The sequence below is a fragment of the Amblyraja radiata genome, chromosome 14 (assembly GCF_010909765.2).
Source record: "Amblyraja radiata isolate CabotCenter1 chromosome 14, sAmbRad1.1.pri, whole genome shotgun sequence".
Lineage (NCBI taxonomy): Eukaryota > Metazoa > Chordata > Chondrichthyes > Rajiformes > Rajidae > Amblyraja > Amblyraja radiata.
In genome coordinates this window covers 49,449,604-49,521,692 of record NC_045969.1, presented here as the reverse complement: position 1 = coordinate 49,521,692, position 72,089 = coordinate 49,449,604, and positions in this window count along the sequence as shown.

Here is a 72,089-nt window from a genome sequence, read left to right as displayed (position 1 = left end):
CGAAATGATTCAAAGCCTATTACCATGGTTACAGATGGGAAAAAATAACCTTGTTTGGCTCAGTTCTAATTAGCACCTTTCAAAGATTGCAGAAAGCAATTGTTGAGTTACCCTTTGGTTCGTTCCATTTTGTCTCTAAAGTTCAATAGCACAATGCAAGCCTGTCCGACAGAATGAAAGGTCACCGTTGAGTCAGATTAGTGCTCAATGCATTTGTATCCAATTGAATAACCATTTCAAACTGGAAATGATGCACTAAAAAAATGCATGCTAATAAAAGGCTCTGTCACTTCTCCAAACGATGTAAAATAATTTATGGAACCAATTATGATGAGGAGTAAAATTTCCATTTCGGCACCATTGATGCTGGTTGGGGCATGTACTCTGCTCTGCTTCCTGAAGTCGATTACTAGCTCCTTCATATTGCTGGTATTGAGGGAGAGGTTCTTGTCCTGACACCATATTACTCAATTCTCCAAATCCTCCCTGTACTCCGTCTTGTCATTGTTCGTGATCTGGCCCACCACCGTGTCATCTGCAAACTTATAGATGGAGTTAAAGCCAATTTAGCTGTACATTCATGAGTATATAGGGAGAAAAGGAGGCACTGAGAAAGCATCCTATGGGTCAGAAAGTTGGATCCAGTGACAGCAGAGGGTGCTGATTCATTAGCCCAGGGGTTTGGAGATGAGTTTGGATGGGATTATGGTGTTGGAGGTGGAGTTATATTTGATAAATAGGAATCTTATGTCAGAGTCTATGTGTTCTAGAGATGACCTTGGGGTCACCTCTGTCAGCTGGTCCATGCAGGTCCTGAGGACATGGCCGGAAGTCCATGAGGACTAGTTGCTTCCTGCAGTGCACTTCCAGGAAGGCCGAACTGATGTTTGTTATAGTAACTGTTGGTACAGGCGTACCGAAGACTGGAGGGATGAGTGACGTTCCTCCACCGAACTGTTCAAAGCGGGCGTAGATTGCATTGAGTTTATCAGGGAGGGACCCATTGTTACCACCGATACTGCCTGCCTTCACCTTGTAGCCCATTATCGCGTGCAAGCTTTGCCACAATCTGTGGCTATCTGTGTCAATGACACTGTACTCCTGCTTGGTCCGGAATTCTCCCTTGACACCCTTAATGGCTCTGCGAAGGTTGTGGATAGATTTCTTATACAGCTCGGGATAATTGGACTTGCATGCTGCAGATTTGGACTTCACCCGAGGGAGACCTCGTGGTTCATCCATGGTTTCCGTTTGGAGAAGGCACATATCGTCTTATTTCGTTCATAATCCTCTGCACATTTGCTGATGACGTCTGTGACAGCATCTAACTTAGCTGCAGGGTCCTTGAATATGGACCAGACCACCGACTCAAAGCAATCATATCGATCTCATCTATTTTCTCAGATAGCACCGCACGCCTTTCTGCTCCGGAACCTCTCGCTTCAGTTTCTGCTTGTAAGTGGGGAGTAGAAGCACAGCCAAGTGATCAGATTTATCAAAGTGCGGTCTGAGAAGGGAACGGTATTTGCACTGCCTCTGATGTTGATATGTCTTTTTTTGGAAAGGGAATGAAAACTCTGCATGTTATTCCAGGAGTGGCCTCCAACACCAATTTTAACAAGACTAATCTTAAACTCCAACCCTTTCGCAACAAAGCACAAAATGCCATTTGCCTTCTTAATCACTTGTTGGATCTGCCTGTTGAATTATTGTCATTCATGCACGAAATCACCTCGATGCCCCTGAATTTCATTCTCCCTATTTAGATAATCCGTCTTTTAATTCCTCTATCAATGTGCATGATCTCACATGGCCCCTCATAAATTCCATCAGCCAGTGTGTGCAGCTCTACCAGAACAACCCTTCTGTATTATATTCCTCAGTTAATAAAGGAAATCATCCCATATGCCTTTTTATGTACATTGTTGACCAGTCCTGTCACCTTGAGGGTATCCAAGGTCCATCTGTTTTCTGTATATATTTTCTAGTACCCTGTATCCTTTCATTTATTGTGTATTTCCTTATTTTACAGCACTTGGGAGATTGCAACCTTCACGTGGTCCACCCTGTTTGAACGATTGCAATCAACCTGGCGTGCAGTCAAATACGATCAAATAGAACAAGTTGTCCTACAACTTTAGGCTGTGCACGCCATACGCACGAAGAGGAAGCCAGCACTTCCCAGGGTACCTCCTTGACACTCTTTTTGCGGTGAATTCAACACAGCCGACATGTCCAAGACTAGATTTCAATTGCCACTGTTTATAGTCATTCAACAGATACAGCAAAGGAGTTTTGTAACATCAAAATAGATTTTCTGCACCCAGCCGGCTTCTTCTTCTTCGTGCTTATGGCATGCACAGCCTAAAGTTGCAGGACATCTTGTTCTATTTGATCTTATTTGATTGTGCCCGCCGGGTTGATTGCATTCGTCGAAACAGGGCGGACCACGTGACGGTTGCAATCTTGAACCCCACCCAGCCGGCAATTCCAGGTTAGGAGACAAGGCCAAAAATATCTGCCTAATATCTTCAGGCCCCTGATTTGATTTAGAATACAGAGTTTTATACTGCATTTAACAAAGTGTTGGTTCTGCAACAGAGCTGTGTTTCTAGCAAGGATGTGTGGCATTTCTGTGATATTTGCATGACATGCATTGTCTTATTTTATTGTAAATAAGTTGGGGCTCATTCGAGCAACACTGATTATGTTTACAAGCTACTTTTAATAACTTCAGCAATAAAAATATTTGAATAATTCTGTTAATTTAAATTTATGGTTTCAAAATTGAACAACTAGATCATTTTAATTACCGTATTTCCCGGCAATGAAGATGCACCTGCGTTGAAGATGCACCCCCATTTTGAGCGTGGGACGGAGCAGCCAGCCTTCGGCCCAGTAACTACCCGCCAACCACCACCTCCACCGGTTGAGCCTGTGCTGAAGAATACCATGGCTGGCTGGCCTGTGGGCCAGCAGAAAGCGCTGAGGTGGCGGCCGGTTCCGCTGTCCGGTCCCAGCAGCCGCTCGCAGCCACCCAAGCTAGTTCCCTTCCCGGCCACAATGCGGTGGCTCTGCACCCAGAGTGCCGCAGCAGCGGTGAGTGACTGAGTTGCTGCCAGGATCTCCGACCCCCTCCTTCTCAACGCTCCTGCCCTGCCCGCAACTTTACCCCTGGCGTCCCAGCCAAGTTTACTACTTTGTGCAGCCCAGGACGTGCTGACCCGGGCCAGACTCCCCACATGCTGTGGAAAGGAACTCTTCCCCCCCCACCAACGGCGCTGTTCTTTTACAGCCGCTTCTCACTTCATACAGTTCCAAGGTTGAAGGCGTGGCAGGTTCCACAGAGCAGTCGCTGCAAGAGTGGCATTGCTCGGCCTAACCTTCGGCCTCCAAAATGCAGGTAAATTTTTGGTCCTTATTTTAGAGTTAAAAAAATAGCGTCTTGTATGCTGGGAAATACGGTACGTAATTTAGAGTTGAGGATGGAATATTTTTTGAAATAAAGTTTGTCTATAGCTGCCATGTGGTTATATGACTTGTTATATATGTGGTTATATAACCGTCTGAAGAAGGGTTTCGGCTCGAAACGTTGCCTATTTCCATCGCTCCATAGATACTGCTGCACCCGCTGAGTTTCTCCAGCTTTTTTGTGTACCATGTGGTTATATGATTTTGATGTTAATTTATGTAAACATTTTGGAACATGCTACATCAAAATTAGTGAAGCAAAAGGGAAACATGCCCTTTGAACTTTGGAAGAAACGGTTGTTGCACCAAATCACAGAATGGTTGCAGCATAGTAAGAAGCCATTCACCCATCAAGTCCTTACAGCAAAGATAGGCACACAATGCTGGAGTAACTCAGCGGGACAAACAGCATCTCTGGAGAGAAAGAATGGGTGACATTTCGGGTCGAGATCCTATTCAGACTTGACTCGAAATGTCACCCATTCCTTCTCTCCAGAGATGTTGCCTGTCCCACTGAGTTACTCCAGCATTGTGTCTACGGTGTAAACCAGCATCCGCAGTTCCTTCCTACACGTACTTACCAGCTTTGTGGAAGAGCAATCCACCTGGTTTTACTCCATTACCTTTAGCCCTTAGAGTTCCTTCCTTTCTGTTGTTTTCCTGGCTCTTTTGTGAACACAAGTGAATCTGCATCTCCTGTTAGCCCAGTGATCCTGGCCTCTCACTAGGTAAAAAATAAATATCCTCATGTCACTTTGATTATTTTGTTAATCACTTTCATTCTATTCATAGAGGACATTCCATCCATCAAGTCCATGCTGGCTTTCAGAGCATTCCGATCAATCCTATTCCACCACATACCCTTGTAACTTATTCTCTTTCATGTGCTAACCCCCCCCCCCCCCCACACACACACACACACACACACACACACAACCTATTTCCCTGTGATCAATTCCCTTTTTCTCAACACACCTGATTTTCCTATCATCTACCTGCATTAAGACCTCATGTTCTTCTCCTCTTCATCATTGTGAGCACACTCTTCATGTTTTTAAATCCATCTACCAAATTGGATCACAACCTCCTTTGATTCAAAGAAAATAACCACACAGATTTTCCTGACAACCAACTTAACTAAGGTAAATCTCTTGTGCAAATTCTCTAAAACGTTCACATTTTTCCAGAAGTGTGGCTGTCCTGACTGGGCATAATATTCCAGACACAGCTGATTCAGTGTTATTTTTAAAGGTTAAATATGACTTCTCCTGCATGCTGCCTGCAAAGCTACACACTGTGCTGCCAGTTTTGGATCTGCGTCATGCCCTCTACCTGCTGCTATTGTCGGGCAGGAGGTACAGAAGCCTGAAGTTCAACGCCAGATTTAAGAACAGCTATTTTCCTACAAGCATGAACTGTCTGCACAAGCCTAATTCCACCTTTGCAAAGGAACACTATGGCCCACCTCTTGCATCACAATAAAATTGTTTACTAATTGCTTTTTTTGTGCACAAATGTCTTGTTTTTGTTTTGCACACTGTTTTTGGAGAATTTATTTACCATTTATGTACAATTTATGATTTTTGTCTGTTGCCTAAGTGCCCGTGATGCTGCCTAGACAAACAAGCAAGTTTTTCATTATATCTGTATCTCACCGTACTTGTGTATATAACAATAAATTCAACTTGACTTTACTCGACTTTCTTGTTCTTGTACTCTGCCTCTATTTGTAATCACTTTCTCAACATGCCGTTAGGTTCAATAAACCATGCACACATCCCTCCAGACCGCTCTATTTTCATACGCGTTATGATATTGCTATGTTTTTATAGCTTTTTTGTATATCTCCTACCAAAATATGTATTTATTATCATAACAATATTATTTAAAAACCTTACTTAAAAATAAGTATGCCCTACATATGCCCATTCCTCTAGCCCAAGGGTTCCAAATCTGGGGTATATTTACCCCCAGGGAGTAAATTTCACCTACCCAGGGGGTAAATTTGTTGATTCTTTGATTTTTTTTCTCATTAACTGACTCTGTTTGATTCTGGTATACCGGTATCTGTTCATCATTAGTTGTTCATAAATAAGAGAAATAACATTGTTACGTGCTATTAAAGTTGCCAAGGATAAACGGAACGAAAAAGGTTGGGAACCCCGCTCTAGCCTAAATATATATCTTTGAAATCTCTGGGAGATTCATGATGCTGACAGGATATGTGTAATCTGCAAATTTGGAAATCAATCCCCTTCCTTCTTGCTCAAATCATTAATATACATTAAGAAAGGTAATGCTTCTAGTAACCCATAGGAAACTCCACGGCTCACTTCACTCCATTCCAAAATGAGATATGTCAATGCTACTATTGGTTCCCATTACTTTGTCAATTCTGTATCCATGCTGTTACACACCATTTTATTCCAGGGGCTTATGGTTTGAAGATTAGCTTATTATGTACCACTGAAAATCCACCTCAACCACATTTCCTTCATCAACACACTCTATGGCTTGATTAAAAACCTTGATCAAGTTGGTCAGGCACAATTTGCCATTAATAATCCTTATTGGCTTTCTCTAATCTATCTATTTCTTTCTAAATTCATTGTCCCTCATTGTTTCTAGAACTTCTCCCACCAATCTGATCGATGTCATTGGCCTGCAGTTACTGAGTTTATATACAAATCCTTTTTTTTTTTTGAACAATGGTGTATGAATTGCAATTTCCAAACCATGCCTGGACCTATAAGTATTTGGAAATTTATGACCAGGGCTCTGCAATTTAAACCTTTATTTTCAAGAACAACTGAGCATGCATTCCATCTGAATCAGATGATTTATCCACCTCTGTACATTATTGTCTCTTATCGGCACTATCTTGCAGTTCTTTCCCTGTTCACAACCACTTTAGAATAGTTTTGAATTTCCTTTTATATTTGCTGCCAGTTTTGCTCCTTGCCTTTTATTTCATTTTTTTGCTTCCCCTTAAACATTCTGTAATCAGCCTGGGTCTCATTTGTGTTAACCTGGAGCATGTCATTAAATTCCACCCTTGAACCATGGACCATTTAAGAGGGAGTTAGATGTGGCCCTTGTGGCTAAAGGGATCAGGGGGTATGGAGAGAAGGCAGGTACGGGATACTGAGTTGGATGATCAGCAATGATCATATTGAATGGCGGTGCAGGTTCGAAGGGCCGAATGGCCTACTCCTGCACCTATTTTCTATGTTTCTATGTCAAATACTCTTATTTCCTGCTCAGTTTCATTCTCTTCCACTTTAATTTCACCACCCTTTTTCCTCACGGCATCACAATAGTTTAAAACGCACGTAAAGTTTAAATCATTAGTATGTGGCAATATCATCCAGTATTTGTAGGTTCCAGTTCCTAGTGATTAATTGTAGGTAACAAACTAACAACCATGCCCATGGATTGACACAAAATGCTGGAGTAACTCAGCGGGACAGGCAGCATTTCCAGAGAGATGTAATGGATGATGTTTTGGGTCCAGTCGGGGTCTTCTCTCCAGAGATGCTGCCTGTCCCCCCGAGTTACTCCAGTATTTTGTGTCTATCTTTGGTTTAAACCAGCATCTGCAATTCCTTCCCACCATGGCCATGGAGTGACATTGTTGTCTACATCATCCATCTTTGCCTTTGATTCAATTGCTGAAACTCTCATCCATGTCTTTGCCTTTGTTACTTACACACATTACTACTCCTAAGTTCTCATGGTGGCCTCCCACCTTCTGTCATCCATGTTTAAATTCATCCAAGGCCTGCTGCCTTATTTCGCACACCTAGTCTGGTTCACCAATCCTCCATGCCCTCAATCATCCTCTCCGGCCATGATCCAAATCCAGCCTTGAGACTTTGTTCTCCGATTGCTCTCAAATCCTTCTTGAAATCCATGCAATATACTGTATGTCTTGCATGGATTTTAAACCGAAACTAAACTTGCAGATTATTTTCTACATGGGTTGATTTATAAAATTTTAGGTGAATTTACCAGAGGGCCCAGATAATTAATATATTTGGTTGAATTCCAAAGTTTGATTTAACTACAAATGCTTCTATATTAAAATCAAATTTAAATTATCATCCTTATTTTATAATTCCTTCATGGCTTTACTATTCTCTTATTTCATGAACTTTAGTTCAGCAACCTTTTCCGCATTCTCCGCTCCTCAAATTCTGGCCTGTCATAATTTTAAGCACTCTACTATTTTAGTGCCTTCAACTGATCTCTGGAAATTCCACCCCTGAGCTCTCCTCCCCGATAATTCAATCACCTTGTGCTTCTTATTTCCTTGCAGCATAATTGAAAAACAGATTTAGGTTGGAATGATGTGATAATAGACCCTTCCATGCAGTTTAGCATCTGCACAGATATATGATTGATAATTTAAAGTAAGATAATGTAAAGCATATTTTTTTGTTCAATCATAAACACCAGGATAAACACTCAACCATGAAAACCAAGCCTAATCCCAAAGTAGAATCTAAACTGGTTATACACACATGCTAAAAGACAATTAACTTACATATTCAGTAATAAACTATCTACATATTAACAAGTACACAAGCTAAATGTTTAACCAAGAAATCCAATCCCAATGCCGCATGAGAATCTTAGATGCCTTTACACAGTTAAACTATGGGACAACACAAACTAGGCGTGTAGATGCCAGTATACCATTGGGATTATCAAGCGGGCACTTGCCTTCACTGGTGTTTCATTGAGCTAGTCCCACAACACCTTAGGAAAGCTCAACATTTAGCTCTGGCATCCCAGAACCACCCACCTCAATACCTGCTCTCACCACCTATGCTCCCACTATGAAGCAATGTAAATATCAACTGTAAAAGAAACTACAGGCAATTAATTCAGCACTCGAACAATCACATCCTGTCTTACACTTATCCTAACGCTCCATCAAACAATCGGAGCACCACTAAAATCACATAAAACCGGAAATACTTTTCCTTTCTACCGCCAACTGACAATGTTCCTTATCCACAAAATCCAACTGCTGCCTTTCTCTGCTGCCTCTGACATCTCCTTTACAGACTGACACAAACTATGTCTGCAAATTCCTCACTCTCCACTTTGAAACCTCTACAATCCACATCTACCGTATGTACACTTGCTTTCCAACTTCCCAACTCAACTTCTGCTGCCAAATCTATGTATCTAAACATTTTCCTTTCATAAGCCTAATCTACCAAGTTCTCCCATCTGCTGACTAACTGACCAGAATACTATATCTGGCCTCAACCAAATTATTTTCTGCGGAATGACAAGCTTTCCTCCCAAATCTACCTGCATTTCCCAATCATTTGCTCCCCTTTAGCTGACCTAACTCATGCGTATCTGAAAACTTTCCTCCTCTACCTTTCTCTCCCTCACAGACAAAATTAATAGCTGCACTCCCAGTCCTGATGCATTCTGAATCCGCCTGCGCTCTCCTCTCAATTGCTGCAGCTGTACCCTTCAAGACTTATATCCTTAACACCCTGCACCGCCAGCACCACAGTGCTGTTTGGCCAGTCACCATAATCACAGGCCATCCAGACACACTCCTTCTCCCAGATGTCAGATGACCTGACCCCTCGATTATGAAAAGATGAGAAAATAAACCTTGGCAACGGCCTGCTTTGCTGTAGCAAAACCTCAATCATTAATCTTCTCCAGAGCCTGGAGACTGTGCATATAACTGGTTAGTTAGCTCAGTTCTGCAAATGTTTGAAAGCAGTTGGTTTGTTATTCCATCTCTGCTATTTATAGGTGGGAAAGAGAAAATTGGTCAGGCCAGCAATCTAAATTATGCTAATTCTATATTGAACTCAACTTGTTCTAATTTATGTATATTATGGAGGGTGTTCCTTATTTAGTTACTGCACGTGGACATATGGCTTTTAATGTTATTTGAAGAAGTATTACTTTAAGCATGTAATTAATTCTGGAAGAAACAAGTAATATTTCTGTTGAATATTCTGAGCCAAACATATAGAAACATAGAAACATAGAAATTAGGTGCAGGAGTAGGCCATTCGGCCCTTCGAGCCTGCACCGCCATTCAATATGATCATGGCTGATCATCCAACCCAGTATCCCGTACCTGCCTTCTCGCCATACCCTCTGATCCCCTTAGCCACAAGGGCCACATCTAACTCCCTCTTAAATATAGCCAATGAACTGGCCTCGACTACCCTCTGTGGCAGAGAGTTCCAGAGATTCACCACTCTCTGTGTGAAAAAAGTTCTTCTCATCTCGGTTTTAAAGGATTTCCCCCTTATCCTTAAGCTGTGACCCCTTGTCCTGGACTTCCCCAACATCGCAAGTGGCATAAAAGCTTGAAAAAATTACATCAGAAAATATAATCTCTTCTGAATGATGCTCAACAGAGGTTGTGAGCAAAATGATTAATCATTTCATGAAACCTTTTGTTAATGCATTTTGTCATCTACATGTGTTCATCTACATTTTGTCATCTACATAAATTATGCTTAATTTATCCACCATTAATATCTTCAATTAAATAGTTTTAACAATCCTTTTGGTTATCGGTTTCGAAATTAATTCAAACATCATAGTAGAGGTATGAATCAGAAATACTCCATAAGGTATCTCAAATTCACACTTCTAGTAAGGGTAAAAAGTTTGGTATCTTATCTCGAATGTTTTCCTTGCATTCAATTATGATGTATAATTTCAGGTTATAAAATCAGATACAAATATTTAAGTTGAAAGTCCCTCTAAGCCTTCGAAGAAAAATGCTGAATGATCTAACAGTAGGTCTTGTCATTACTGATTTCATTCCCCACATTTATCAAACACCTGTGTGATACAGGAAAACTCCTAGTTACAACATCGTTTTGTTGGTGAGAACTGGTCGTATCCTGAACTGTTCATGTCAGAAATGAACAAAAATACTATGTGGGGGAGAATCACAAAAGCAGCTGTGATAGGAGAGTGAGCAGATGTGGGAAGAGTGGCTACCATCCTAGTTCAATAGTGCTTTATTTGTCACATATGCCACTGCACAATGAAATTATTTTTGTATATATTATACACATGTCTGCTGGACTAGATTCAGCCGCTGATTGTTGTGACTCAGGAGTGGGTTGGCAGATAGAGAAAACATGCAGAAATGCCCTGTTCCACCCAGCAGAAATTACCTGCAACCCTTGTGCACCTGAAAATTCCACCTCGAGCAATCCCACTCTTTCCCAATGTTATTCATCTGTATGGGGTGTCAAAAGTCAGACATTCGTAACCCAGGAATGGCCTACACTAGATTATGTTTCTTTGATAAACCCAGTCAGATCAGTGTTATCAGAGGGTGGTGGAAGAACCATTTCTAACATCCTTGACCAAAATTCTATTTATTTTTTAAGGTAAATCAAGAAATTCCAACAGTTAATTTTCCGTGGAATATTTTTGTTACTTACTTGTACACAAGAGGGCACTGTCGTCCAGCACATTATAAAATATCTCAATAGAATAAAATCCAATTGGCTGGAAAACAAATAATGGCAGCTACTGAGCATCATATCAATTTCCACGATCTTTCCATGGTCACAGGCAGAATTATATTGTCCAGTGAAAGTGGTTTCAAATAACAAAACAGTATTATTCTCATTTAATTTTCCACAAAAGGCTGGTTTATTTTCTGTGACTGAATGGTCTTTTTTTTTACCCTACTTTGAATTATATTACCTGAACTGGATCTTATTTGTGAGGGAGATAAAATTACATTACTTTAATTTGAATAGCTTGCCTACAATTCCTGTATACTTGCACTTTTTCATTCAACATCTGTTTTACAAACACATTTTCTGTGTAAACACAGATTCATATGTAATCAATTGAATTGAAAGTCGGTCTTTTATTTTACGTAGATAAAGATAGGGTATATTCGGGGTAGATGGAGTTGGAAGTGAGAAGGTGGGATATAAGAGAAGAAGATTCGGAAGGATAGCGTGCTAATGGCGCAGAGGAGAATGTGAAATGGAGGGGAAGGGGAATGCCGACCGAGGGATCAAAAAGACTGGTGAGAATCTGCAAAATGAAGGGGAAATAAATAGGGTTGATGACAGGACAAAGGCATTTCCCAGTAGATGCCCCAAGTTGGATCTTAGCTGAGTTGGAGTTGTGTGTGGACCAGAAATTGAGGGAAATTGGTCACATCAATGATTTTATAAAACCTGTCAAATTGCGTTTACTTATTTTTCATTGTACCATACTTCTACTAAAAAAGCAATTAAGATTTAAAACAACATTGACATTCAATCATTTTGAGGAGGTAAGATGAGAGGTAAGGTTGTAAGAAAGTTAAAGAAACTGTAAATACTGCAATTAAATAAGTTAATAACATTTATTTGAATTATAAAAAACACTTGAACATTTATACGTTACAGTTTACCACTGCTCACATGACACAACTATTATATTGTGAGGATTCGGTGAGTGGAAAATATCTTATTAATGTTTCAAAGTGCTATTCAGTAACCAGAGTACTGCATTAAACTTTTAGAGTTTAGAGAGACAGTGTGGAAACAGGCCATTCGGCCCACCAAATCCATGCCAACCAGCGATCACCCTGTACACTAGCCCGCACACATAAGGGATAATTTTACAACTTATCAAAGCAAAGTCAAAGCCCCCGGCGGGCGATGGCGATTGTCCCGTGGCCATTAAAGCCACGCCGGATGATGCAAGGTCGCGCACCGGGTCTTGGTGTTGGAGCCCCCGGCGCGCGCTCGCAGAGACCCACGGCCATTCCAAGCCGCGCGGGGCGGTGCTGTAAGGCCCCGCTCCAGGAGCTCTTCAACCCCGCAACTCGGGCGGGAGAAGTCGCCGTTGCGGAAGCCCCGAAAAGCGGTCTCCCTCCAGGGACCCGCGGGCTACCGGTGCCGCCCGCCAGACCCGCAGTTGCAGCCACCGAATCTCCGGGGGTCGGGCCGCAGCAGCGTCCACCACAGCTCCACCCACTCTGGACTCTGCCAGCTCCGCGACGGTGAGGTGAGTAGTCGGCACCACAGCCCCCGGTCTTCCTGTTGGAGGCCGCTCCTCGTAGCCAATTAACCTTTAAAACCCTGTCCATGGGGGGAAACCAGTGCACCTGGAGAAAACCCATGCGGTCACTGGGAGAACATACAAACTCCGTACAGATAGCACCCATAGTCAAGATTGAACCTTGGTCTCTGGTGCTGTCAGGTAGCAACTCTACCGTCGCGCCACTATACCGCCCCATTGTAGAGAGACCAAATATAGTTCTTCAAGTTTTCAAATACCAAAGACTGTCCCATTATTGAAATTACAATGAGATAAATAAGATAGACAATAGACAATAGGTGCAGGAGTAGGCCATTCGGCCCTTCGAGCCAGCACCGCCCATTCAATGACATCTGAATTTCCCCTGAATAAGGGGATTAATAAAGTCTAATCTAATCTAATCTAATCTAACTGCCCCATATTAGCCAGGACATCCCGTACATTGGACTAAATTGGTTTGTCCCCTACGGGAACGCCCTTGTCCCGTATTTGACTGCTACTACTCGGGTCGAGGGAACTGTCGGGTCGATAGACAATAGATAATAGGTGCAGGAGTAGGCCATTCGGCCTTTCGAGCCAACACCGCCATTCAATGGGATCATGGCTGATCATTCCCAATCAGTACCCCGTTCCTGCCTTTTCCCCACATTCGCTGACTCCGCTATCTTAAGAGCCCTATCTAGCTCTCTCTTGAAAGCACCCAGAGAAACCTGTCTCCACCGCCCTCTGAGGCAGAGAATTCCACAGACTCACCACTCTCTGTGAGAAAAAGTGTTTATTCGTCTCCGTTCTAAATGGCTTACTCCTTATTCTTAAACTGTGGCCCCTGGTTCTGGACTCCCCCAACATCGGGAACATGTTTCCTGCCTCTAGCTTGTCCAAGCCCTTAACAATCTTATATGTTTCAAACAATCTTATATGTTTCAAAATAAATCTAAAATATCATGTATAAGCATGTGAGCTAAATCTTATTGGACTTTTGACAGGATTTTTTTGTGGAAAGATACCAGGTTACTGCAATATTTTAAATGCAAGTAGATGCCAAAATCAAGCACCCTTAAGTCCTGAGGGAAAAACAGAATTGTCTATTTGGAGCATAAATTGTCTTCCAACTCATGCACTCTTATGCAATTTAGTTGTTTTCATTTGGAAACAACACCAATCTTGAAGGTATTCTTGCACTGAGTTTGACAAAGACTTGCAATAGTGTGATAAACATTAGGAATATTGAAATGTAAAACAATATTACGTACTTACCCTTCAATTAATTACATAAGCTTCCTTGATTTTATTCATTTTTTTCCTATTTCTCGCAAGAAGTTTCATTTCCAGTCATATGTTCCCATCCTTGCAACTTTGAATCAATACCATTCGAGATTTGTTTTGGCAAGTTGCCTCATGAACTTGCTGTTCATTGATTTCATTGTTATGGACAGATTACTCTTTCATCTGGATGATCTTGGTCTATTATTCATCACTTTTTGCTAACAAAGTTTCCTAACTTCAAGAGAACTGCAATTTCTGCAAATCTGAAATAAATGTATCATATGCTGGAATTACTCAGCAGATCAGGTATCGTCAATGAAAAGAAAAGCAGGGTTGATGTTTTTGGTCAAAGAACCATTGTTAGAAACGGGAAAGAGAGAAAATCGTTTAGGGTGTGTGCAGAGGAGGACATGGGAGGGCAGGCGGGGAGGGGGAGAGAGAGAGGGAGGTGGTAGAGAGGGAGAAGGGGGGTTGGGCGAGGGGGAGAGGAGGGGGGGGGGGGAAGAGAGGGGGAGAGGGAGGTTTTCTTTACTTGCGCTGTGCACTTTATTTGTTGATACTAATTATGCCATACGACAATTTTCTTCTACATATAAATTGGATCAGAGCCATGTTGTAATAAACCAGTTGTACCACAATCAGATCATGGGTCCTTCCAGGCAAAGTGCTAAGGGCACTGTGACAGATGATGTGCCTTTTGTAACGATCAACAAATCAAATTGATCATGGGAGATTTTTTAACAGCAACCTCATCTTGTCCTGTGGATATGTCTAGCTCAATGTAGATAGGGAGAACCAAAGTGAGTGGCAGTGAATAAGGTTCATTTTTTGAACGAAAGGTTTGTATTCGTTCTCAAAATTCCAATGCAAGGTAAAATCGCCCCCATGATCTTTCGGACTGCATTGGGCCTGAATGTTTACAGATACAATGAGAGTTGCCTGGCAGCACGACACTACCGGTTGTCATTGTAGTTGAGAAAGAGCGTTTGCGAGCACTTGAAGAGGTTTTCCAGATGCTCGATGGACACATTTGCAGAATGAAACAGAACAGATTTCCTGCAAAAAGAGATTATGTAATGGATCTAGAGATGAATGGGAGTGGATTGCAGCCTGTCAGAAAAGGTTTACACCAATACTAACCATCATAGATTGGCAAACATCACAGGTTCAGATCCTTCTTTGGCAAGCTACAGTATCATTCTGAGTTGCTGCAGGTTCATGCCGCTGGTTACTGACAGATTTACCCTGGTATTAGGATGGAGAGCAACAAAGGTTACAGGATGTTACGTGTAAGGTAAGTCTTGATTGTGAATCAGTCTTGATCCAGTATGACACATGTAAGATACTGAGACTTTCCTGTCATGCCTCCAATTTTTGTGACACCACTCGTGTTATGAGTACGAGTTGTGAGCAATCTGTATCACATGCTCCTCACATGGTGGAAGATGCAAAAAGAAGCTGATTGAAAAGCTGACAATACCTACCATCTAGCATGTGCCCTATCACATCCATAACAGATCACAAACTATTTTGGGTTGAAGTCAGCTATCCCTGACTGACAGAATCAAAATTATAATGATGGGTATTGTGACCCTAACTGCATGAGAGTGATGTTCAGTATTGCAATGAATGTATTAATTTGTGGAGATCATAAGGAGAATAAATAGGGTGAACACGCACAGTCTTTGACTCAGGGTAGGGGAATCTAAAACCACAGGATATAGGTTTAAGATGAGAGGGCTAAAGTTTAATATGGACCCGAGAGGCAACATTTTGGATCAAGCTGCCAGAAGAATTGGCTGAGGCAGGTACTATAACAGCATTTAAATGATACCGACAGTACATGGATAGGACTAGCTTAGATGGGCTATTTTGGTCAGCATGGAAGAGTGTGCTGAAGGATCTGTTTCTGTGCTGTATGACTATGACACTAAAGATGGAACAAATTTGATGTCAGTATCAGAGACAATTTGAGTTTCCATTGCTGAAGTCTTGACCACAAATTATGAGTGGGAACATTAGGTGGCTCTTCTTGGAGCACTTTAAGGGAAAATCTCAAGTGAGGCCAATGACCAGTGGGTTCTCATGGTGCTTATGAAGGTGGTGGCATGTGGATTTGTTTATTGGCCTGGAGTAAGCCAAGATACTTGAAGACATGGTCTACTGTGTCCAACCTACCGAGATTGTAGGACCCACCTTCCAAAGCCATGGGGACATGGACATGGTTTGTGAAGTTAGTCCAAAGGGTGCATGTTGACAACTACCAAATATGAACTGCCAGCTCTCTCATATCAATAGTACAAAGCCACTTTTAAGGTTTGAAAGTTAACCCATTTGGATATCTGCTCCAAAGGACCATCAATGGATAGTGGTCAACCTTCACAAAATATCAATTAACAGAAGAACTAGAATGAGACGATGGGCCTCAGTGAGGAGTCTATGAACAGCAATACCATAAACCACATATCTCCATATCATTCCTTTTCAAATGGAGAAGCTGAAAGGTTTGTTCAGATTGTGGAGGAAGCTTTAAAAAGCACCAGGTAATATCCATGCAGCACAAACTGCAATCTCCCTGCCGATGTATGGGGCAGCGCTCCACTGCACAGGTGAACGCATCCTGGAGGACCTGTTGATGACCACCAGCTCACAGCAATGTAAAGCCAAATATAGGCAAATATCATCCAAAGAAGTCAACTCACCTTAACTGGACTAGGAAGGGAGGTAGAGAAACCACAGTGTGGTCTTTGCCTCGAGGTTCATGGAGAGCAATGGACTCAGACTGCAGGCTTTGGTGAAAAAGATTCAGGGATACTTGCTTTCATTAGTCAGGGCAGGGAATTTATGGTGCTGCTAGATAAAACATTTATAAAATGTTCTCTCAGCCACACCTGGAGTACTGATTGTAGTTCCGGTCAGCATACATTTGTAATGTGTGGCTGCATTGGAGAAAATGCAGAGGAGATTCACCGAGATGTTGCCCGGGGTGGAGCGTTTTGGTTAGGCGAGGAGACTGCAAAGGCTCCTTGGTGAGGAGGAGGCCAGTGGGTTGACCTGAGAGAGGTTTACAAGCTTACAATGAGCATGGAATGTGAGAAACTATTCTCAATAGCAGAGGTGGCTAAAATAGATGGCATCGGTTTTAGGGTAAGGGGTAGAGGTTTAGAGGGAAACTGAGGAAGTACATTTTCATCGAAATGATGGTTGGAATTTGGAATGCACTTCCTGAGGAGCTGGTGGAGACAGGTGCTCTCAACATTTTTTTGAGGTAACCATAGATGGCACAGCAGTGGAGTTGCTGCCTAGCGTTGCCAGAGACTCGGTTTCAATCCTGATTATGGGTGCTGTCTGTACGGAGCTTGTATGTTCTTTCTGAAACTGCGTGGGTTAATTCCGGGTGATGTGTTTTCTTCCCACACTTCAATGACGTATGGGGTTGTAGATTAATTGGCTTCTGTACAATTGTAAATTGTTCCTGTTGTGTAGGATAGTGCTAGTGTGCGGGGTGATCACTGATCTCTTTCCACACTCTATCTCTAAAATCTAAAGATGATCATATGAATTGCCAAGGCATTGAAGGCTATGTGCCAGGAGCTGATAAATGGGAAAAGTCAAGCTAGGAGCTTGGTCATTGATGTGGATGTGGTGGCCCGAAGGGCCTTTCAGTAACTGGGTGATTCTTTGAGAATTGCAGCCAATTTACTAAGAAAGACAGATTCGAATGGGTATCAAATGTGCAAATACCTGGATCGCCTGGCCAAGAAATAATGGATGGAAATTTTTGTTTGAATATTAACAATTTATTTAAAAATTCATTGACTTTGTCATGTGTGTCACCATGGGAAACCCATTAGTAATGTGTGAAGGAGTGTGGAAAAATAAATCCAGAGCATCACTCTGGACCAAGATGTAGTGTAATAAGTCATACGTTCTAAAAGGTGGCAGAATTTAAGACTAATTTCTAGGAAGAATACCCAAGTATGCTGCAATGGTTGCTACTTGAAATAACAAAACAAAAATGAATCATTCAGCAGTCAGCTGGTATCCATAATAGAGTATCTGGAAGAGCCAACACTATATATAAGATCTTCCCATTCGCGTTTATCTCGCAAAGGTCTCCATATAAAACTTGACTTAGTGATGGCAGAACACCACTGCAATTGTGACCATGTGACACGCTGATTAGGTGCCTGACCAAATGGAGGGTCACAATTTTTTGTAAATAGCAGGTGTTGGCGAGGAGGTAAATAGAACTGAAAGCTGAAAAATAGAACTTTGGCAATAACTAGGCGAGTGGCAGCATTCAGCAAGTGCCAAATGAAATTATATAAATTCTACGTCAAGAAAGTTCAGTTGCTGGGATTCAACAAACATCTTGCTAAGTAAGCTCTTCAAAAATGCTTTGTTTTAGTAGTATCAATATCCGTATTGCCCGATCAATAATTTTAACATTGTGAAGGTCTAACAGCACAAAACCATAGGGAAATGTTGCAATTTTAGCATTTGAAATCAATTTTCCATCCTTTCCATTACGCAGTCCTTACTCATCATTGGAAGAGAATGGGATAATTGGAGAGAATTAGAGTGGCTTTGTCTGCAGCAGGTCATGTCTTACTAACAATTTAATTTTTTGAGGAGATGATGAAGGTAGTGCAGTGGATGTTGTCGACATGGATTTTAGGTGCGGCCTAAAATGGCCGTGGGACCTACCATCGCCCGCCTGGGGCTTCGACATCGGGAGAGAAATGGTGCAGGGGAGAGAAAAGACTTTGCCTTCCATCACAGTGAGGAGGAGATTCACTGTGATGGATGTTTGTGTAAATTGAATTGTTTGTATTTCTTGTAGGAATTGTCTTTGTTTGTATGGCTGTGGAAACAGAGTTTCGTTTGAGCCTCACTGAGGTTCAAATGACATGTAATAAATATTGTATTGTATTGTATTGTAGTAAGACATCTGATAATGTCCTTTAATAATGATAGGCTGATCCAGAAGGTTAAGATGCATAGGATCCACGTGGCACTTGGTTGTTTCGATTCCAAAGCAGGTGAAGAACAGGTAATAATGGAAGGCTGTTGATCTCGCTGCGGGTTTATCATCAGTGGAGTTCCACAGTATCTGTCCTGAGACCTCTGACTCGGGCATAAATGTAGATGAGTTGGTTCGTTCAGTTTGGTGTTGACACCAAAATTCATAGAATTTTAGAATATGAGGAAAGCTGTCAAAGGACACAGGGGGATGTAGATCTGTAATAGAAATGGGCAGAGAAATGAAAGATGGCAGTGTGAGGTACTTTGGGAGGTCAAATGTAGGGGGAAAGTAAAAATTAAAGGCAAGAGCCTTAACAGCATTGATAATACCGAGGGAGTTCAGAACTGTAACTTCCTAAAAATAACACACGTGGATAGATTGACAAAGAAGGCTTATAGAAGTTCTCCTCCTCTTCTTGAAGGCTTATGGTATGCTTGCTTTCATCAGTTGAGGCATTGTATAAGAGTCAAGAAATAATGTTGTAGATTTATGAGATTTTGGTTATCCCATTACAGCAAGGCTTTGAAGATGATGCAGAAGAGGTTTACCTGAATGCTGCCTGGATTAGACAGTAGTAGCTATAAGGAGAGAGTAAATGTTGAAAGCTGGATTTGCAGATGCTGGTTTACAAAATATCCAGAAAGCGTTGGAGTAACTCATTGGGTCAGGCAGCATTTCAGGAGAACTTGGTTAGGCGAGCACCAAAGATGATGCCTACCCACTGTGTTACTCCAGCGCTTTCTGTCATTTTTAGCTATAAGGAGAGGTTCGGCAAACTTTGCTTTCTCTGTAGCATGGAGGCTGAGGGGAGTCCTCATAGAAATATATCAAATTATTAGAGGCATTGATATGGTAGAAAGTTCGAACCTTTTTCCAAGGAGAGAAGTGTGAAAGACTGGAGGGCTTAGCTATAAAGTCAGAGGAAGAAAAGTTTAAAGGAGATGTGCAGGGCACGTTTTTTACACGGAGAGTGGTGGGGGTCTGTTGGGAGTAGCGGGATGTGAATCAGGCAAAGGAGATCAGCTTAACTTAGCATCATGTTCAACATCATGGCTGAAGGACTTGTTCCTGTGATGTACTTTTCTATTGCCATGTTCTAAAACTTTTGAAATTTGTGCAGGTCTTGCCAGCAGATTTTCGGAGTTAGTTCACTTTATTGATTTTTGTTCAACGATAACTTTGGCACTCAGTGCACTGAATATAATATAATACAAAGATAAGCAAGCATGCAGCTTTTTAGTATCAAGGCAAAAACACATTATGAAGTTTTCATCCTTCAATGTTCCAAATTATTTCCAAGGACACCAGATATATTCAGGAAGGAACTGTAGGTGCTAGTTTAAACCGAAGATAGACACAAAAAGCTGGAGTAACTCAGTGGGACAGGCAGCGTCCCTGGAGAGAAGGAATGGGTGACATTTCGGGTTGAGAAGAGATCTGAAGAAGGGTCTCGACCCGAAACGTCACCCATTCCTTCTCTCCAGAGATGCTGCCTGTTCCGCTGAGTTACTCCAGCTTTTTGTGTCTATCATCAGATGTATGTTATGCACAAGAATGTGGTAAATTATAATCAGAAAATAATTCAAGTAGATGTGTCTATTCTTATATTTATTACAAATATATTCATATGTTACATTTGAAAGGATAAAGTTAGGACTGATTTTTGATTTACTTGATCCATAGCATAAGTGTGAATGTTTTCACATAAGGTTCTTTGTTCTTGATCTATTGTTCAATGAAGCAAACCTAACGTTGAGGCCAAGTTCTGTGGTTGTTAAATCTGAGGAGAATGCCCCACTTCTCCTATCCCGGTTGATGATGTTAAAGTTGTGCAGCTTCAGTAGTCAGGATAGATCCTGGCCTATGGTGTTGTCCACGCGGTGTTTGTATTTTCTCCCTGTGCCTGTTTAATTTCCCGTGGTGCTCGGATTCTTCCTATGTACCAAAGACAATTGCATTAGTAGGTTCCTTGTCCATTAAAGTGGGGTGAGGCATTCGATGGGAATGTGAGGGGAATAGTTCACAGGGCAAATTAGCAGGGAATGGGATAGCAGAACAGCAGATGGCGGAACCAAGATAATCCGCACAGAAATGGTCAAGATACACTTTACAGAAGACAAGCACTTGGATTAAAATTTCCGTTCACTGAAGCACACAAGAAGATCGCCTCACACTCAACATCTTGAGACAAAGATCCTTTACCAACCTGTCCCTGCTGTACAGGAATAGTTCACGGCAAAATTGGGTCATTTCACAAGTGTCACCTGTCAGCAAACAGCTGACAGGAAGCCTCACCTTGGGAACAGATGCTGCAAAGGCAGAGAAACTGAGAGGGATGGCATCCTTGCATTAGGATGGGTCAGAAGACTGAAGAAGGGTCTCAACCCAAAGTGTCACCCATTCCTTCTGTCCAGAAATGCTGAGTTACTCCAGCATTTTGTGTCTATCTTTAGTCTTTATGTTGGATGCTTTTTTGAGGCTGTGTAAACTGTAGAAGGAGTCAATGGTGGGAAGTCTGGTCTGGATGATGGATTGGGTTACATCTACAATCCTCAGCAATTTCCTGCAGTCTTGGGGAAAGCTGTTCTCAAAACAAGCTATGATGCAACCCGACAGTTTGTAAGAATCGTTGGGAACATAGTGAATTTCCTCAGTCTCCTCGGGAAGTAGATGTGCTGGTGTGCCTTCATGGCTATCAGATCAATGTGGTTGGTCTTCGACAGATCGTTGGTAATATTAACATCAAAGAACTTGAAGCTCTCAATCATTTCCACTTCGGCGCCATCGGGTGGCGCCTTGCCAACAGTCTGTTTGTCCCTTCTCTGTTGTTTCTTTAGTATGTGTTAAATGTATGATTTTAGTGTTCTATAGCTTGTATTTTGTGGTGGGTGAGGGGAGAGGGGGGGGGGGGGTTGGCGGAAACTATTTTTTATAACTCTTACCTCGACGGAAATGCGATTTTTTTCTGTAACGTATCACCATCGGCACTGCGGCCTAACATCGTGGAGCTGGCAGCCTCTGTTGGAGACCGACTTCGGGAGCTCCAACTGCGGGAGCGTGCAGGCTTTAACATCACGGAACTGGCGATCCCTTTACCAGGGATCGACCTCTGAGCTCCAACCGCGGGAGTCTGCGGTCTTTAACATCGTGGAGCTCGCAGTCTCTAGTTAGAGACCAACTTCGGGAGCTCCAAGCCGCAGGAGCTTCGATCGCCCTGACGCGGGAGCTTCGATCGCCCCGAGGTGGGGGCTTTCATCGCCGGCTGCGGGAGGTTTGATCTCCCCAACAGATGGTTCTACTGCCCCGAGCGCGGAAGAAAAGCGAGGGAAGAAGATTAGACTTTATTGCCTTCCATCAAAGTGAGGAATATGTGGAATCCGCCTTGGTGGATATTTATGGTAACTTTTATGTAGTTGTTGTCTTGTTGCTAAGGTAATACGAATATCACTGTACCTTAATTGGTACACGTAACAATAAAAGACCTTTGAAACCTTTGATGCTGATTGAAGCATGCCCAGCATCATGCTTCCTGAAGTCAATAACCCCAGTATCTCCTTCATCTTGCTGATATTGAAGGAGAACATGGAGGTCATAAGGGAAGGACCCATTGTTGCCACCGATACTGCCTGCCCTCGCTTTGTCACCCATTATACTGTGAAGGCCTTGCAATTTTAGTATTATAATAGTGATGTGAAGCATAAGAATCTGGAATCTTTCTGGCACAAATGGTTCTCACTGAAAATGTTTTTACTGATAACTGGAGGCATGAATATTCGGCACCAGCAAATCTCCCCTGTTGTGATTAAAGGGTATCGGACAGGAACGACATCTTGGTAAAATAGAATTATTCACTTCATTCTCTTAGTTCCATGGTTTATTGTTTTATCTATCTTATGATGTTTGTAAAGATCTGTTTGTAGCCAAGTGGATAGTGGCAAAACACTGATGTAGCATAAAACTAATGTTCACCTCTGAGGAATTGGCATTAAGCACAATCAATAGAAGACAGGTTGCATCCAACACTGACAAGAATGAAATTCAGAAGAGAGAGAGAGAGAGAGAAATGGCAAGTCCAATATACTGTATATCATTTGTCTATCCTAATCCACCTGGACCATTAATTAGGGCATACAACAATATAGCTTTCATGTATAATTCCAGTCACATCAGTATAACAGGTCATTCTTGTTCTAGCTGCAACCAGAGCAAAAAAAACCCAGCTAATATTCGAGGTGGTGTATCTTTCTGATGGGTGATTCTTTACATAAACATTGTGTTTATATGTTTAATAAAATAGAAATAGCTGGAAGCACTAACCAGGTCCAGCAGCACTAATGAAAAAACAGCCTCAATGTGTTAACATTCCAGGAGTGGCAAAATTAAAAAACCAAAAAATTAAAATATCTCTAATGATGTAAGGTCAATAATGCTCTGGGGTAACTCGTAGAGGTCACCCGGTTGGTGGGTTAATAAGAGCAGTTAGAGAGAGAGAAAGAGAGAGAGAGAGAAATTGAATGAAAGGTAAGGTAGTACGGTGGCGCAGCGGTAGAGTTGCTGCCTTACAGCGTCAGAGATCCGGTATGTATCCCGACTATGGGTGCTGTCTGTACGGAGTTTGTACGTTCTCCCATGAACTTTTTTTTAAAGTGCGGGAGAGTTTACCCTGAGCTGTTGGAGGAGTCAGCAGAAGGCACAGAAAGTGAGAGGCATGACAAATTAAAGGTAATAAAGGCAATTTAAAGGTGACCATTGGATTGGTTGCAACATTAAATTGGTAAATTGAGCTGCAAATAAGGAAAAGGCAGAGTCAGCGGAGTGGCCTATTGGGAGCGGCCATGTTGGGTGACAGGCTGTGTTGAGGGGGAGTGCTGTGTGGAGGTCAAGTGTGAGTCTTCGGCAAGGAGGCTATGAGCCGCAGAGAGGGGGATTAGTTTTAATCAGCTGTTATTCTTGTTGTTTAATTAGTGATTTAGCTGCAGTTGTATTGGCAGGCAAGTTGTTGGAGTGTGCCTCTTGCAGGATGTGGGATGTCAGGGACACTGCTGGTGCCTCTGACCACTACACCTGTGGAAACTGTGTCCAGGTGCAGCTCCTGAAGGACCGTGTTTGGGAACTGGAGCAGCAGCTGGATGACCTCAAGACCATCCGGGAAAACGAGAGCTTCCTGGACAGGACCTACAATGAGATCGTCACATCGCGGGAATAGGAAGAGCGAAGATAGGCGACGAGGAGGATGGGAAGTAAACATGGAGTGCAGGAGACTCCAGTGGCTGTACTTCTTCAAAACAGCTACACCCTCTTGGGAGCTGTCGGGATGGACGAAACTTCAAGTTTGGGTAGCAGCCAGGGCTGTGACTCCAACCCTGGCACTGAGGCTCAACAGGGAAGAGTGATGTCAGGCAGAGCCATAGTTAGGGGTGCAGACAGGAGATTCTGCGGCAGCAGAAAGTCCGGTGGGTGTGGGCAGGGGTGTGTGTGTGTGTGGGCAGGGGGTGTGTGGGCAGGAGGGCTTGTGGGGAGGAGGGGTGTCTGGGCTGGGGTGAGAGGGGTGTGTGGGCGGGGGGGAGTTAGTTCAGAGAAAAGACGGAGGAAGAGCCATGGGGGAGAGGGGTTATCATGTAGGTATGTTGCAAAGCCTACCTGAAGATCACTGAAAATCTGTCCCTGCCCGTGTGCGCGAATTTGGCGCCGTTTAGCGGGGGGGGGGGCGGGTTTAAAACGCGATTTTCCCTAGGCTGGTCAAATCGAGGTTTTTCAGCCTAGTTAATTATTAACGAAAAATCGCTGGAAGATTCCCTCGCTTGAGCTATTATTAGTTTTAAGGGCTTTATTTAATTGTTATAGTAGATTAAAAATTAACCTCTAAACCCCCTACCGCCGACAACGGGCCAGATCTCATACAGGGGAAAACGGAAGGTAGGCTGTTTATTTTTACTTTAAAAAGGGCTTCTTAAGATCCCTTTATACAAAGTTTAATGTTGCGAGTAGCTAATTTGGGCCCATTATATCCCGCAGTATTTTTCTGGGCATTTGAGGGTACAAATCTACCGCAATGTGAACGTTCTAAACCAGCGCGTTCACAGGATCCCACTAGAAAGCTGATTTAAATGGACTTTAATTTACAGCAATTAAACACTAAATTCCTTCCATTTGGTCTATAAATTAATGTAAATGAGATTTAAAAATCATGTTTTATTGCGAATTATTTGTGAATATTATTTGGACATTTAGGCTATTTAAAAATGTTAATCATTTATTAAGAAATGGATAGATGTTTAGATCTAGTAATTGAAGTTTGGAATTAACTACAATTAGGTAACTAACTAATTATATGCTTTAATTTCAGGTCATCCAAGTAAGATTATTTTATATTTGTTTCAGAATGCTTCAATCTATGATAACTGAAAATTTCATTCAGTTCTCTTAATTTTTAAGAAAGTTATGGGCTTTTGACTGTCCACGATCACAGCTTTTTTGTTATGTCCATAGAAAATCAATAGGGAACAAGATGCTCATTTCCGAGTATGAAAATGGCCATAACTTTTTAAATAATTGAGATATGAAAGTGAATTAGGTGTCAAATTAAACTTATTTTTATGCTTTATCTGATGGGATAAATTGCAGACTTGATTTTTTAAATCTCAAAATTTTGTAACATTGCTATATCATGGGGGAGGGGGGAGGAGCCAGCAAGGGGGACCAGAGGAGTAGTGGCTGGAATAGACGGAGCGATGGGGACTCACAGTGGGTGCTGGTAGCTGGTCCTCCACTCGGATCAAAGTCTCCACTTTCCGTTTGGCGACATCGGCGACATCTCCGAACCTGGGCTGGGCTGGGTCTCCGACTCTGGGCTGGGTCGGGTCCCCGACACTGGTCTGCTGCTTGGGGCGGAGCTGCTGCTTGGGGCGGGGCTGGTCTGTCTTGGGGCAGGCTGCAGCTTGGGGCGGGGCTGGGCTGTCTTGGGTCCCTCCGAAAGTCCGGTTGGAAACCTCCGCTGGCCTCCCTCAGCTCCAGTAAAGACACGATGGTGCAGGAAGGGGCGGACCTTCCAGGAGAGTGACAGGGCAAGAGACTAATCTGCGCGGTGTCGACTGGCAGGAGGAGATCGATCTGCGCACAAGTAGTTTTTAAGATTTTTAAACCTTGCTAACGTTTACGACATTCAACCGATCGGAACGAAACTTGGCGCAATCGCAGCACTGAATAACGGTGAGTGAACTGGCGAAAAATTGTAGTGCTATCACAAACTGTTTTTGCGCAAATAGAAAGACCGCCAAACCGGAAGATAACAAGATCAGCGTTTTAGTTATGTTTAGATAAGGGGGGGAAGGGTAACTAGAGAGAGAGTGGGACCCCTCAGGAATCAAAGCGGTCAACTCCGTGTGGAACCACAGGAGATGGGCAAGGTCCTCAATGAGTATATCTCCTCTGTATTTACCAAAGACAGGAGGATGGAGGAACTTGGGGCAATCAATGGAAGTGTCTTGAGAACAGTCAGTGTCACGGTCAGAGAAATACTGAAGGTATTATCATGTATGAAGGTAGACCAGACCTGAAACCTCCAAGGCCTGATCAGATATATCCAAGGACATTGTGGGAAAACAGAGAGGAAATTGCGGGAGACCTGGTTTAAATTTACGAGTCATCTTTAAATACAGGAGAGGTGCCGGAAGACTGGAGGGTTGCAAATGTTGTGCCTATAATTCAAGAAAGGATGCAGGGAAAATGCTGGAAACTGCAGGCGAGTGAACTTAACATCTGTATTTGGAAAGTTACTAGAGAGTATTCTGAGGGAAAGGATTTACCGGCATTTAGATGGACAAGGGTTTATTAGGGACAGTCATCTTGGTTTTGTATGTGGGAGGTCGTGTCTCACAAATCTGATTGTTTTTTTTGAAGACGTCACCAAAAAGGTCGATGATGGCAGAGCTGTAGGTGTTGTGTATATGGACTTCAGCAAAGCATTTGACACGGTTCCGCATTGTAGGCTACTCTGGAAGGTTGGATCGCATGGGATCCAAGGAGAGATAGCTGAATGGATAGAAAACTGGCTTCATGGAAGGAAGCAGAGGGTGATGGTGGAAGGTTGCTTCTCGGATGGACTGTGACTAGCGGTGTGCCTCAGTGTTTGTAGGTATGTTACAAAACTTACCTCCAGCGGCGCTGTCATTCTGCCACTGGCCGTGTGCGCGATTTTGCCATGTTTGTGGGGGGGGGGGCGGGGTTAAAACGGGGTTTTTTCCCGACCTGGTCCTGAATTATTTGTTGGAGTGCAAGATTTTGCTAAAGAATCGTTCCTACAGCCGTTCTGTGTGTTTTTAAAAAAAAATTCACCCGACAAGTTAATCGCTGGAATGATTCTAAAAGCAGCTTCTGAAGCCGTCAATGCCGACAACTGGGACGGATTTTATGGAGGACCAGTTAAAAGAAAGTAGTTTATTTTTATGTATAAAAATGTTTCTTAAGATGTATTTAATTCACATTTTAAGTTGTGAAATGGTGATTCCCCCCCCCCCCCCCCCCGAAGAACCAGCAGGTGTATTTGCTGCAGATATGGGGGTATAAATTCACCGCAACCTCAACGTTCTAAATGGTCCCGTTCCAGAAAATCCCACTCGCAAGCTGATTTAAATGGCCATTAATTTACAGGTAATAAACATTAAATTCCTTCCATTTGGCCTATAAACCCATGACAATGAGATTTTAAAATTATGTTATATTCTGAATTCTTGTGTGAATGTTATTTGGACACTTAGGCTAGTTAAAAATGTTAATCTATTCTTAAGAAATGAATAGATGTTTAGATCTAGTAATTGAATTTTGTAATTAGTGACAATTAGGTAACTAACTAATTATATGCTTTAATTTCAAGTCATCTAAGTAAGATTGTTTTATATTTGTCTCAGAATGCTTCAATCTATAATAACTGAAAATTTATTTCAGTTCTCTTAAATTTTAAGAATGTTATCGGCCTTTAAATGTTCTCGATCACAGCTTTTGTGTTACGTCAATGAAAAAGCAATAGGGAACAAGATGCCAATTTCCGAGTATGAAAATGGCCATATCTTTTTTAATACTGAAGATATGAATGTGAATTAGGTGTCAAATTAAACTTATTTTTATGCTTTACCTGATGGGATAAATTAAAGACTTGATTTTTAAAATCTCAAAATTTTGTAACATTGCTAGTGTTTGGTGCTGGGCCCATTACTGTTGGTCATCTATATCAATGATTTGGATGAGAAGATACTCGGCAAGATTAGTAAGTTTGCAGATGATACAAAAATGGGTGGTTTTGCAGATAGTGAAGATGGTTGTGAAAAATTGCAGCAGGATCTTAATCGATTGGCCTGGTTGGCTGAGGAATTTAATGCAGATAAATGTGAGGTGTTGTATCTTGGGAAGTCTAACATGGGCAGGACCTGTACAGTGAATGCTAGGGCTCTGGGTAGTGTTGTAGAGTAGAGGGATCTTGGAGTGTAGTTGCATCGTTCCTTGAAGGTGGAGTCACAGGTAGATCAGGTCTCTCCTCAATTCTGACGATCCAGAGAAATCACTCCAAACTTGTCCACTCTCTACTTGTACCGAATACCATCTCATCCACAAAGTATTCTGGTAAACCTGAACCCTCTCCAAAGCCTCCACAGCATTCCTATAATGGGGTGAACCAAACTTTTATAAAGCTGTAACATGTCTTCCTGACTCTTATACTGAAAGCCTCCATTGATGAAGGTAAGTGTACCATGTGTCATTCGTTACTACTCTATTAACTTGTGTTGCCAGTTTCAGGGAGCTATGGACATGATCTCAAGATCCCTCTGCACATCAATGCTGTTAAGGGTCTTGCCATTAGCTGTACACTTTCCCCTTACATTTGACCTTTCAATAAAGTGAGATTATATGAAATATGTTGAGGTGATGGGAATGGCTGGGTGGGTTTGCTTGTGGGTGGTGTGATACAATGAAAGGCCAATAGATGATTTCACTGTGGTGGTGAATGTCTGCATTTATTACCCCGGAGAATTGTGGCGTCTGGATCACTGGAGGTATCAAAGAGGAATTTAATTAATTTTTGAAAGCTTGAGGCATTGACGCTGCCTGGAATTGGCACAGCAGAGTTAAGACCTGAGATCGATCAGTCGTGATCTTACTGCATCATTGAGCAGGTTTGAGTGGCTAAGTCGCCCTCTCCTGCTGTTTCTTGGAGTTTTGTCTGTGACTAAAATTATAAATTAAAGGCCACTAAGGAGCGCAGGTGAGATATTTCAGTTTTCTACAACAAATAGATTGCACAGGCCCAGGCACAATGGTCGGCGGGACCGGGAACCGCCTGAAGGCTCATCGGAGTCGGCGGGACCTTGTCCGAAGGCTCATTGGTCAGTGGGACTGGGAACCTGCCTGAAGGCTTGTCGGAGTATGCCCAAAGATTCGCGTCGATGGGACCTCACCTAAAGGCTTGTCGGTTGTCGGCTACTCTAGTATCTTTGGTCGGGACCGGGAACCCGCCCAAAGGCTCGGGAGACGGCGTAACCGGGACAGAGCTGGAGAAGTTTAACATGAGGAGCAAGGACTGGTAAGAGGTTGAACAGAGGTAATGCCTCCAACGACTTCAGATAGGCTGTAGGAGCCCCCCCAGGGACACAAAGATGGCCGGGCGAGTAGAGGAGAGGGACATCGGTTTGTGGGAACTGCTCCAGTACATCAAGCATGCAGGCCGGCTGGACTTTGGACTTTGAATCATGGTGCCAACAAATGGCGGCATCCGTATGTGGAATATATACAAAATGAATTTCACTTTGCATTTGCATATGTGACAAATAAAACACTATTGAAGTATATAACACGATGAGATAAGTGAACAGGATGACACCAGTGGATAGCTTGGAGTTTCTAAAGGATGATCCTAACGGAAAATATTGAATTTGCTGCGTGGTGAAGAATATGGATGGGATTATCTGGAGTCATGGTTGGATTGAAGACACAACTAATTTGTGTCACCTGTGCATGGCAGTGATGCATTAACAAGGGACACTGAGCCTCAACTTTAACTAGGGTTGCCAACTGTGGAGCGGCCAGCTGCGGCGCTGAACTTTACATCCCGGAGCCTGGGATCTCTTGCCGAGATCGCCAGTGTGTGGAGCTCCGTTCGGCGCGGTCTGTTGGCTTGGAAGCTGCGGTCTCCGGTGGGAAGGCGGCCGTTCCTGGCACCCCAAGCCGCTGGGGTTCTCCCGACGCCGGAGCACCATCACCCGGCGAGAACATCGGGCGCCGTGGCGGCGACTGTGGAGGCCTCAATAGGCCCGACTTTGGGTGGACAAGAGGATGGGGACTGGACTTTGTGCCTTCCCCCACAGTGGGAACCACTGTGGGGGGATGTTTTTGTGTTTTGGTGTTGAACTTCTTCTTGAATGCTATGTTGTATTTTTTATTAGTGTGCTGCAAGGACATCTGAATTTCCCCTGAATAAGGGGATTAATAAAGTCTAATCTAATCTAATCTAATCTAATCTAACTGCCCCATATTAGCCAGGACATCCCATACATTGGACTAAATTGGTTTGTCCCCTACGGGAACGCCCTTGTCCCGTATTTGACTGCTACTACTCGGGTCGAGGGGACTGTCGGGTCGATAGACAATAGATAATAGGTGCAGGAGTAGGCCATTCGGCCTTTCGAGCCAACACCGCCATTCAATGTGATCATGGCTGATCATTCCCAATCAGTACCCCATTCCTGCCTTTTCCCCACATTCCCTGACTCCGCTATCTTTAAGAGCTCTATCTAGCTCTCTCTTGAAAGTATCCAGAGAACTGGCCTCCACCGCCCTCTGAGGCAGAGAATTCCACAGGCTCACAACTCTCAGAGCTCTGCGTCTGGCCCCACCTCACCGTCCCGACGTAGTGCAGCCCATGGAGTACAGCAGCAGCAGCACCTCCCCGTGGCCCCGTCGGTCAGTAGCCAGGCCAGCTGTCCGACCTTCGGACCTTCGCTTACTGCCGACACCACCACCCCTCCTTCTCATGGCCAATCATCGGTTCATGAGTTGGATGGAGTGCTGGACTTTGTGCCCGGACCAAAGCTCCTCAGCTGCCGTCGGGAATTTGCCCCTTATTTTGACCTTTTGTCCCTTATTTGGGAGTGACAAAGTTGGAAAACCTAACTTTAAGGCAGTGATTAATTCATACCAGTCCCCCCCCCCCCCCCCAGAGAACCATTTACTGACTACCAGCTACTTGTATCACAACTAATTGTGAACTTGGCAGTCCCAAAGCTCTAGACCACACATTGAACCATAAAGTAGCATTGAACTCTGTACATCATTTCAGAAACTAGTTAGTTCAGATAGAAGACAACCTAAAGTTTTATCGATCCTTCTCTCAAGAGTGGTTTAAAAGCTCCCATGAAGTTACTAAAAGGCCAGGTCGAGTTTTAATTTGATACTCAAATAGATCTTTACCTTGTGCTGTTTGCCTAATGTCTTGTTGTTACCTAGGATATATACCTCTCATTTAGCTGTGAATTACACATGCTCAAGATCTTCCAAAGCACTCTACAATAAAGTACACTTGGAAATCAAGTCAATGTAAGAAGCACAAATTTCAATGTGTGGAGCTAACAGCAATGTGTGAATAACTAGATAAATATTTTAGTGATGTTAACTGACAGGTATTGGCCAGGACACTGGGATAAACTTCCATGGTCTTCAAAATAGTGACTTTATGTCCATTTGAGAGTGAAATTTGAGTTTTTATTTATTGAAAGACAACATTTTCAGCTGTGTTACATTCCCTCAATATTACGCTAGAATGTTATCTAATATTTGGTGTCGGGTTCCTACAGTAGAAGAGTCTTTCTGAAACAGAACATAGAACAGCATAGGCACAGGAACAGGCCCTTCAGCCCCCAATGTCTGTGCCAAACCTGAGGCCAAGTTTGCCTTCACTTGATCCATTATCCTCTGCCTGCATTTGATCCATAATCCCTCCATTCCCTGCATATCCTTGTGACTATCTGAAATGTAACTATCACACCTGCTTCCACCATGAGCAGCGTGCTCTAGTTACCCACCACTTTCTGGATATAATTTGACCCGCACATCGTCTTTAAACCTTCCCCTCTGAACTTAAACCTATTCTTTACATGAGATAAATAAAACACTATTGAAGCATATAACACGAAGAGAGAAGTGAACTGGCTGGTCTTGGAGTTTCTAAGTGATTAATTTATACCAGACCCCAAGAGAAGCATTTGCTGACAACCAGCTACTTGTATCACAACTAATTGTGAACTTGGCAGTCCCAAAGCTCTAAACCACACATTGAACCATAAAGTAGCATTGAACTCTACATCATTTCAGAAACTAGTTCGTTCAGATTAGAAGACAGCCTAAAGTTTTATCGATCCTTTTCTCAAGAGTGGTATAAAAGCTCCCATGAAGTTACTAAAAGACCAGTTCGTTTAAATTTTACGCTCAAATAGTTCTTCAACTTGTGCTGTTTGCCTCATGTCTCATAGTTGCCTAGGATATATACCTCTCATTTAGCTGTGAATTACATGTGTTCAAGATCTTGCAAAGCACTCTACAATAAAGTACTCTAAGAAATCTAGTCAATGTAAGAAGCACAAACTTCAATGTGTGTAGCTAACAGCGATGTGACAATAACTAGATAAATATTTTAGTGATGTTGACCAAGAGATATTGGCCAGGACACTGGGAATAACTTCCAAGCTCTTCAAAATAGCGTATTTTGTCAATTTGAGAACGAATTTGATGTTTCCATTTATTGAAAGACAAAATTTTCAAATGTGTAACATTCCCTCAACACTATGGAAGAATGTTATCTTTCATTTGGTGCTCAGGTTCCGACAGTCGGAGAGTCTTTCTGAAACAGAACATAGAACAGTATTGGCACAGGAACAGGCCCTTCAGCCCACAATATCTGTGCCGAAATTGAGGCGCCACTACCTGCACTGGATCCATATCCCTCCATTCCCTGCATATAATTACTCCTGCATTTTGTGTCTATCTTCAATTTAAACCAGCATCTGCACCAGTTCCTCCCCACAGATTAATTTGGTCTGCAGCTTGCTACTTTTCATTCACCTCTTTTTTTTGAATAGGGGCATTACATCTGCAGTTTTCCAATTGCTAGCACCACTCAAGAAACTAGAACATTTTAGAAAATCACCATAAACATAAAAAACTGGGCAAATATCATAAACTGGGTATTCAAATAACGTCACGCGCTCCAGATGGCTGTGCTGACGCATGAAGATGCGTGATGATGCGTGCGTCAGTCACTACCGGCCTGTCGCGTGAATGACGGCCAAGTGGGACAGGCCCATAAATGAAAATCTACTATATTCAACCAAAATGACAATTTATCTAATGTGAGAAGGTGGCCATTCAGCCTCGTGATCTGTTCTACCATTCTATAAAGCATGGTTGTTCTGTATCCCAATGGAATTCCGGTGGGCGGCGCGACTCATGTCGCAGCGGCCTCTGCAGTCCATCTGTCTTTTTGTTATTTTTTGTCCCGTTTTAATGTAGTTTTTTTTTGTTGTTGTTTTTTTTGTTTTTTTTTTGATGGGGGGAAACTTTTAAAATCTTTCCCCTGCACGGAGAACCCGACCTTTTCTCTGTCGGGTCTCCGTTGTCATTGGGGCTGCAACGTGGAGCGGCCTCCAGCAGGAACGACCTGGGGCTCCAGTCACGGAGCTGCGGACCTACTCACCATCACGGAGCTGGCCGAGTTCGGAGCGGGTGGAGCTGTGGTGGCGCGCTGCTGCGACCCGACCCTCGGAGATTCGGAGGCTCCAACCGCAGGTCCGGTGGTCAGTAATATCGGGAGCCCGCGGGTCCCTGCTGGGAGACCGCTTTTCGGGGCTTCCTCAACGGCGACTTCTCCCGCCCGAGTCGCGGGGTCGAGGAGTACCTGGCATCGCCCAGCGCGGCTTCAACGGCTGCGGGACTTTGCTAGCGCCCGCCGGGGGCTCCAACAACAAGACCCGGAGCACGGCCTTGCATCGCCCGGCGCGGCGTTAATGGCCGCGGGACAATTGCCATCGCCCGCCGGGGGCTTTGACTCTGACATCGGGAGGGGAATGGGGAGTGCAGGGGAGAGATAAGTTTTTTTGCCTTCCATCACAGCGAGGAGGTGATGCACTGTGATGGATGTCTGTGTAAATTGTGTTGTGTCTTGGGTCTTTTTTTCTTGTGTGTATGACTGCAGAAACAACATTTCATTTGAGCCTCTATGAGGTTCAAGTGACAAATAAATTGTATTGTATTGTATTGTATCCTTGGTACTATCTAAAAGTTTCTTCAACGCTGCTGTCATACCTGCTTCCACCAGCATTCCTGGCAGCGTGTTTTAGTTACCCACCTCTTTCTGTATATAATTTGTCCATACATCGTCTTTAAACTTTCCCCCCCCCCCCCCCCACTGAACTTAAACCTATTCCCTCTGGTTTTTGACATTTCCACCTGTAAAACAGGTTCTGACTGTCTACCCTATCTATACCCCTCATAATTTTATATACTTCTATCAGGTCTCTCTTCAACTCTGACGATCCAGAGAAATCAATCCAAGCTTGTCCATTCTCTCCTTGTACCGAATTCCCTCTCATCCACGAGACATTCTGGGAAACCTGAACCCTCTCCCAAGCCTCCACATCATTCCTGTAATGGGGTGAACTGAACTGTACACCACACTGCAGATGCTGCCTACGTTTTATAAAGCTGCAACATGTCTTCCTGACTCTTATACTCAATGCCTCCATTGATGAAGGTAAGCATACCATGTGCCATTCTTTATTACTCTATTAACTTGTGTTGCTAGTTTCAGGGAGCTATAGACATGGATCTCAAGATCCCTCGGCACATTAATGCTATTCAGGATCTTGCCATTAGCTGTATACTTTCATTTGACCTTCCAATAAGGTGAGGTGATATGAAAAATATGGAGGTGATGGGAATGACTGGGTGGGTTTGCTTGGGGGTGATGCGATACAATGAAAGGCCAATAGATGTTTTCACTGTGGTGGTGAATGTCTGGATTTACTAGCCTGGAGAATTGGGGAGTCTTGATCACTGGAGATATTTAAAGAGTAGTTAGATTTATTTTTGAAAGATTGAGGCATTGGCACAGCAGAGTTGAGGCCTGAGATTGGTAAATCATGATCTTACTGCATCATCGAGCAGGCTTGAGAGGCCAAGTCGCCCACTCCTGCTGTTTCTTCAGCTTCTGTGTGTGGTTAAAATGACAAATTAAAAGCCAAAGGATCACAGATGAGATATTCCATTGTTCTACAATAAATAAATTGGACAAGTCCAGGCAGGCTTGGAAACCACCCAAAGCCTCAGCAGGACCGAGAACCCGCCCGAAGTCTCGGCGGGAGTGAGAACCTGCCCGAAGGTTTGTTGGAGTCCGCCCGAGGGCTGGCAGTCGGCGGGATCGGGAACCCGACTGAAGGCTCGTCGGTTGGTGAAATCTGGAAACCAACATACAATACAAAACAATTTATTTGTCATTTGAACCTCGTTGAGGTTCAAATGAAATGTTGTTTCTGCAGTCATACACACAAGAAAAAGAACCAAGACACAACACAATTTACGCAAACATCCATCACAGTCTTATCTCTCCCCTGCTCTCCCCATTCCCCTCCCGATGTAAGAGTTAAAGCCCCCGGAGGGCGATAGTAAGTGTTCCGCGGCCATTCAAAGCCGCGCCTGGCGATGATGTAAGGCCCTGCTCCAGGCACTCTTCAACCCCGCAACTCGGGCGGGAGAAGTCGCCGTTGCGGAAGCCCCGAAAAGCGGTCTCCCAGCAGGGACCCGCGGGCTCCCGGTGTTACTGTCCACCAGAACTGCGGTAAGCCTCTGAATCTCCGGGGTCGGGTCGCAGCCGAGCGCCACCACCGCTCCTCCTGCTCCGAACTCGGCCAGCTCCACGACGGTAAGTAGGTCCGCAGCTCCGCGACTGGAGCCCCAGGTCGTTCCGGTTGGAGGCCGCTCCATGGTGCTCGGCCCCAACGACAACGGAGACCCGACAGTGAAAAGGTCGGGTTCACCTTACAGGGAAAAGATTTTAAAGGTTTCCCCCCACCCCCCGCCCCCCACACACATACCCACACACATACGCAAAAAAATAAAAATAAAAACTACATTCAAACGAGACAAAAAATAATAAAAAGACAGACGGACTGCAGAGGCCGCTGTGCCGTGAGTCGCGTCGCCCACCAGAATTAGGCTCGGTAGATGGCAAAATAGGAGGGAGCTGGAGATGTCCTATACATGGAGCTAGGACCGATAGGAGTGTAAACCAGGGTAATGCCTTCAGGTAGGCTGCAGGGGGCGCCCTTGGGACACAAAGATGGCCGGGCAAGGAGAGGAGAGGAGAGGAGAGGGATGTTGGTTTGTGTGAACAGCTCCCATACATCAAGCGTGCAGGTGGACCGGACTTTGAATTTTGAATAATAGCTCAAAAAATTGCGCCTCCTGCATGTGTAATATATACAAAATGAATTTCACTGTGCAGTTGCGTATGTGACAAATAAAACACTATTGTAGTATTGAACATGAGGAGAGAAGTGAACAGGATGACACCAGTCTTGGAGTTTCTAAAGGATAATATTGAATGGGTTGCATTGGTGAAGAATATAGATGGGATTATCTAGTCATGGTGGGAGAGAAGACGCAACTCACCGCATTTATTCTGCCTGATGGTGTAACTATTTAGTAGAATTGGTCACCTGTGCTTGGCAGTGATGCAGTAACAAGGGACACTGAGCCTCAACGTTAAGGCAGTGATTAATTTATACCAGTCCCCCCAGAGAAACATTTGCTGACAACCAGCTACTTGTATTGCAACTAATTGTGAACTTGGCAGTCCCAAAGCTCTAGACCACACATTGAACCATAAAGTAGCATTGAACTCTGTACATCATTTCAGAAACTAATTAGTTCAGATTAGATGACAGCCTATCGATCCTTTTCTCAAGAGTGATATAAAAGCTCCCATGAAGTTGCTAAAAGGCCAGTTCAAGTTTTAATTTTATGCTCAAATAGATCTTCAACGTGCTGAACTCACCGCATTTATTATATCTGATATTTAACTATTTAGTCAGATTCATCACCCGTGCATGGCAGTGATGCAGGAACACTGAGCCTCAGCTATGGAATGGAATGGAATACTTTACTTTATTGTCACATGTGAGAAGTCATAGGGAAATTCTTTGCTTGCATAGCCAAGATACGGAAATAGTCATCACATAATTGGTGCTGACAAAGTTACAAAGCATCCCTGCCGGCTCCACCTTTGTTCTCCTACCCCTCCTCACGGTGGTCCCCCCACACCAGGTCCTCCATTGTTCTTCCTCCTCACAGTGGTTCCCCCGCACCCTCATCAACCGCCGACTGAGGGTCGGCCCATGAGGCTCTCGCCGACCCGCTAGGCTTCACTGCCGCCAACGTGAGGCTCCATCTGCCACGGGGCTCCACCACTGCCACGGGGCTCCACTGCTGCCGAGGCCCCACCATCACTGTGAGGCTTCACCGCCACCACGAGGCCCCACCATCACTGTGAGGCTTCACCGCCACCACGAGGCCTCACCATCACCGTGAGGCTTCACCGCCACCACGAGGCCCCACCGTCACCGTGAGGCTTCACCGCCACCACGAGGCCCCACCATCACTGTGAGGCTTCACCGCCACCATGAGACCCCACCATCACCATGAGGCCTCACAACCACCACGAGGCCCCACCATCACCGTGACACCTCACCGCCACCACGAGGCCCCACCATCACCATGAGGCCTCACCACCACCACAAGGCCCCACCATCACCGTGAGACCTCACCACCACCACGAGGCCCCACCATCACCGTGAGGCACCACCACCATGAGGCCCCACCGCCGCCGAGGCCCCAATGACGTCTGACAACTGCCATCCTTTAAGGCAGTGATTCATTTATACCAGCCCCCCAAGAGAAGCATTTGCTGAATACCAGCTACTTGTATAACAATTGATTGTGAACTTGGCTGTCCCAAAGCTCTAGACCACTCATTGAACCATAAAGTAGCATTGAACTCTGTACATCATTTCAGAAACTAGTTAGTTCAGACGAGAAGAGTGGCATAAAAGCTCCAAAGAATTTACGAAAAGATCAGCAGGAGTGTTTTATTTTCATGCCTTACACAATATTTTTTTCCCCTCAACCGACAATTAAAAGATTAAATCCAGTTCTTATTTCATTGGTTTCTGTGAAATTTTGCTTGTGCACTTTGACCACTGTTTTTCTTTCAACAGACTTGAAAAATATTTAATTGGTTGTAATGTGCTTTTGGATTTCCTAAAGTCATGAAATACATATGTAAATATAATATTAGTTTGTTTAAACATTTGATAACTGAAAAGGAACAGTTGGAAGATGAGGTAAGGGTTCTGAAATTCAGAAGAATGGGAGGAAGCTCAGTTTGCAGAGTTATAATATTATGCGGGTATGGAAATAGACTATTTGGCTCATTAGGTAGACACAAAATGCTGGAGTAACTCAGCAGGTGAGGCAGCATCTATGGTGAGAAGGACTGGGCAACCTTTTGGGTGGAGACAAATTTGGTTCATTACATCCACACTTATCATTCATATCCTGTGGGCAACCACCCATATTAATCCCATCTTCCAGCACTTGACCCAAAGCATTCTATGCATATGTGATTAACCATTCATCTAGACACCTCTTAAATGCTAAAGCTAGACACAAAATGCTGAAGTAACTGAGTGGCCCAGAGGGAGTTGACTACCTGGAATGCACTGACAGTGTGGTGGAAGATGACAGCTTGAAGAGGTTTAGGAAGGAACTGCAGATGCTGGTTTACTGAGCGGGATGGTCAGCATCTCTGGATAGAAGGAATGGGTGATGTTTCGGGTCGAGACCCTTCTTCAAACTCAACCTGTCTCAACCCGAAGCGTCACCATTTATTCCATCCAGAGATGCTGATTGTTACATCTGGTTTTCAAGAACATGGACATTTTGTGCATATTTTAGGACAGGTAGCCTGCTTGATTTATCTTGAAACTTGTGGAGTTTTGCCTATACCTTTCCAGCAAACAACTTCTCATATCTGAAACACACCATCCCAGACAACGTTCTGGCGAATCTCCTCGGTACCTTCTCCAGCCTAATCACATCCTTCTTGTAGTATTGTGACCAGAACTGCACGCAGTACTCCTGCTGACCGATGTTTCATAAAGTTGGACTATAACCTTCCTGCTCTTGAATTCAGTGCTCCAACTAATGTGCCAGTATCCCATAACCATGTTCTCTACCTGCCTTGCAACCTTCACGAATGTTTGGACTTGCACGCCAAAGTGCCTTGGTTCTGCAATATTCCCTAGGAACATATTATTAATGATGTTTGACCCAGCCCCATTAGTAGTCCCAAAATGCACTACCTCATGTTTATCAGGATTAAACTCCATCTGGTATTTATAAATCTATTTCAACACATCAAGATCTCTCTGTAGACCAAGACTATCCTCCACATTGTCAACAACTACACCAGTCTTTATCTCATCTGTGAGATTACTGACCATGCCACCTACATCCACATCCAAATCATTCACATATGTTACGAACAGCAAGGGACCCAGCACCGATCCCTGTGGAGCACCATTTGTCACAGGCATCCAATCACACATACAACCCTCTACCAACCCTCTATTGTTTTCCGGACTGTCAAAGCCGCCACAGCCAGACATAAAAACAGCTTTTTTTCCACGAGCAGTAGCTCTACTCAACAGTCTGTAGCCTCCTTGTGCTCTGGTATTTTATTTCATTCTTCACATGTTTAAATTATAATATTATATTTTAAATTGCCTACTGTATATCGTGTTGTTACTTGCGAGCAAAGCACCAAGATAAATTCCTTGTATGTCTACATACTTGGCTTATAAAATGTATTTATTCATTCATCATTCAATCTTTTGGATCCCATTTGCTAACTTATTCTGGATCCCATGAATCCTCATCTTTGGAACCAGCATCCCACTTTGACCTTGTTAGTGGCTTTACTGAAGTCCGTGTAAACCACATTTACTCCACTGCTTTTATCAATAAAATACAGTGTGGACTCATTTTGTTGAGCACTACCATATAAGTTAATGGATCCAATCTTTAAACAGAGTTAAGAATCTTCATTTGAAAGGGTAGATATCATTGTTAACCCAAACATTTTATTAATGATGGTTCTCATGACACATGAAGGAATCAAAATGTTATTAAAAGGAAAATGGAGCAATCATTCTATTCTCCTATCTCATTTTAATAACAATTAAACATAGTGGAGGTGCTATCATAGGTCCAAATAGTTATTATCTGAAGTTGGTTGCATTCCCTATAACTTTGTAAATGATTAATCTTTCACACATAGAGCTAGTCCCACAATTTTTGCTCCACTTTTAATAATGTCATTTCCCAAATAGAACTGAAACCATCCCGTGCAACCAGCTCATAGAAATAAGCGACTTCGGTATTCCGACTTGCACACGCCCAGGTCATGGGTCACTCGTGATAAACATTCTCGGCTACTGTGCTGCTGCGTGGGTGCAGGCCTGCGTTTTGTCCGTGGTCGGGATCGGGCCTGGGTGTCCGGCGCTGCAGACACTGTTGAGTTGCTGCTGGGCCGTTCCCATCCGGGTGTCCCAACCCTGTCCGGGGGTGGCCGGGGATGTCCGGGGAGGCCCTGGGCTGGCAGGGTGCCGTTGCAGTGACGCCCCATGCTTGTAGCTGGTGCGGAGGAGAGGCGCTGGCTACGGCTCGGCTATGCCTGTCCCACCGGATTGATCGGCGGCCCTGGACTGGCGGGGCACCGGCCTGTTACAGTGGCGGCCCGGGCTTGCAGCCAGCGCGGAGAGGAAGCGCTAGCTCCAATGCTCCGGGCTGGTATCCCGTCAGTCCAGGGCTGTCGGTTAACCTGGCGAGACAGGCAGAGTTGAGCTGGAGTTGGCGCTTCTTCTCCGCGCTGGCTGTGGGCCTGGGCCGCCGCTGCAGCGGGGCTGGTGTCCCGTCGGTCCAGGGCTGTCGGTTGGCCCGGCTGGACGGGCGGAGTTGGCATTTCTTCTCCGCACTGGCTGTGGGCCAAGGCCGCCGCTGCAGTGGGCCGGTGTCCTGTCGGTCCAAGGTCGGCCCGGGCATCTCCAGCCGTCCCCGGACAGGGATGAGGCGCTTGGGGGGGGGACGGGGATGGTCCAATGGCGGTTCAGCGGCGCCGGAGACCCGGGTTCGATCCTGGCTGCGGATGGGGCGCGGCTCTGTGTGCATGCATGGTTGCCAGGGGTGGTTATCGCGTGTGACCTTTGACAAATCCCATGATTCCTTATGTTTTTCGGAATACTGAACTAGTTTATTGTTACATCTGGTGTTCAAGAATATGGAAACTTTGTGTATAATATTTTGGGACACGTAGCCTGCTTGATTTATCGTGAAACTTGTGGTTTTGCCAGTACCTTTCCAGCAAACATTCAACTTGTAAGGCCTTGTAGCATGTACTTTTGTACAGTATAACAAAACATGACTCTGGAGAGATAAAATGTGTGATGTTTCAAGTCGAGACCCTCCGTCAGACCCGAACCGTCACCCTTTCCTTCTACCCAGAGATGCCGCCTATCCCGCTGAGTTACTCCAGCATTTTGTGTCTGTCTTCGGTTTAAATCAGCATTTGCAGTTCCTTCCAACGCAAATATGACTCGCTCATTAATAAAGCACAGACTTACATGTTGAGTGCTGTGGGAATTTGAAAAGTTTGTTGATCAATTTACATGGCAAATAAGATAGATGGATCAATCCAGAATCAGCAGGGACTGCTTTTTTGCTCAGTCTGCTGATCCTGCATGTTCCTGTCAATGTTGACATACTCATTATTACTGGCAACTTCATCCTGTTCATGTGCACGCTAAGCAGTTATTCTCATGATCTCATTCAGATATAAAAAATATATCTCATAAACAGCAAACACTTTTAATTAAAAGTGGCAGCCTCTCAAACAGCCTGTCTCGTCTTTTTTCTTCTTTTGCTGTTTTAATCCGTGTCTACTTGTATGTTTTAGTGTATCTTTATTTTCCGTATTATGTATGGGGTGGGTGGGGTGGGGGGGTGGGGGTTGGGGGAAACAATTTTTATCTCTTTCCTCGACGGAGAGGCGATTTTCTCCATCCGCACTGCGTCCTTAACATCGTGGAGCTTGGTGGGCTGAAGGGCCTATTTCCACTGTATCCTTAAACTAAACTAAACAAAAGTAGGAATGTCAATTAAAAATCCTACATGGAGAGATAAGAGATTGCCGATACTGGATTCTGGATATACAAGCAATCTGTTGGAAGAGCTCAGTAGGTCAAGTAGCGTTGTGGATGGAAAGGACCGGGCAATGTTTCGAGTTGAAACCCTGCATCTGGACTGCACATAAGCTGGCCTGACGCAAGATTTCGACCCAAAATGTCAACTATTTATTACCATCCACAGATGCTGCTCAATCTCCTGAGGTCCTCAGACACAAGGAATATCAGATGCTGGTTTACAAAAGAGACACAAAATTCAGAAAGAAGGGTTTCGGCCCGAAACGTTGCCTATTTCCTTCGCTCCATAGATGCTGCCTCACCCACTGAGTTTCTCCAGCACTTTTCTCTATCTTCGATTTTCCAGCATCTGCAGTTCCTTCTTGAACGTTCCATATGCATTTCACCCTCTGAGAAAAAGCTGCCCACCCGATTCCTATTAAAGCTTTCCTCTCGCACTTTAATCTATGCCTTCTAGTTCTTCATTCCCATATCCTGGGAAAAATACTGTGTGTATTCACCCAATCCATGCCCTCTTGATTTTATACACCCCTAAAAGATTACCCCTCAGTCTTCTACACTCCGGGAAGCAAATTAATTCCCCCACAACCTCTTTCCCCTATTCATTCCCTTGAGTCGTACCAACTTCTCCTAAAATAACCTACAACTTCTCCATCCAGAAATTATTGTATGCAGCAAAAGAAAGGAGCCTTGGAATGGATGTAACATGAAACAATGCCATCAGTTGCTGGGCCATAAACAATTTACAGAATGCAAAGACATCATCAGGAATGCAATGGAAGTTAATTACGAATAATGTAATTTTATCAATGAACTATTCTTACCAGATATGTTTAAAAGCAAGAAAAAGGACGGGAAATATTACAATTCATCTCATGTAGGGGGGATTAATCCAAAGAACATTCAAATATGTACTATGAATGTATTTTTTTAATTGATCGTAGTTTGAATATTGGGGTGGATCATGTTTAATCCATCTTTACTAAAGCATGACAACCTGCCTGGTCACTATAATGATCTGCAAATAGCAGCTGGGTCTCAGTGTTTTGGAGTTTGGTTAGATGTCACGTGTATCGAGGTACAGTGTAATAAAGCTTTTCTTTGCACGCTATCCAATTAAATCAGATCAAGCCATAATCCCACTACCCACTTCCCACAGCTTCTGCCTACATTCAGTGAAGAATTTTGATATAAACAAGTTACTGGCTAACATGGATCAGTTGAAACAAGGCCCACCATAGTGTCCTAGGCATATTTTCCATCTACACAGCTAACAGGTGGAAAGACAAGTCAGTGCAACCAATGTCCTCCTTTGTGTCAGCACTCCATCTTGCTCTCTCTCTCCGCTTAAAAGCTTGCAAATCAAATGTACACTGTTCTGGTCCCTGTCCCCAACATTGTGGCATGGTTACACCAAGGTAGGGACATGGGAAGCAAAAGGCAATAGGATGGGTGTGTTGATGTGGGCACCATATTGTGAATATTGTTCCAGGGAAAGATTGAGCCAGGATTAGAGATACAAATACAGTAACATCGATTTATGGGACCATAAAATCAACAAATTTATAGTGATGTTTCAAAAATAGTCTCCTTTGAGGGTCAATAGAAGTGAAATTCTGATTTATGTTAATTCTCATTAGGGTGGTAATTTTCTTTGCCTTATACTTCATTTAAAAAATAGATACCCTGAGTAATTGATGAGCAACTTCACATTATTTTTTTAACAGAAAATAATTTGGACAGCTTCACTTCATTTTTTAATGGAGAGATATATCAATTTAAGATGAATTGAAAGTGCAGTGTTCAAAAGTGTTTGTATTGGGAATACTGTGAACAAAGGGAGATCATTTCCTGTCTTATTGGGTTTATTCCTGGAATTTATTGCAAGCAGCCTATTCGTTTGCAAATGAAATAAATTTGTTGAAATCAGTATCCCTGCACTATGGGGAGTAGGCTGTGGGCCGAGGAGCTTTATTCTGCAGTTTTGTGACCCAAGTCACCAAACTACATGACATTTTCACATATTGTGTAAAAAAATTTATATAAATCACCCCTGAAACTCGATATGAAGAAGACTTGCACATTTTTATTAAATTAGAGATAAACCGGAAAATTTTCGGGTAATTTTTAGTCCAATCAAAGCACCTTTAACATTGATTTGTCTGCCAGTTGGCCAATCACGCGCTTTGTTTCAGGCTAGCACACAAAATGGCTGAGGGGGCTTCACAGATGCCTGTTTTACTGGAGATTCCTATTTGTTCTTCTGTGGGTTTTTCTCTTATTTAATTAAAATGTGCAAGTCTTCTTCATATCGAGTTTCAGGGGTGATTTATATAATTTTTTTTACACAATATGTGAACATTTCATGTAGTTTGGTGACTTGGGTCACGAAATCCCATTTCTAGACACATTTTTGATGCTCGGCCCACAGCCTAGAGCTGGCGCATTGTTATCATGGTTCACGGAAGCACCGGCAATTTGAATCTGCTACCTTTTGTACATGAACTCACTGACGTAAATTTCCTGATGAGTGTCTTGTATTCTCTTGACACACATGCAATTTGATGGCCTGAGAATTGTTTTCCTTTGCCTGATTGGGTAATTGAAGAAAACTCATCGATTATCATATATTGTCAATATTGATATGATGATATGATGTTATTAAAATTGATGACTAATCACATTTCAAATGCAGATGGATGTGTATAGCATCAGCAAACACCTGATCAATACCTATATCTAGTGGATGGTTTATCAAAGTTATATTTCTTAATGCTTAAATTGCTCACCTGAGACATGATTGTGTGCAGACTTTTATAGCTCAAGGTAACTCAATAAAACACAGTGTGGATAGGCGTGGATATAAACATATTGCAAAAGGATAACATACATGGAAAATGAGGGGAGGGGGGGGGGAAAGAAGAACAATATGAGGGCCAAGTCAGATCCAGAGTACCTTCCCTACTAAGTCATAAAGTCATGCAGCGCGAAAACTAGCTCTTCAGCCCAACTCGTCCATGCTAACCTGGATGTCCCATTTAAATGAGTCCCATTTATTCACATTAGGTCCATATCCCTCTAAACGTTCCCTATCCACGTTGTCACAATTAATCACATCCACAAGTGGAATTTAACACAGTACACAAACTGTTTATTAATAATCAGAAACTTCAGAGTTTCAGAAATCAAGAAGATATCTGGCTGCCAGAGTGATTAAGATCTCATTGTTTCATCAAGAGAAGAAATTATAGAGAGGAGTCTCGACCTGAGACGTCACCCATTCCTTCTCTCCAGAGATGATTTAGATTAGATTAGATCCTTTATTTGTCATTCAGACCTTTCGGTCTGAACGAAATGTCGTTGCCTGCAGCCATACATATAATAATAAACAACAAAACACACAATAAACACAAATTAACATCCACCACAGTGAGTTCACCAGGCACCTCCTCACTGTGATGGAGGCAAAAGTTTTAAAGTTACTGTCTCTTCCCTCCTCATTCTCCCTCTGCGCTGAGGCGATAAACAACAACGACGAGTCTGCCTACAGAGATGAAGTCCAAAAACTGACTGTCTGGTGTGCCAAAAACAACCTGGTACTCAATCCATCGAAGACAAAAGAGCTGGTCGTTGACTTCAGGAGGAAGAGGAGAGAGGAACCTGCTCCCTTATACATCAAAGGAGACATGGTGGAGAGAGTCACTGGCTTTAAGTTCCTGGGAATAAACATCTCCCAGGACCTTAAATGGCAAATGAACACCGTCACTCTCGTGAAGAAGTCACATCAGCGGCTGTATTTCCTGAGGTCTCTGCGGAGAGCAAACGTCTCACAGCCGCTGCTGTTGTCCTTCTACCGATGCGCCGTTGAGAGTATCCTCTCCTATGGAATCCTGGTGTGGTTTGCTAGCTGTACTGTGGCTGAGAGGAGGGCGTTGCAGGGAATTATAAAAACTGCGCAGAACATTACAAACGCCCAACTGCCCTCCTTGGATGACATATATAGGGCCCGATGCTTGCGCTGGGCCACAAATATCAAGCAGGACACATCCCACCCTGCCAACCACCTTTTTACTCTGCTACCCTCTGGGAGGCGATTCAGGACTCTGAAGGCTCGCACCGGTAGACTAAAGAATAGTTTCTACCCATGTGCGATAAAAGAGCTAAATTCCAACAGAGAATGCTGGGGAAGCAAAATGTAATTCCAAGAAATGCCGCCAAATTCTTTTAAATTCTTTTAAATTCTTTTAAAATACCTATTTATTTTTTACTAATAAGTGTACGTATGTGTTAATGGTTGTCGTGTTTGTATTTTTTTAACCGGAGGAGATGTAATGGAATTTCGTTGCACAGTATTGTGCAATGACAATAAACGTATTCATTCATTCATTGTTACCCCACCGCACGAACGGGCCAGTTCAAGCTTCGCGGCCCGGGGTGGTCGAAGCTGCCGCCCTCCAGTCCAGCGGACGCAGCTGTTGCCGCGGGAGCTCCGGAAAACAGGCACCAGCCTGTGACCTGCGAGCTCCCGACGATGTCATCCACTGGCCCGCGGCCGAGCCCCGGATTCAGGTTGCCGCCGCCGGAATGCCGCCCCAGCCACCGGAGCACCGTCTCAGCCCTGAGTCGGGCCGCCCTCACCGGAGCGCCGTCTCAGCCCCGAGCCGGGCTGCCCTCACCGGAGCGCCATCTCAGCCCCGAGTCGTGCTGAGGTACTCCAGCTTTTTGTGTCTATCTTCGGTTTAAACCAGCATCTGCAGTTCCTTCTTACAAATTATAGTGGATCTTTGCTCAATGCAAGTTCGGAATGGATGGTGGACGGGAATTATTTGCCTTTTAATTCTTTGCCTTTCACGGCAGTAGCGATATTTGTGATCTGCTGTAGAGACTCTTTATCAAGCTGGATTTTGATAGAAAGATATATATTGAACAGAGGAAACTGGATAAAGGGAACAATGCAGAAAAAAAGCAGTAAATGGGTTAGTTATCCATAAACAAAAATTAAAGGATGAAAAAAGATATTAAACAGAAAGGGAATTAATATAAGATTATGAAAACCAATGGGGAACAAAAATATCAAAATCTGATGAAATAAAAAAAATAACAGGTAAGATGAAACCAAATTACAAAAATTAAACGTTGTTTTGTATGACTAGCAGCTCTTAGATGAAAACAATGAGATAACCATTTAGTTTTGAAAGCAGAAATCAAATTTTGGACATAACCCACACTTTACGAAGGATGTGCGGTGAAGAATGTAATGACATTTTAGCTGAAGGCTCCATTTTTTAAACTGAAAACCTCAGTAAGGCTCATCGCATGTCGCATTGCTTCTTAATTGTTAATGAATCAGAAAGCAAATGATGCTTGGCTTAAGTGAGCCCAGACCATCACGCAAACCAACCTCCCTTCCATTGACTCCATTTACACTTCCCACTGCCTTGGCAAGGCCACCTGCATAATCAAGACCATTCTCCCTCTTCCCCCCTATCCTGTGAGGTGAGGTACAGACGTTTGACAAAGCCTACTTCCAGATTCAGGAACAGTTTCCCAGTTGTCATCAGGCAACTAAACCATTCTCTCATCAACAGATGCGCTGTTGACCTCCTATCTACCCCATTGGAGATCTTTGAATTATCTTTCATTGGACTTTACTGGACTAAGTAAAGTTATATCTGTTACGTTCTCCCCGTGACCTGCGTGGGTTTTCTCCAGGATCTTTGGTTTCCTCCAACACTCCAATGATGTACAGGTTTGTAGGTTATTTGGCTTGGTGTAAATGTAAATTGTCCCTAGTGTGTGTAAGTTAGTGTTAATGTGGGGGGATCGCTGGTTGCCATGGACTCGGTGGACCGTAGAGCCTGTTTCCACTCTATATCTCTAAAACCTAAGCTAAAAATAAAGTTACATTATTGGAAAATGAAGACAGTTAAGAACAGAAAAAAAATGACAAGCTCTAATAAGTTATTTTCCCCAGATAAATATAGCGTGGATCATTGTTACATAAACATGATGTTACATAATGTGGATTAAATCAGTCTCAGTCACTTGCAGCAGTGCGGTTTCTAAACCTGATGAATAGGGGAATGACTGTATCATCTCCACTCTTCCTGGCTAAAGCATTTTCACCACGTACAGACTTCTGAAAAATGGTGTGATAATTTTGTCCAAAAAAATAGTTACATTGCAGTTTGTCCTTCTCCAGGAAAAGATGGTTCGACTATCATTTTTTTTTCCGTTCAAGTGTCAGCCGTGACTCAGTTGGTAGCACTCTCATCTCTGAGTCAGATGTCTGTGGGTTCAATTCCTACTTCAACATAAAAATCTAGGCTGACACTTCAGCATGGAGCTAAAAGAATGATGTCAACTGTGCTGTTTTTCGGATGTAATGTTAAACCGCGAACCAAGGCACCATCTGCTCTCTCAAGTCGATGTAAAAGATCCTGTGGCACTATTTCAAAGACGAGCAATTGACTTATTCCCAGTGCCTTGGCCAATATTTAAATCTCCATAAAAATCACAAAAATAATGATAATAATAATAATAATACATTTTATTTATGGGTGCCTTTCAAGAGTCTCAAGGACACCTTACAAAATTTAGCAAATAGAGTAAAAACATGTAAGCGGAATGAAATAAATAGTAAAGACATCACCAGTACACAAATTAAAGACAGAATTCAATCCAAAGACAAAAATCAAAAACACAATATGAAGAGAGAGCAGCGGCAGCTAAAGTGCACCAGCGTACACTCTTCCTTCCGGCAGCCATCTTGGACACAGAATAAAATAATCATTTATACACAAAAAGACATCCCCCCACAATGGTTACCACTGTGGGGGAAGGCACAATGTCCAGTCCCCATCCCCAGTTCTCCCATAGTCAGGCCTATTGAGGCTTCCACAGTTGCCTCTACGGAGGCCCGATGTTCCTGGCCGTTCTCGCCGGGTGGTGTTGCTCCGGCGTCGGGAGAGTCCTCACAGCGGCTGGGACGGCTGGAATGGCCGATTCCCTACCGGAGTCCGTGGCATTCCGAAGCCGTCAGGGCCGCGTCGGTTGGTGCTCCGAGGCTCCCGATGTTAAAGTCGGCGCTGCCGCCCGCGGCTTGCCGCTCCACAGTCCCGCAGCTCGACGGTGTTAATAACAGCGGTCTCAGCATACCGGAGCTCCAGCGCGGCGACCCAGGCAAGGTATCGCCCGCTCCGCTCCGCGATAGCGCTCCACGCTGTGCCGCCACCGAAGCTGAAGGTGCTGGGCGGTCCCCGCCAGGAAAACGCCGCTCCACTCCCGCTGGTAGGCCGCAAGGACGGGTCGACGGTGCAACCCGGGGAAAAAGCTGCCTCACCGACCAGGTAGGGACCTAGAAAATAGTTTCCCCCTTCCCCCCCACATAAAAAAGTCAAATTCCCCAACAAACATAGGACAAAATTCACTAAAAACTAATAAAAACAAGTGAATTGAACGGACAGCTGCTGGTTAGCAGCCGTTCCCCAGGATGGCTCCTCCTCCTCGCAATTATCACAATTGACTATTGGTCATTAACTATTAGTGGCACTTTCCTGTTTGCAAATCGAGTGCCAAATCAAGAGCTGTAGCGGGTGTCGAAGGGCATGAGAAAAGCACTGCACAAAATACCTTTCTTTTCTTTGCTTTTTTTGGCTCCTGCCTTCAGTGAACCTAATCAAATGGTACAAATTGAAAGAAGAGCAGGCAAATTTTTCTCCGGAATTCAAGAAACTACAGTTACTGGATATCGGAAATCTGAATAACTGGATCAGCGTTTGGGACTATGATGTTGTGGCCATTACAGAGACTTGGTTGTGAGTGGGACATGATTGGCTGTGCTGTACAATATACCAGAGTTTCTATATTTCCAATGTGATAGTGAGGGAGGTAAAAGAGGTGGAAGAAGTGCTCTACTTATCAGGGGAAATATCGGTGGCACGATGTCACTCAGAGAGGACCAACTGTAGGGTTTGTCCACCAAGGTGATATGATTACTGCCAAAATCTTAGATAGGGAGAATTTGTTAGGTGTAGCCAAGAGAGGTTTTTGAAACAGTATGTGCCTAACCCATATCGAGGAGGGACTGTCTGGATCATGTATAGGGAAACAAGCCGGGCCGGGCAACTGGTGTTTCAGTGGAAGAACATTTTGGGGATAGTGATCACAAATGCAAAAGTTTTAAGATTGATTTTGAATGCGGTTAAGTCTGGACCTTGGGGGAAGGTGCAAAATTGGAATCAAGCAGATTGCAACGTTATTAGGCAAGAGCTAGGGGAAAGTAAATCGGGGTCAGTTGTTATTGGGAAAATTGGCATTTGACATGTGGGAGTCAAATCAATGTTTAGAATCGGCATGTTCCAGGAAGGATGAAAGATAAGGATGCAAGTTAAGGAATCTTTTGATGACCAAAGAGGTTGCAAATTTAGTCAAAAGAACATGGAAGTGTATGTAAGATTTCAGGTCTGACAGAGCCTTTGAGGAATATAAAGCAAGAAGAAAAGAGCTCAAGTTGATGGTTAGAAGGGTCAAAAGGGGCCATAAAATGGCTTTGGTGAGTCGAATTTGGTGAGAAATTCCCAAGCATGGAGTCAGAAGATGTAGGCAAGGTACTAAATGTATACTGTATTATCAAGCAGAAGGTCATAGAGGACAGTGAGAACACTGTGGAGAATACTAATATGCAAGGGTAATTTTAAATCAAGAGTGTAGGAAGGAACTACAGATGCTGGTTTTACCGAAGATAGACACAAAAAGCTGGAGTAACTCAGCGGGTCAGACAGCATCTCTGGTGAGAAGGCATAGGTAACATTTCAGGTCAAGACCCTTCTTCAGACGGTTCTTGGAGTCGCATTTCTGTCCGCCCCCATTGCTGGATATCCACACCCGCCAGTGCAGAACGGCACCCGCCACCACTGCCAGCCGGGGCCGCGGCAGCTGCTGCCACCATAACCCCGGCCACGCCTGTGGCCACCGCTGTCGTTACCACCACCACCCCGGCAGTTCCCATGCCATGCCTGCCACTGCTGCCTCCACCGCAACTGCCGTCAACACTTACCTGCACTCCAGCGGCTCACAGGATATGACCAGTGACTCCACTGATCCTCGCCTCTCCCCCCGGACCCCAGCAAGCCGGGACCATCAACATCTGGATTCCAGACCTCGCTCCACAGTGAGAGTCTGAAGAAGGGTCCCGACCCAAAATGTCACCTATCCATGTTCTCCAGATATGCTCCTGACCTGCTGAGTTACTCCAGCACTTTGTGACCTTTTGTGTATTAACCAGCAACTACAATAATTTGTATCTACTACAATGAAGCTACCGTACTCAATTATAGCAGACAATCAGCTGCTTCAGACACCATTACCCCCCCCCCCCCCCCCTCCCCATGGTCCATAATACCAAGTGTTTATTGTATTGTGTACAGTTCTAATTGCTCTATGTGGAGGCTTTGGAGGGAGTACAGAAGAGGTTTGCCAGAATGCTGTAGGAAGGAACTGCAGATGCTGGTTTAAACCGAAGATTGACACAAAATGCTGGAGTAACTCAACTGGGCCAGGCAGCATCTCTGGATAGAAGGAATGGGTGACGTTTCGGGTAAAGACCCTTCTTCAGATCAGAATATTGCCTAGTTTAGAGGGTGATGAGTGCCTGGAACGTGCTGGCAAGGGTAGTGCTGCAATCAGAGGCAATTGTGGCATTGAAGGGATTTTTAGATAGGCACATGGTAAAGGATGGATATGGATAATGTGCAGGCACATTAGTTTAGCTTGGCATCATGTTTGACATAGACACTGTGAGCTGAAGGGCCTGTTCCTGTACTGTACCTTTCCATGTTCTATGTTCATCCTGTCGAGGATCTTCAACCTGAAATGCTCTCTATTCTCTCTCATTCTACAGATGGTGCCTGCCCCGCTGAGCATTTCTATTATTTACTTATTTAGGTTTTCTCTGGAGCCCTGGTCAAATGTTATCCCTCAATCGACATGATGAAAGACCAGATTATTTGGTTATTATCGATATTGTAAGGATGAGTATTAGCTGTCAATCCTTTTGCTTCAAAATATATTGTTTTTCAGATTTTTCTCTTCATATTTAATGAGATTTTGCCTTTTTCATGTTTCCTATACTTTAAAAAAATACCTGGAGCTCAATGATGGGAGATAACTCCTGTGGTTTCTTCATTACAAAAATGATTGAGCTATAAAATTGGCCACAATATAGTCAGTGAAATCCTGGATTGCACCATTTAAATGCAATCTTTTTAAAAAGAGGTCAACTTTTTTCTTCTTTATCCCGGATTTCTGCTTGTCAAAATTCAAAAATCTGTTCATGCACAACGATGTTAATACCAATTGATCATGGCCCTGTTCGGTAATTTGAATACCCAAGAACTCAGGAGGCTGCAGAAAGTGGTGGGCGTTACTCGGTCCACCACGGGGATTGACTTCACCACTGAAGTGATCTATAGGAAGAGCTAATATCATCGAAGATCCATATAACCCTGGCTGAATTATTTTATTGCTGCTATCGTTGGGAGGAAGGTGGGTTCAAGAACACCTTCTTCCCATCTTGAACCACACTTCACAACCTTAACCATGAACCCTACCGCAGCTCCAAACTCCTGTGTACTTTATGAAATCGTTCTTTGGTTTCACAAGATCTTAAGTGATAGGATAATTCCTATCAAGATCATTCGGCCCATTATGTCTACTCTGTCATTCAATCATTGCTGATCTATCTCTCCCTCCTAACTCTATTCTCCTGCCTTCTCCCCATAACCTCTGACACCCGTACTAATCAAAAATCTATCCATCTCTGCTTTAAATATATACACTGACAGCCTCCACAATCCTTCAGTGACAAAGAATTCCACAGATTCACCACCCTCTGACTGAAAGAAATTCCTCCTCATCTCCTTCCCAAAAAAACCTATATCTATGACCTCTAGTCCTAGTCTCATTCCACTAGTGGAAACATCCTCTCCACATCCACTCTATCCAAGCCTTTCACTATTGTGTGCGTTTCAATGAGGTCCCCCCCCCACATTCTTCTAAACTACAGCCAACATAGGCCCAGTGCCCTCAAACACTCATCATATGTTAACCTACTCATTCCTGGGATCATTCTTGTAAACCTACTCTGAACCCTCTCCAGAGCCAGCACATCCTCCCTCCAGTGATTCTTGAAATATCACTATCAATGCCTCCACAATCTCTAAAGCCACCTCTTTCAGAACCCTAAGGTGCAGTCCATCCGGCCCAGGTGACTTAACCACCTTCTCTTTGGCTAGCCCTTTCATCTTCCCAAGCACCTTCTCCCTGGTAATAGTCACTAATATCCACTCCCTGACTCTCTTGAATTTCAGGCATGTGCTGGTGTCTTCCACTGTGAAAGCTGATGCAAAAAAGTTGTTTGACTCCTCTGCCATTTCTTTATTCCTCATTATCACTTCTCCTGCATCATTCATCAGTGGTCCAACATCCACTCTTGCCTCTTTCTCGCTCTTTATAAAACTGAAGAAATTCTTGCTATCCTCTTTTATATTATCAGCTGCCTTATCTTCGTATTGCATCTTTTCTCCCCGTGTTGCCTTTTTAGTTACCTGTTGTTCTTTAAAATCTTCCCAGTCCTCTGGCTTCACACTAATCTTTGCAATGTTATATGCCTTCTCTTTTAGTTTTATGCTGTCCTTGACTTTTCTTGTCAACCACGGTCACCTCTTCCTCCCCCTAGAACCTCTTTGGAATGAAAAGGTCTTGCATCTTCTGAATTATTCCCAAAAAATCCTGCCATTGCTGTTCTACCGTCATCCCTGCTGGGGTCCCTTTCCAGTGAACTTTGGCCAGCCCCTCTCTCATGCCTCTGTAGTCAGCTGTAATACCGACACATCCGATTTCACCTTCTCTCTCTCAAATTGCAGATTAAAACTTATCATGTTGTGGTCGCTACCTCCTTGTGTTTCCTTTATCTTGAGTTCCCTTATCAAATCCAGTTCATTACACACTGGCTTGTACTATCATGGTTTGGTTTACCTAGAATAACTGATAATTTATTTCTTGTGCGGTTGCTTTTAATGTGCCTGTAATGCTCAGCATGTAAGAATTTCATTGTTCTGGTCCCAGTGCATGTGACTTTTGACTTTTGACTCTTGACCCTTGGGATATTTCTCTGTGGAGCACCGGGTCAGAAGATCTGGGTGGGACAGAGGTCTGGCTTTCAGTCTCACAGCTGCCTTCCAACATTCGTGGCTTTCTGACAGTTTCTGGCAAGATAAAGCAGTGATTCTCCTGCTTTGTACTCTGTCTCCATCTGCTCCATTAGCCTAATGGGCCTGTCCCACTGTACGAGCTAATTCAAGAGTTCTCCCGAGATTCCCCTAATTCGAACTCGGAGAATTACGGTAATAGCCGCTCTTAGGTACTCGGGGCTCTCGTGGACATTTTTCAACATGTTGAAAAATATTCACGTCTTCCCGAGCTTACCGCATTTCCCGAGTACCTGCCGTTAGTGTTACGAGACGCTAAGAGATGGCCCGAGCTCTGACGTACCCGCTAAGTACATTCTACGTTCTTACCACGAGTTTGATTTTTGTTTAAACACGGGAGAGCTCTTGGGTGAACTCGTACAATGGGACAGGCCCGTAAAGGTTCTTTAGTCCACAAGCTCATCAGTATCTCTCTGCTCACTGAGACCACATTGAAGCCTATATATCTTACAAACGAAGGTTAGCTTGCCTCAACAGAAACATATCCTGAAGTCCGGCAAGAGGAAAGGAGAGAAGGGAAAGATATTTTTTAACGTATCTGTTAACCAATCTGATATCTTCCATGGAGATCTAAAGGGGATATTTTCCACCGAGAAAGCAATAACTACCTGGAATACATTGCAGAGAGATTAGTGGAAGCAGAGTTGGTGTAGGTGTTCGAGATGTGTCTAAGTGAGTAGCTAAGTTGCCAAGGCATCGATGACTAAGGACCAAGTGCTGCAAATGGGATTATTACAGATGAGCATTTTCTGGTAGCTATAGGTGTGATAGGCCAAACGGCCTATTTCCATGCTGCAACTTCATGTCTCTTCGAACTGAGAACCTGGCTTTCTCAAATGTAAGATAAATTTACTCAATTAACTCACAGCAAAAAAACAGAACAGCTGAAATTGAGACCTGCATGTGATCAGGGTCAGAAGTAAATAAAGTATTGTTTCTGCTTCACTGTTTGTGACTGACCCCTAAATCGAAACAAATCGAACCTTTCCCGAATATGAAACATTTTTTAAGAACAGAACAAAATGAAGAAAATAGCAACAGCCAAATAAAGATATGAAAGTCATTTGGACAGGTGATGAATAGGAATGGTTTAGAGAGATATGAGCCAAATTCCAGCAAATAGGACTAACTCGGTTAGGTAACTTAGTTTGATTGGGATGATTTGGGCTGAAGGATCTGATTCCATGCTGGATAACTCTATGACTCGGTGATTCTATGTGGAAAAATATCTAAAAAGCAATATATTTTGAAGGAATAGGATTGATATTTTACTCTTAAAAGTGCTAATATGCTTGAACTCATTTTCCCACGATATTTTTAAGCGAGTTCATGCATTTATTATTATAGTGGAAAGAGGAAGTTAATGTGCGCATAAATCTGAAATTTCTATCCTCACAGGCGTTAATAAACTGTATTCATTATTAACTATCTTATATTTCCATAGCTGTCCAAAGTGAAAATTCTAACAAAGGTGCTCTTACCGAGATCAGATTTTTTTTTAGAAAATAATGGTTTGCCTTTCTATAGAACCTTTTGCTCCCTTAGATCACCTTCAAATGCTTTATAGCCTCTGACTTAGATTGGACATTTAGCCATCATTGTATAGAAAATGCAACCAATTTGCACTTGGCTAGCTCCCACGAACAGCAATGAGATCAAAAGCAATCGGTTTCAGTGAAGTTCATGGAGCGATAACTGTTTGACAAGGTTCCGCATGGTAGGCTGCTCTGGAAGGTTGGATCGCATGGGATCAAAGGAGAGATAGCTGAATGGATAGCAAATAGGCTCCATGGAAGGAAGCAGAGGGTGATGGTAGAAGGTTGCTTTTCGGACTGGAGGCCTGTAACAAGTGGTGTGCCTCAGGGTTCGGTGCTGGGCCCATTACTGTTTGTCATTTACATCAATGATTTGGATGAGAACATACAGGGGAAGATTAGCAAATTTGCTGATGATACAAAAGTGGGTGTTTTTGCAGATAGTGAAGATGGTTGTGAAAGATTGCAGCAGGATCTTGATCAATTGGTCAGGTGGGCTGAGGAATGGTTGTTGGAATTTAATACAGGGAAATGTGAGATGTTGCATTTTGGGATGTCTAACAAGGGCAGGACTACACAGTAAATGGTAGGCCTCTGTGGAGTGTTGTGGAGCAGAGGGATCTAGGAGTGCAGGCACATGGTTCCTTGACGGTCGAGTCGCAGGTAGATAAGGTGGTCAAAAAGCCTTTTGGCACATTGGCCTTCATCAGTCAGAGTGTTGAGTGTAGAAGTTGGGAAGTCATGTTGCAGTCGTATAAGACGTTGATGAGCGCATTTAGAGTATTGTGTTCAGTTCTGGCACCATATTATAGGAAAGATATTGTGAAGCTTGAAAGGGTTCAGAGAAGATTTACGAGGATGTTGAGTAGGCTGAGTCTCTATTCATTGGAGCGCAGGAGGATGAGGGGTGATCTTATTGAGGTGTATAAAATCATGAGAAGAATAGATCGGGTAGATGCATAGAATCTCTTACCCAGATTAGGGGAATCGTGGATCAGAGGACATAGGAAACGATATAATAGGAATCTGAGGGGTAACGTTTTCACACAAAGGGTGGTGGGTGCATGGAACAAGCTGCCAGAGGAGGTATTTGTGGCTGGGACGATCACAACGTTTACGAAACAGTAAGGCAGGTACATGGATAGGACAAGTTTGGAGGGATATGGACCAAGGGCAGGCGGGTGGGACTAGTGCAGCTGGGACATGTTGGTCGGTGTGGGCAAGTTGGGCCGAAGGGCCTGTTTCCACATTGTATCACTATTGCTTTATGACTCCATGTTGGATTGGACACTGCAGAAAACTACCTTGCTCTTGTTCAAGATAGTGTCATGGGAACTTTTAGTTGCCACAAAGGGCCTCCGCTTAATTTCATATCTGCAAGATAATGGAATATCAACCGAGATTTTAGTTGCACTGTTTATTCTTTTCTAATTCTACCATTCTACATTTCCTTATCTGCCTTGATCACACCTTACCCTTCCATATCGTCAGACTCCCTCTCCTCCCGACTCTCAGTTTGAAGAAAGGTCTTGACCCAAAACGTCACCCATTCCTTCTCCCCAAAGATACTGCCTGTCCCGCTGGTTTACTCCAGCATTTTGTGTCTATCTCCAATCTTTCTAAAGCAGGATTTAACCCAGTGTCTTCTAAATCACAGGTGAGTGTGCTACCAACTCTTCCACAGTGTAAATAATACGGTTCAACAGTATAATTTCATGATAATTTGATAAAATCATGTGGATTATTTTGTGAATTTTGATACGAAAAATTAACTTGGAGGCTTCAATGTTATTCAGATGCTTCATCCGACCTATAAGTGATTGTTAGCTGACTGAACAATGAGACAATGTAGTTTTACAACACAGAATTTGTAATATTTTTGGTGACCAGCTGATAAAGTGCCTACTACTTAGGAACTTTAAAGAAATTGTGTAAACTTCACACTGACTGAAACGCAGTAAAGCTTTGTTTGTGTTTCTGAGGGAATACATGACAAACTATAACAAATATACACCATTAACAGTATTACTTGACTTTGTGAGTTCTGTTATGAGTATTGTGTCATTTATGTTAAACATATTTGGTTGAGAGAGATGTATAGCGAGAGCTGGGGTAATTGAACGGGAGGGAGTTCAGTGTAGGAAAGGGATATTGGTTCAATATAAAAGTGGTAAGAGTATTTTTATAAAATTCGGGCAGCACAGTGGTGCAGCGGTAGAGTTGCTGCCTTACAGTGCCAGAGACCCAGGTTCGATTCTGACCTCAGGTGCTGTCTGTATGAAATGTTACGTTCTCCCTGTGACCATGTGGGTTTTCTCCGGTTGCTCCGGCTTCCTCCTGCACTCCAAAGACGTACAAGTTTGTAGGTTAATTGGCTTTGGTAAAAATTGAAAAAATTGTTGCTAATGTTTAGAATAGTGCTAGTGTACGGGGTGATCGCTAGTCAGCGCAGACTCGGTGGGCAGAAGGGCCTGTTTCCATGCTGTATTCATTTACAGAGACCAATTAACATATAACTTGGACGTCTTTGGGATGTGGGAGGAAACAAGAGCCTCCAATGGTTCAATGGGTCCTTATTAGTTGCAGAGGAAACCCACGTGGTCACTGGGAGAACTGTGCTCCCCTTGAGCTACTGTGCTGCAGCAAAGAATAATGAACACTTGTCAAAATAAATCTGACATGTCAATGGTCCAAATATTAATTCCTATGAATGGTATATGCCATTTGATTGCAGTAGTTGAGGGAACTGCTGTTATTCCCTGCCTGATAGAAACACCACAATTGTTCTAAAACAATGGTATAAATTCATGAAAATTGCATGAGATAATTGGGTAAATGTTATGCTTTGAAGAAAAGGTTTATGGTATTAATTATTCATAGATTGACTGAGATTTTGCTTTTGTTCTCGGCATGTTTAATTCTATATTTTGAACATACTGAAGCCAAACTTGGTGATTTGAAGATAGGCACAAAAAGCTGGAGTAATTTAGCGGGTCAGGCAGCATCTCTGGAGAAAGGGAATTGGTGACATTTCGGGTCGAGACTCTTCAGGTCTTGCCAGGTTTGTTGCAATTTACAGCTGCCAATCCTGAACAGACCAGCAGAGGGTACTGTTAAATAATGTTGAGCAGAACTTTGCAATTTAATATCGAAACAAATGCTCACACCTCAGGCCTATATTTTTTTGTCTCATTGGCAACGCATGGAACACCCTAGAATTTTACAATACATATACTATGAGATTCCTCCTTTTTATTGTCAAAATTGTGGCTTGCTTAACACCATAAATAAATTGTGCTAGTAACATGGATTCATCGATTAGAATCAGAATCGATAAGGGGGAAGCCATATTAAATTTGGAAATGTATGGGGAGAAGGCAGAAGAATGGGATTAGGAGAGATAGATCAGCCATGATTGAATGATGGACTAGACTCGATGGGCCAAATGGCCTAATTCCACTCCTATTCTTTTGACCTTATGTAGTGTTAGTTAATTGCCTAACCACCCGTGAACATTTCTGCTATAACATTCACAATGCAAACAAATTTGTAATGGAGTTTAAAAGCAAGAACAGCAAAATGGCTAGTAAGATTGGCTAGTAAGATTGGCTAGTAAGATTGGCTAGTAAGATTGGCTAGTAAGATTGGCTAGTAAGATTGGCTAGTAAGACTAGCTTCCTTATGATAAGATGGACAGGGTCCTCAAAAATGTAGGTCTCTCTGTTAATGAATAAAGTGACAGAATATCAGTGAGAAATGTCTAAAATGAAACTAATATCCTATGCGATCAATTTACATCACTAAGTGGTAAAACTCTCCCTGCTTTTAAAAGTATAATGAGCAATTAAAGAAAAATGTGACTACATAAAGTTAAATCATATAAAATACAAAAATTAACAAATTGGCACTGAGCTAAATGAAGAGAACATTAAGTTACAGCACGGAAAGAGGGATGTTTTAATTTCACTCTAATGTAGGATTCTTACGATGGATGATAAATAAACTTACAAAATGGTGGCCGTTTAGGGAAAGGGGAGATGCAGCGAGACCTGGGTGTCATGGTACACCAGTCATTGAAAGTAGGCATGCAGGTGCAGCAGGCAGTGAAGAAAGCGAATGGTATGTTAGCATTCATAGCAAAAGGATTTGAGTATAGGAGCAGGGAGGTTCTACTGCAGTTGTACAGGGTGTTGGTGAGACCACACCTGGAGTATTGCGTACAGTTTTGGTCTCCTAATCTGAGGAAAGACATTCTTGCCATAGTGTACAGAGAAGGTTCACCAGATTGATTCCTGGGATGTCAGGACTTTCATATGAAGAAAGACTGGATAGACTCAGCTTGTACTCGCTAGAATTTAGAAGATTGAGGGGGGATCTTATAGAAACTTACAAATTCTTAAGGTTTGGACAGGCTAGATGCAGGAAGATTGTTCCCGATGTTGGGGAAGTCCAGAACAAGGGGTCACAGTTTAAGGATAATGGGGAAAACTTTTAGTACCGAGATGAGAAAAACATTTTTCACACAGAGAGTGGTGAATCTCTGGAATTCTCTGCTACAGAAGGTAGTTGAGGCCAGTTCATTGGATATATTTAAGAGGGAGTTAGATGTGGCCCTTGTGGCTAAAGGCATCAGGGGGTATGGAGAGAAGGCAGGTACAGGATACTGAGTTGGATGATCAGCCATGATCATATTGAATGGCGGTGCAGGCTCGAAGGGCTGAATGGCCTACTCCTGCACCTATTTTCTATGTTTCTGTGTTTCTATGTTTCTAAAATAGAGAGAGGGGGAGTGGGAGAGAGGGAGATGGAGAGGGAGAGGGGAAGGGCTTATTTACTGTGTCGACAATCAGACAGGGCAATGGTTTCCATCAATTCAACATCGACAATAGGACATAAAGTAATTGACCACATAGGATAATGTCGCGTATATGTTGAGAAGGATTTTTATTTTTTGTTTGGAGAATTGATTGTGAATTCAGGTGAAAATTTGTCATGATGATAATAATAATCCAAAGATTTCTTGATCGAGAAAATGCTTCTCCATTGTGCCTGTCACTGTTATTTAAGAAAGTTGAGAGAGGAAATCTAAGGAGTTATAGGCCAACGACTATAATGCCCATTGGCAGGAAACTACTTTGATGTGCAATTAAGGATAGAGTGACTAAATGCTTTGAAAGTTTCCAGCTGACCAGCGAGCCACCAAGTGTGAGCCATGCTCAATGAACCTGTTTGAATGTTTCTGGGGAGTAGCTACAGTAATTAAAAATGCATATTGTGTAACCAGAAGTACAGATAATGGGATTCACAGTGAACTGCAGATGCCAATTTAACAAAAAAGACACTAATTGCTGAAGTAACTCTGCAGGTCAAGCAGCATCACTGAAAACCAAGGACAAGTGATGTTTTGTGTTAGGACCCTTCTTCAGACTAATGTGGGCAGTACGGTGGTGCAGCGGTATAGTTGCTGCCTTCCAGCTCTTGCAGCGCCGGAGACCCGTGTTCGATCCTGAACGGGGGTGCTGTCTGTCCGGAGTTTGTACGTTCTCCCCATGTGTTTTATCCGAGATCTTCGGTTTCCTCCCAGACTCCAAAGACGTGCAGGTTTGTAGGTTAATTGGCTTGGTGTAAATGTAAATTGTCTCTGGTGTGTGTAGGATCGTGTTAATGTGCAGGGATCGCTGGTCGGTCCACACTGCATCTCTAAACTAAACTAAACTAATTAATATAGCAACATCCCCTACCATCAATGTCCTGGAATTCACCATTAAACAGAAAGTCCAGTGGACCAGCCACATGAATAGCATGACCAGCTCAGATGCTGGCAATCCTGCCATGAGTGACTCACCTCATTGCATCTTTCTACCAAAAGCTTTCCACCATGTGCAAGGCACAAGTCACCAGCGTAATGGAATAATCCTAGGGGAATACTGTGTCAACAATTTGCAGGAAGCTTCAAAGTTGTAGTTCCCTTCCAACTTGCACACCCTTCTGACTTAATTTAGTTTAGTTTAGAGGTACACTTGGAGAAACGGGCCCTTCGGCCCACTGAGTCTGCGCAGACCCACAGAGTCCGCGCATCCCCACACGCTAACACTATCCTACACACATTAGGGACAATTTATAATTATACCAAGCCAATTAACCTACAAACCTGCACGTCTTTGGAATGTGGGAAGAAACCAGAGCTCCCGGAGCAGAGCCACACAGGTGACGGGGAGAACGTACAAACTCCCTACAGACAGCACCCATAGACAGGAACGAACACGGGTCTCTAGCGTTGTAAGGCAGCAGCTCCACCGCTGCGCCACCATTTCAAATACATTGTTGGTCCTTCATTGTCACTGCGTCTAAATTCTGGAACTCTCCTTTCTCACAGTATTGTGGGTGCACCTTTGCGTTCTGCTTATGCTTAGAGATACAGCGTGGAAGCAGACCCTTCGGTCCACCGTTTCCCCACCGTACACTGAACCCAGTGTACAGGAAGCAGATAGAGAGCCTAGTAAAATTATGTTAAGGCAACAACCTCCCATTGACTTCTCTAATTTCAAATAGCCCTTGCTTTCCCTCTCTATCCCCTCCCCCTTCCCAGTTCTTCAACCAGTCTTACTGTCTCTGACTACATTTTATCCTTGTCCCGCCCACTCCCTGACATCAGTCTCGACCCGAAACGTCACCCATTCTTTCTCTCCAGAGATGCTGCCTGTCCCGCTGAGTTACTCCAGCATTTTGTGTCAACCTCCCCTTCAAGATCAGCAAGACAAAGGAGCTAGTCCTACACTTCAGGAAGCGTGGTGCTCAATGATGTGAACCATTTCCACATCAGCTTCAAAGATGCTGATGTGCAAATGGTAGAGAGCTTCAAGGTTCCTTGGGGTGAATATCGCCAACCATTTGTCCTGAACCAACCACCTTGAAGCTGCAGCCAAAAAGTAAAAATTTTAGTTCCTCAGGAGATGAAGGAAGTTCAGCATGTCTCCAATAACAACACAGAGGGTGGGGGATGCATGGATGGCTCTGCTGGGCTTAATGCTGGAGGCAGGTTCATTAGTGCCATTTAAGAGGCTTTTGGATAGGAACATGGACATGCAGGGAATGAAGGGATATGGATTAAGTGCAGGCTGGTAAGAGTTGGTCCTGTCATCATGTGCAGCACAAACATTGTGGGCTGAAAGGCCTGTCCCTGTACTGTTCTATGTTCTATGTTAACTCTTGACAACTTCTGCAGATGCACGGTAGAAAGTAAAACTAGTGGGTTGCATCACAGCCTGGTTGAGGAACAGCTCTGCTCGAAGCTGCAAAAATTGCAGAGAGTTGTGGATCCATTCCAGTCCATCACACAGATCAGCTTTGCACAATCCAATCCACCGGTACTTCAAACTGTCTCGGGAATGCAGCCACCATTATCAAGGACCATTTACACCCTGGCCATTCCCTTTTGCAACCCCATATCACCAGATTGAAGATCAGATTATAAGAAGTTTCAGAATAGGCTCTTCATGAGGAAGACGGTAGTGGTTCAGTGATCCACCACCACTTATGTAAAAACAGAAAAATATTTTTTTCAAAACTGAGTGTGCATCATAGAAAGGTAGAAACTACTTGTTATCTTCCTGACAGAAATTGACCTGGTCCTTTGAAATGCTCATATTGAACACCTCCATTCCTGTAATAATGTCTTCAGTGGAGTCATTCTGCACTCATGGCAAACTCTGTACATTGAAATTATGTCTTCAAAACAGGTTCACAGTGCTGGCATGTTCTGTCTGTATTTCAACCAAAGTAATGTCATCTCCGTATGTCAGCAATTCTAAATTCCTACTTCACCAAACATTGGTCAGTGGACAGGGCACAGGATTGAACACCAAATCAAACGGCCCCAAACTCAGAAACTATTTTCACAGCCTCATTTCAAGAGAATGTTCTGGAGTGAGTAGAAAGTCAAAGTCTTCTCATTCTGATGTGGCACCTATATCAGAATTGTCCCATGGGAATCTGAGTAAATAACCAATACTAATCTCTTTTCATCCCTCATCAATAAAAGCCAATCCCTGTCCAATCATTTAATTGTAAATTGTCCCTCGTGCATGTAGGATAGTGTCGGTGTGCAGGGATTGTTCGTCGGCGCAGATTTGGTGGGCCGAAGGGCCAGTTTCCTTGCTGTATCTCTAAACTAAACTGTCGAGAAGTCCCTGCATTTGCCATCCTTGTCCTTGTTTGTGGAAGAGGTCATGAGTTTGGGAGGTCCTGTTGGAGCAGCCTGGATGACTGTCGGTGTAACCAACTGCTGCTTTGAACAATCAAAGTCGTTGTGTCATTGTATTTGCCCAAATCCCTCCAAAACTTCAACTGAGGAGGTGTTTGCGTTGGGGGTAGGTGATGCCAATTTTTGTCACAAAAGGCCTGTCCCACTTTCACAACCTAATTCACGACCTTTTTTACTCGTGGACATTTTTCATCAGGCTAGAAAAGACGCCCCGACCTACTTGATGCCACAAGTACCTACGACTAGCATCATGGCCTGCTACGACCTTCCTACGACCTCCTACGACCTTGTGACGACCATGCTGCGCGTATGAGTCAAGGGCAAACTCGGCAGAGGTCGTGAATTAGTTTGTGAAAGCGGGACAGGCCCTTTAGTTACCTTACTGACTCTCAGACAACTTTACACTCGTCAATACACTTTACCAATGACTTCCCATGTATCAGCACTGTGACTTTAAAAATCTTCTTGCTTCCAGTTAGTATCACTCCTATTGTTGGTTCTGTGCGAATCAAACTCTGCACTGCCTGCTTTGTTTTTGATGGTGTGCAGGGTCCTTCTCTGTGCTCTCTTGTTTGAGAATGTCCTTGTCTGTGAAATATTGTGTTGATAGCACTGCTTTGGTTCATCTCTGTTGCTATTATGCTCTTTTTTTTCTGGAACATATAGTACTTTGTCTCCTCAAAGAAACAAGCACTCAGGGAAGGGCTGACACATTAACATCTGTTTCAAGAATTAGTGTAATTTGCATCCATCTGGTGGCGTCTCTGTTTCTGCTGCCTTTTAACTGCAGGCTACCATTACCTTTGTGCTGGCCATGGATGGAATTATTTGTCTGCATGAAGATTAGCAAGCCAAATCAAATGTGTGCTCTCAGTGCCTGACAGATTAGATGGCTTTATTTATCATTCAATGATTCAATTCAATGACACTTTATTGTCACATGTACCTAGGTTCAGTGAAATGTTTTGTTTTGCCAGTAAACCAGTAAAATTATACAGCAGAGCTCACCTCGGCTGTATACAAATGTCACTACATTTCTGACAAGTTATAAAAGTTTACCGAATAGACCTGTCCTCTGCCTTCCGCCACACATGGCAGCAAGTGGCTCCCCGCCGGGTCCCTCCTTAGTTCTCGGCGCCCCCACTTCGGGTCCTCCCTTTATTCCCGGCGGCCCCCAGCTGGATCTCCCCTTCGTTCATAGATACATAGAAAATAGGTGGAGGAGTAGGCCATTCGGCCCCTTGAGCCAGCACCGCCATTCAATGTGATCATGGCTGATGATCCACAATCAGTACCCTGTTCCTGCCTTCTTGGTGACTGCCGGCAGGTAACTCTCAGCGGCACTGGTCCCCCTACCCTCTCAATGCTCCACCTCATTCTCGACGCTCCCCCTCACTCGCAGGTCGCCTCCTCGCTCTCAGTGGCGTGGGTCCCTTCGACACTGGTGGACTATGGCCAAGTTCGGAAACAAGGCTGGGCAAATTGGGTTTCCCGGTGAGTCCCCCATCGTCGGTCCGCAGCGGGCAATCCTCGGTCCGCAACGGTCCGTCTTTAGCCTACTTGCTGGACAATCCTATAATATACATACAAATCTATCTGGCTCCATTTGGCACAAAAAAACCCTGTCTCATGGTGCGAGTTGACCCACGAGGTACCCCGAGTTAAAACTCGTGGTAATAACGTACGATTAACGTAGCTGTAACGTCGGAACCCGTGGACGCAACTTAGAGACTCTTGGCGATAACGGCAGGTACCCGTGAAACTTGTTAACTCTTGGAAAAATTCAAACATGTTTAAAGTTTTCCACGAGTAAAATGTACTGCTGAAGTTAAAAATTGAAACATTTAAACTCGTTTTAAGAACGTAGTGGCCCGTGCGTTTACCTTAGTGTCTCGTGAGTCTACCGTGGGAACTCTTTAACTCAGCGAGCAGGCAGCATCTCTGGAGAGAAGGAATGGGTGACGGGATGACATTTCCAAATTTCTGCTGTGCCTTTGTGTAACTACAGCACTGTGTGTACACTTTTTGTCAACCAGCATCTGCCCTTTCTTGTGTATTATATTATTTGTATCCGTGGCAGTTGATTGTCGCTCTCTTCAGTTTCCCAGGGGGTCGGGACGGGACTGAAGTTGGGAGGGAAAGGTGGGGGGGGGGGGGGAGGGGGGGAGAGTGGAGGGAGACGAGGGGGAGACAGATGGGGGTGTCTTCATTCACTGGCGGCGGAAACAGGCAGGTGAGATTTCACATCCACCTTGTGTGTGTGTGTCTCTCTCTCCCTCCCTCCCTCTCACACAGGCTCAGAGACTGCCTCTGTGAGTGTATGTCTCTTTCTCCCCCTCTCCCACACACAGTAAGGCCGAGGTACTGTGCTCAGTCCATCTGTGTCTCCCACATACACAGTAAAACTGCTTTGTGTGTGAATATACGTCTCCCCCCATTTCTCTTTTTCTCCCCCCCCACCTCTCTCTTTCTCCCCCCACACACAATAAGACCGATGTATTCTGCTTAGTCTCTCTTCCCTCCCACACACACAGATAGACCGAGGTCCTGTGCGCTCTTTCTCCCCCACAGTCACGCCGAAGTACACCACACTGCCTCTGTGCCTCTCTCTCTCTCTCTCTCTCTGTCTCTCTCCCCCTCTCTCCTTCCTACGCAGTCAGAGGTCCACACTGTCTCTGTGTCTCTCTCTCCCCTACACACACACACACACAGAGGTTCACACTGCCCGTTGTGTGTGTGTCTGCCTCTGTCTCTCTCTCCCACACACACAGTTAAAGGTACTCCACGCTGCCTGTGTGTGTGTGTGTCTCTTCCCTCCCCACACCCACACACAGACAGTCAGTCAGTCAGAGGAACTCCACACTGTGTGTGTGTGGGTGTGTGTGTGCGCGTCTCTGTCTCTCCCTATCACAGTCAGAGTGAGGTACTCCTCTCGCAGTCTCTCCACGGCCACTCCACGGGCAGGGTGCATCTGCCACGCTCAGGCTGCCCAGGCAGTCTTACACGACTCCGGTTGTGGGCTCCATGCACAGCTGTTTAACCTGACCCCCCCCCCCCCGCCCTGTTGATTGTCGCTCCCTTCAGTTTCTCAGGGGGTCGGGACGGGACTGCAGTTGGGAGGGAAAGGTGACCAGACTAGTAAATGTGTGATACATTTCAGTGCCAGTCTCAGTCAGTAATATTGCCTCCTACTGCGCCCTTACTGCAGCTATCAGTGGCCACATATTGTCAACGTGATCTTTCACCTCAAGAATATTATTTGCAGAATGAACATTCCATTCCTTCCATGAAGACTATGATTGACTCATTTCTTCTATTGTACACCCCTGGGCTGTGTTTTGTGGCTTCGCTGCAATTCAGCCGCCATTTTGTTTGGTTCTCTGGCTAAACAATGATGCTGTTCACAAGTATGCCATGCGTTTAACCTTTCTATATTTGTTATTCTGTTTTCTACTAAAAACTATTGCTACTTCCCTTGCTTTTTCTGCAGTCTGGTCCACTCTCAGATACTAATGATTTGCAGGTCAATGAGGGAAATTGGATACTATCAATTACCCTAAGTATGTAGGTGGGTGGGTGGGTGCAATCTGGGGGTAGTTGGTTTGGAGGGGGGGGGGGGGGGGGGGGAGGTCCACAGTGGTCTCCTGACACATATTCATCGAACATTTCTTCATTTATAGAATCTTGGTCACAGTCATCGAACCACACAGAGTTATACAGCAGGTCGACAAAGTTCATGTTTGGTCCATCAAGCACCAAGTTACACTAATTCCATTTTTTTCAGTTTTTAGTTAGTTTTGTTCGTCGTTTTTTCGGAGAAATGGACTTCTTATTGTGGGGGGAAGGAGGTAACCTTACTTCTAGGTCCCTACCTGGTCGGTGAGGCAGCTTTTTCTCTGGGCTGCCCGTCGACCCAGCACCTCGGCTTCGGTGGCGGCACAGCGCTGGAGTGCCATCGCGGAGCAGAGCGGGCGATGCCTTGCCTGGGTCGCCGCGCTGGATCGACGCGCTGGAGCTCCGGTGAGCTGGACCGCCGAGAGCAACACCTCCGGGCTGCGGGTCTGCGGAGCGGAGCGGGCGGCGCCGACATTAACATCGGGAGCCTGGGAGCTCCAACTCGGTGCGTCCTTGTCGGCTTCGGAAGCCGACAATCCCCTGCTAGGAAGTGGCCGTTCCAGGTGGCCCAGCCGCTGTGAGGACTCTCCCGACGCCGGGACAAGACCACCCGGCTAGAACGGCCAGGAACATCGGGCCTCCGTTGAGGCAACAGCGGTGGCCTTTATAGGCCTGACTTTTGGGAGAACTGGGGTTGGGGACTGGACTTTTGTGCCTTCCCCCACAGTGGTAACCACTGTGGGGGGATGATTTTTCTGTGTGTAAGTTACTTTGTTAGTCTGTGTCCAAGATGGCTGTCAGAAGAGAGAGTGGACTCTGGCGCGCTTTAGCTGCCGCTGCTCTCTCTTCACATTGTGTTTTTGTGATTTTTTGATTTTGTGTCTTTGGAGCGATTTCTATCTTTAATTTGTGTATTGATGATGTCCTTATTATTTATTTTTCTCCGACTATATGTTTTTTTTTCTCTTCTGTTTAATCTTTGTAAGGTGACCTTGAGATTTGAAAGGCGCCCGAAAATAAAATGTATTATTATTATTATTATTATTATTAAACAATTTAGGAAACAGGCTGTGGACTATTGCTTAGGACAGGCCCCTACCCTGTTGTTCACTCACCTCCTCACTAAGCCACAGGATCCTTCTCTGCTCACCTATTCATCCATGTATATCGGCGAGATCAAGTGCAGACTCAGCGATCACTTTGCTGAACATCTCGTTCAGTAGGCCTGGGCCTACATGACCTCCCGGTTACTAAACACTTTAACTCCACTTCCCATTCCCATACTGACCTTTTTATCCTGGGCTTCCTCCACTGTCAGAGTTAGGCCAAACACAAATTGGAGAAATAGCACTTCATATTTCACTTGGGCAGCTTACAACCCAGTGGTATGAATATTGACTTCTCGGTGGGGGCGCTACGAGTCGGCTGCCCTGCCAGCAGCGTGTTCATTATTTCGACTTTTTTTGTTTTTTTTAGTGTGTCCAAATGTTTGTTTTAGTGTCTCTTGGTGTGCCTTGTGGTGGGGGAAGGGGGGGAACTGCTTTTGGTCACCTCCTCGATGGAGAGGCAACTTTCTCCATGTTGCTTCACTCACGGCCTAACAGCATGGATTAAAGCGGCCTTTCTCGGAGTCAGGACCGGAGCTACAGCAGCGGGCGCAGCGTGGACTTTTCCATTGTGGAGAGGGCGAACCCTTGCCAGGGGTCGCCAGAAGGGAGTGCTCCGATCGCTGGTCTGGTGACTTTGGCATCATGGGGCTGTGGTCTGCGGAGCTTCTAGACGCGGGCGTGGCGTGGACTTACCATCCGGAGCCAGGGATCCCTTGCCGGGGATCGCCAGAGAAGAGCTCCGACCGCTGCCGCGGACATCCTGAAGCCGCGGTCTGCGGAGCTTCTACCCGCGGGAGTGGCGTGAACTTACCATCCGGAGTCTAGGATCCCTTACCTGGGATTGCCGGTGAGGAGCTCAGACCGCCGGCCTGCGGTCTATAACATCCTCAATCTGCGGGCTCCGGTAAGAAAGTGCCGTCCGCGGAGTGTGTTTGACCGTCCCAACATCGGAGTTTGGATCATCCCCACGAGAGGGCCTGTACATCGGGCCATCCTTAGCGGCGACTACAGAGGGTTCATGGCCCCAACCATGGGTGAACAAAGGAGGACTGGCTGAACTTTGTGCCTTCCACCACAGTGAAGAATGCTGTGGTGGATGTTTGTATTAAACCTTATTGTGTTTTGTGTGTTCTTTTTAAGTGTATCGCTGCTGGCAAATTCATTTCACTGCACCTTCGGGTGCATGTGACGAATAAAATTGACTTTGACTTTGACCTGACTTCAAGGAACCCTTGCTTTCCCTATTTCTCCATCCCTTCCCCACCCTAGCTCTCTGACTAGTTCCACTGTCCTCCTGATGAATTTTACTGTTTGTATGCCTCATTGTCACCTTCTCATCAGCCATCAGAACCATTCTACATTTTGTTGATTATCGTCTGATTTGATCTGTCGTTTTCACACCTTAGCCTTCCATATCTCTAGTTTCCCTCTCTCCCACTACTCTCAGTCTGAAGAAGGGTCTCGGCCTGTAACATCAGCCATTCCTTCTATCCAGAGATGCTGCCTGTCCTGTTGAGTTACTCCAGCATTTGTGTCCACCTTTGGGGTAAACCAGCATCTGCTGTTCCTTCCTTCACCTATTCATCCCTGTTGGTCTTTCCAGCATCGGGTGCTGCTTCATTTGTTCTGAATACAATTCATGCTACCAGGGGTGTATATTTGTTGAATTTAGCTGCAGTTCCTTCATCCTACTTCCATCAGAGTTAATGATAGAAAGGAATTAACAGTTACAAGAGCTCAATATCCACTCTTCAAGTGTCATATTCACTCCTCTCAAAATATTTATCAGTAACAAGCAGAACCGTATTGGAATTTAAGGAAATATTAAAACTACTTTTATTTGAAGCAAACTGTTCCCTAGTTTGACTGGATTTCATGTGTAATTTAATTTTATAACTTAGTCCATAATGTTTAAGTTGCCATCTATAATATCATCTTATGCCATCTTAGTTTTAATTTCATTTGGTGTTAGTTTTGAATGTCATCACCTGGGATATGCTGACAGTCTAACTGAACAAAGTAGAAATATCATAAGAGAGACAACGTAATTAATGTCTAATTATCAAACACAATAATAAATGCAATACTTCACACACTCATTTATCTTTGTGAAACCTTCGTAGTTTCAATAAATGTAAAATTGTAAGCAGTTTTCCATTGAATTTGATAGTTGTTTATTTTTCCGTCTTTTATTTAGCACTAAAAATAACATTACTACATTAGTTTATTAAATAACCAAATATCCTGTAACATATTTTCATTATAATTATGCATATTTCTATAACAATCACAAGTTCCATGCCAAACAATTTTACTGATTAGGATTCTTATGCATAGTGCATGCAATACAATTAATTAGCCTCTGCATTAGTCAAATTTGCTCCTGGAAATGTTTTATTATAATATAACATTTTGTTTAAATCACAAGATTACATTGGTGGAAGTTAACATGGAATTAGTTAATAGGAGATATATTAGGGAATCTGAGCATCTCTTTCAAACTATCTACTGCTCCTGACTCATCATGCTGCTTCTCTAACACCCAGCTCTGGGTAAACAGGAATTTCCTTCAATCAAATGGTGGAAAGACCAAAGCATATCTCATGGGTTCCTAATTCAAGCTACATGCCCACCTCCCAAGTCCATCTCTCATCCTGAGGACGTTGTGAAGAGGAATCAGACTGACTGCAATCTTGAGAATGTTTGACCCTGAACTAAACTTCCTCTGCCATATTGTCTCTGTAACCTGGGACAACTCTGTTCATATCCTTAACATTCTGCTTCTGTCTCGGTTGCGGAAGTCCTTTTTCCATGTCTTGGTTACCTCAAGAACTGAAAATCCACGAACTGAAAATCCTGGCTGGTCTTCAGCTGTTGGGAATGAACATTTCAAATACATTACAGTCCATTAAAGGTGACTTCCCTGTTCCAGGAGTTCAATAAAAGCACAAAGGCATGAGCTCCTCTGAGAATGAAATATGATGCAAAGGAGTACTAACTAGAGCTGGGATCTAATTCTGTGATATTCTCAAGCATTATTACAAAAACAACCATCTGTGTGGCAGCTGGTGTAACACGAGATGATTTCAGAACAAAAGACAGGCCTCAATGAATT